Source organism: Lissotriton helveticus, chromosome 8, assembly GCF_964261635.1.
Source record: "Lissotriton helveticus chromosome 8, aLisHel1.1, whole genome shotgun sequence".
Taxonomy (NCBI): domain Eukaryota; kingdom Metazoa; phylum Chordata; class Amphibia; order Caudata; family Salamandridae; genus Lissotriton; species Lissotriton helveticus.
This window is the reverse complement of record NC_136069.1, coordinates 1,253,362,713-1,253,434,801: the sequence shown is the minus strand read 5'-3', so window position 1 is coordinate 1,253,434,801 and position 72,089 is coordinate 1,253,362,713.

Genomic DNA, 72,089 nt, shown 5'->3' with positions numbered 1-72,089 from the left:
TCTCAAATGATGGGTGCATGTAGTAAGGTGTGTGGAGGGACGGGCCTCTCTGCTCAGACCTCTCTTTGTAACAATAAGTGTGCATAGTAGGGTGTGGGGGGTACTGAGCAGTCCTTGCAGACCTCTATCTCAGAATACTGGCTAGATTCATTTTAGAGAAGAAAACAATCAGCTCTGCTCACAATGCTTAGCCATGTCTATTTTATCTAACTGATTAGCTTGAACACTTTGGGGGATATTTACAATAATATGTTGCCGTGCTGTGTTACTCCAAAATTGGTAAAGCCACGCTCCAACATTTTTTAATGCAGGGATGCGCCGTATTTACAAAAATACAGTACACCCCTGCATTACCCCTAGTGCTGGCACTTAAAAGCTGCCTAGCGCCAGCACAGGCACCCTTGCGCCATGTTGCAAGGGTGCCTGCGCTGCAGGGGCGATTGTTTATGTGCAGGAAGAGATACCTTCTGGCACATAAACAATCATTGAAGGCAATTTCCTGTTTCTGTGTGTGCTGCAGAATGCAGCACACAAAGAAAGAGCAAAATATGAGGAAAAATTATTAATTTCTCCAAGTATCACCATACTAAGACCAGGTATTCCCTGGTCTTAGTTTTTGGCACTGCCCCATCCTTGTAAATATGGGGCAGCGTCAAAAAAGCAATGGGTGTTGCAGCGGAACGCCCACTGCAACACCCATTGCATGCCCCGTTCACGCTAAGTGAGGTGTGAAAAGGGGCCTTATTTACAAGGTGGCATTAAGCCTTGAAAGTGGCTTACGGCTGCCTTGTAAATAAGGAGGACGGGATATCGCCACACGACCCTCTTTAAAAGTGACATTCTGGTGGCGATATCCCTTTGTAAATATTCCCCAGTTGTGTTCTAGTTATGGTTAAAAATCTTTTTGTATTAATACTGAACATTTAAAAACACATTCCCGAGCGAGAAAGAGAGAGGGAGAGAGGCAGAGATCCCATTTTCACAATTTCTGCCTACATTTCAGCTTGCTGCCTATTTAATTTAAGTTATTTAAAACGGAAAAGGACATCTTTGACTTCCTTTTGTGCTCTTATCACCTTTTCTTTCAGGTTTATTGCCGTTGCCATTCTTTCCTATATCTATGTGCATGCTCTGTTGCTCTGCCATTCTGTTCTTTTTTTTTCACTGTCAGTGTTCAAAAAAAGTACTTCCTTTCTTATCTTTTACCTTCAAGTGCATTGATAAAAACACTCTTAGAGCATCTGTTTTAAGCTTCTGCAAAACTGTATTCCCCTTTCTTTTTGTAGACCACATGCTCCTTCTCACAGTGATCTCTACCATTTGAAATTCAATCTTCCCACAGAGTCATTCTGTGGTATATTTGAATGGCAGTGAAGGACTTCACAAGGGATGAATGATCATCCTCAATGAAAGTCACAAACTCTTATTCAAATTATTTCTTGAGAATGAAATGAAATTGAAAATTCCCACCTTGAATAATAATTCACACACCACTAAAGCAGGTAGTCTTAATAGCAATGTGCTAATGCTTCTGCGGCGCAGTCCCGCTGCTCACCATCGAAGTGGTTATTTTATGTCTGTCATGATAGAGTGACTGCCAGCGCTGTTAGGTATGTACATCAAGTAGACATGGGTAAAGAAATCGGGCGGTGACGTCAGGCAGAGGAGGGGCAGGGTGGGGGTTTGTAAAATGCGGGATATGGATGATGTTAGGTAAGTACCGAAAAAAAAAAAAACATTTTGTTATCCGCGCTGCATCGCCAAATGTGATGCAGCGCGCGCAACATTTTTTTTTTTTCGGTACTTACCTGACATCGTCTATATCCCGCATTTTACAACCCCCCACCCTGCTCCTCCTCTGCCTGACGTCACCGCCCAGTGTAACGCCCTGCACGAGCCGTGGCTGATTGGGAGAGGATGTAGCCTTAAGCTAGAGCGGTCAACTTTGAAGCTGGGGAACCGGGTTCGAGTCTCGGCAACGACGCTCAACATCCTGTGATTTTGGACAAATCACTCAGTCTCCCCGTGCCTAACAAAAATGAATGTGTCCATCTGTAACGAAACTGGTGCTTATGTAAGGAAACTGGTGCTCAGGAAAAAGGGGTCTGATACCCGATTTTTCAGGTCTAGTTCACGCTATATAAAACTTTTCAAATAAATATATATATATATATATGTTGTGCACTTGAAGGTAGCATAGTCTGACAGTTACATATGATGAGATTATTGAATTAGAGTAGCATTAGTCTGGATTTGCTGTGACTTTATATCTGTTAGGTATCATTCAATGCTACCTATGGTTCATTTCTAAAGGTGTCACGGTGGTTTTTTTCATGCGTCCTGGATGCTTTGGAGTAACTTGTAATGGCTTATTGCGTGGCTTTACTTGGGTTGGTTGTATAAGTGGCATAGTGAGGTGTACATTGTGCACGGTCTACTTGTTGTAAGACTTGCCTCACCTGTGCATTTACAGTTACCATGATCAGAGTGCATTGTTCTCAGATCCATGCTCCAGCTGGTACAGACAATTTACTAAAATACTAGTGGTAGCAAACATTAGATTATGCTCTCTTTGACATGCTCATGCCACCACGAGTTGATTCTTTTTTAACTCTTACCTCCTCAACTGTCTCCTAATTGCTTCTTAGGGACTATGCACCAATACAAGAAAATAGTGCTCTTAGTATTCTGTTTACCTTTTTTCGTCCTTTTTGATCCCTAAAATCAAAAGTAGCATGGTAAGGGTTATCCGTGGTGACCTTTAATTGACATCCTAGCTAAGTGGGACACTGATCTGAGTAGGGAAGCATCAGGACTGGCTGCTTCAAGAAGGTGGGATGTGAGATCGAGGGATACCTTTACTGGGCTTCGAGTGAGACAGAGCATTGGGAATCCATTTTCCCCTTCACACTCAACCTGGAACCTCGCATCATGAGAGCCACAGGGAAGTAATGTGATTGACAGAAAAATGAAAAATAGCTGATAAGGGCAAGATATATAAGGTATCCCCAGTCCAAAATATCATGGATGGGGATGATGCCTTTAAGGCTTGAATTGTTGTTTCATCAAATACAAAAATCCAGGCTTTGCATAGTGAAGAAAGAGTATGCAAATGACAACAAGTGAAAATCTTGGTCTTTGTATGTTTTCAAACACTTCCTGTATAGCTGACTCCATGTTACTATTTGCTGTGCACAATTCCTGAACTGAGAATAGCCATAACACTAGTACTCAGAAACAGCATGGAATATCTAATAGCTGTTTATAGTGAGTGACTGCAGTATTTGTCGCACACCAGAGGTTATGGTGTGATAAGTGAGAGAAGATGCATACAATCTTCATGCCAAAAGGACTATTATCTTAACATTTTATTAAATCTGCTCACCTTCCTACTAGTTTTCATATGCAGCATATACAAGTCACCATTCACTCCTGTATGTCCAGGTCCCTAGGGCCTTTCTGGAAACCTATCAACTTTCTAATGAGGACTCCACTGTGAAACACATGGAAAAGTCAGACCTCCAGCAAGTAAAACATAGTCACGGAACAAGGTACTATCCCAGTAATTAATGGGTGCCCCCCTGCAAACATGGACACTCCTCTCTTACAAGTATTGAGGGGGTTCCTGAATTTAGAAGGGGTCACAGGAAGCACAATATATACCTGCCTTACAAAGTGCATTCCAAACTAAGATTTGAGATGTTCTCTTTTTTTCTGAGTTTTATATAGCACAAACTTGACTCGAAGGAAGTGGGTATCAGAGTGTTTTACATGAGCACCCGTGTCAATACAGACGGACACATTCATTTTTGTTAGGCACAGGGAGTTTAAGGGCCAGATGTACAACCCTTTATTGCGGCAGCAAATGGGAGAACCTCCCGTTTGCGGCTGCAAAAAAGGGTAATAGCATGTACAAATGCTTTTTTGCAAGTCATTGACTCGCAAAATAGCATTTCCGACACTCGCTATTAGGAAGGGGTGTCCCTTCCTAATAGTGAGTCAACATGCTATGAACTAGTGTATTGCGACCGCATTTGAGTGCGCAAAACACTCCCAGTTTACCACCTCCTTCAAGTAGGTGGAAAATATTTTTTAAGAGCAGGCAGTGGTCCCAGAGACGAATGCCTGCCATTAAAAAATTAAAACTGAAAAGTGTGTTTTTTCTTTTTTAAATGTATCCCGTTTTCCTTTAAGGAAAACTGGCTGCATTTTTTTTTAAACTGCTTTATTATTAAAAAAGCAGTCCCAGACATGGTGGTCTGCTGAGCCCAGCAGGCCACCATCCCTGGGAGAGCCTGTCATTCCCAATGGGCTCGCAAATTGGGAGAGGCTCTTTAATATTCATGAACCTCGCAATTTGGGACCCCATTGGGAATCGCAAACAGTGTTAAACACACTGTTGTACATGCAAAATAGTGCCTTGCAGATTGTGAGTGGCAAATGACTCGCAATTTGTGATGCACTATTTTGCAGGTCGTACATCTGCCCTAAGTGATTTGCCCAAAATCACAATATGTTGAGCATCGTTGCCAAGACTTGAACCCGGTTCCCCAGATTTGAGGTTGACCCCCCTGGCCATTAGGCCACATTCTCTCCCTCTTTGTAAGATGCAGTTTACTTAAGTGATTTTATAAAGAACTGACTTCTGTTCACTGTGTTAGACTTGCATAGCTGGGCAAATCTACTGTTGAGGTGATCCAAACTTTGTCAAAACCTTTTGGGGCAGAGAGTGAGAAAAGTAAACTGCAGCCCATATTTATCATAAATCATCCATGACACATACTGATTAGGGTAGATATGAATATAGATTTTAGCCAAGTTAAGCAGTCTCACTGAAATTTCTGAAATAATATTAAAAAACACCAAGATAACCTAACCCTGCAGTTTCAGTGCTGAGCACATTTACTGACTACCAAAACCAAAAAGGAGCTGGCTTTGTAGCACAACATTAAGTATCCTTAATATTGAGTGAAGTAACCTGCTGGAATCGAAAGGAAATTACAAGAGGATGTAGGTTGTCTTGTGCAAATGTAGGAGTTCTACAAAGAAATGTTTAGAACTGAAATTATGCATATTGGAAATGGAGGTGGACAAGCTACTGAAAGCTCGAGTCAAGTCTTGAGCCTCACTCCAGGGCTCCGGCTCAGTTTGAGTTCCTGTTGGCTCCAAGGTGTCTGGGGTGACAATAGCCTGGTATCAAGTTCTTTGTGAGTGTGCTGAGGCAGCTCCTTTGAAATGTAATTGAGGCAGAGAACAGCTCTGCACCCTTCCATCCAGGTAGGAGGACCCATCATGACTCCACCTAGTACCCCTTTGTGTTACTGTCTGGGAGGAAAGACAAAAGTCAACTACTAACTAGTCACAATCATGTGACCCAAGATACAGGTTTCAGGCACCAAATGGTTAGGGCAAGAAAATGCAAGCTTTCTATAAGTGGCATTTTTAGAATTGTGAATTAAAATCTGACTTTACCATTAAAGAGGGCATTAAATTACAATTCATTTTATTGTTGACATTGCAATCTTACCTGCCCCCAATCAAAAATGATCAATTATTAAACCTAATAAAGTAGCTCAGTGTTATCCTATGGGAGAGGTAGGCCTTAAAGTTGTGAAAAACACATTTAGGAGTTTTTCACTACCAGGATATGAAAAACGTAAAAGTAAATGCCCATTTTTTCAAATTAAAAGTCTTTTCAAAACTGCCTCCAGGCTGAAATGGTAGGCCTGAGATAGGTTTGAAAGGCCTGCTTAAGGGGGTAGCACAATAGTGCTGCAGTCCCAGTAGTTGCACAAAACACAAAAATTGGCTATACTTATTTAAATCACTTCATTAGGAAACTAGGACAAGTAAATCAATATACTTGGCCTGTGTATTTATGTCACAGTTAATTCAAGCATAATCATTTACATTTTCAATATATTGTGGAAAGGAAACTTCTCATCTTTGTCATTGATCCAATGTACCACAAAACAGATTATTAAACTTAATAAATACAAAACTATGACATTGTGTAGTGATTACTATACAAAAAACAAAGACTTGACATAAAGTGCTAATAAAGTTTTGAACAAATAATGAAAACCAATTATAAGAATCAGTCCACTGATTCTAAACCAGCAGAGCCTATCACTATTACTCTGAGTGTCATGACCCTCTTGCTGAACACGGGGTTTCAATGGCATCTAGTAGGGATGGGTTTCTGATTTTGAAATGGCTTTTCACTGTCCATACTGATGTAAATAAAGAAATCCCCAATGAATATCGTCAACACATTTCGAACCACTGGCAATTTGGGTTTATCATCATCAGGACAAGGGCTGGTTATTTTCTTATTTGTCTGTGGATGAATGACATATATACAAAATGTTTTAGTTACTGTCCATGATCTCTCTGCTAAGTTCAACCCTGTTGTTTCTCTAAGTACTCAAATCAAATCAAAAACAGCTTTATTCGATTGGTAATTTCATAAATCATAAAAGCACATGAAAAAAACATGCATATTATTACACAGAATAATTTAAAACATATTATATATCAGCAGCTGTTATTAACATGATAAAAACCATTAAAATACAGATGAATAATATCAGCAAGGATTAAAAGATCATAACTAATATTAATGCACCATATGCAACTATTCAGCCTTATGCTTATACAACAATACTTTTTGCTATGGCTGACTATTTTGCTAAAGAACATTGCTGTTCGCCATACGATGTGTACATTATCCATGAATTGTATTGCAATGAATGCTGGTCGGCATTCTCTCAACCCCAAGGATTTTAAAATAGGGACAATCCATACCTTTCTTAATTCATTATAAAATTTACAAAATAGGAATACGTGAATAGTGGATTGGTCTGAGTGGGTGTTGCAAGGACACAATTGCAATGTACGTGCCCAGTCATTCATTATAGGAAAACGTACAATTCTGTGAAGGATACCAAACCTAAGTCGAGTCAATAAATACCTATTGTACCCTCCTGGAACAATTGTTAAATAAGGTTGAATACTAAAAGTGGTTAAAATTAATTGATTATGCTGAACACTAGGCTTGATAATCTCGCTGAAAGTCTTATCGCATCCAGCATCCTTTCTTTTTACCTTCTGCATTGTCTTTGGATCTGTAAAATATTCTGGGTGTCCCAAATCATACATAACATTTCTGACATACCTAACTCAAGGTATCTTTAGCACTGATTCCATCTTTAATCTGTCCATTAAAATATCCCGATTTAACTGGGTCTCCGTTTTCAACCAAATCCTGTGCCATAGAAGAATGGGCTCCATTTTTATCAGGTCAGAGAGGTATGGTAAACCCAGCTCAGCATGGCAAGCATATGAGGATGTGCTACTAGGGACTGACAAAATATATCTCAAAAATGTATTTTCCAATATTTGTAGGGAATGCGTATCTGAAAAGCCCCACACCCCCGCTCCATACATTGCCGTAGATATACATTTCGCTTTATAAATCTGCAGGAGCTCTACAGGGGGTCTCCTGCCTAATTTCCTTGAAAAATGAACAAGAGCAGTAATGGTTCTTCAAAATAATAGTTTTTTTGCTAATACAGCTGGAGCCCATGAATCGTTTTGATCAAAGAGTATTCCTAAATACGAGAAATTCTTTGTCGGCCCTATTACCTACCCATCCATGAACATAGCCCTACATCTCCTACTGCCACAGCCACACCTTTCACCCTTTGCAGACCGAACTGCTTACTTGACATTATTACCGCATCATTTGCATAACATTGTGCGGGTATAGGGCATCCAGCTATCTGAGGTAAATCTTTGTTATCCTTTAGCAGATCATATCCCAGGCTGTTAATATAAAGATAAAAAAGAAAGGGGGCCAGGACATATCCTTTCCTGACCCCCCTCCTAACAGGAGTGGGGAAGTGCAACCACCGCTCAGGCTGAAGCGAACTAACGCCTGAGCGTTACTATAGAAGCGTTTAAGAAAATGTATAATCAAGGTTTGCATGTTTTACACAATCAACAGCTGCTGTGAAGTCCACAAAAGCTAAAAACAGTCTTCTCTCCTTAACCCGCTTATATTTCCCAATAAGGATGCTTACATTCAAACTCTGCTCTATCATCCCTATGCCCTCCTGGAAGCCATATTGGATGTCAGAGAGGACTTTATTATCCTAGGCCACACATGTAATCATCCAATAATTATTCAACCCATTACCTTAGTCTTGGAGTCCAGTAATGAAATGGGCCTATAGCATTCAAGGTCCTCATGATTTCCTCTTTTAAATATTGGTACGATGACCGATTCAACCCAAGTTGGCAGAAAAGGTGCAGAACAACTAGAGTTAATAACCTGGGTGATAATTGGCCCCCACAAGGCCATGTTCGAGTTGAATAGATCTACCGGGACACCATCTGGGCCGGGCACCTTGCCACCCAAGCTTACATGGATTGCCCGGTTCACTTCATCCAAAGTAAATTCAAGGCCAGATTATTGGTTCAAGGAGTCCAAGGTAGTAGCTTCTTTATCTATATCAATTCCACCTACCCTGTTAAATACCTTTGAGAAGTGTTCAATCCATTGATCTTCACTTATCACAATTTCTATTGTGGGGCCATCTCCAGGGGTCAAAAAAGGTGCTTTAACAGCTTTTCCAAAAGCCGCACTATCTCCCCTTAAGGAGGCCCTATGCAGAGACTCCCATGCTTCGTTCCACAACGCCAGTTTTCTATTCCTAATGGCTAACCTATATTCTCCTCTTGCCTGCCTCCCAATATCCGGGTTTCTTGGGATCTTATGTAAAGTTTCTTTTAAATTGGAGTACGCTCGACTGCAGCTTGGGTCGAACCATTCCTGTGTTCTTCCTTTTTTTGACTTCGGAACAAATAATGACTCCCTTATTACAGCGCCTGCTATTACTTGAAAAGAAGTAAAAAATGCTATCTGGGGTAGCTGTGTCACTAAGGCAGATCTCAAAAGCCTGTTTACAATTAGATATCACTTGCTTGGCAATCGATAGGGGGTCCACCATTGACCAACACAAAGAATAACCATTTGTCCTATCGATTATGATATTTGATAAAATCTGGTCAGCTTTGGATCGTCTATCAGAATTCATTAACTGCAAGTATATGGACAGACACAGTGGAAAATGATCACTCAATGAATTATCATCAACATGAAAAGTAAGAAGTTGCGTTGCATAGTTATTCGACAATAATATATAGTCTATGGTGGAACTTAGCGCCCTTCCATTAAAAGTGTGACAAATAGGGAGTGGGGTGGCACATAACTCATTTACAAATCCTAGATCAGTACCAAAAATCCGATCATTAAACAGTTCCCCCTTGTGTAGAATGACAGAAATGGGTATTACTAGTCCCTTCTTCATTTATGAGATCACACAATTTTCCATCATCATTAGGACACACAGCACAATTAAAACCCCCTCCCACAATTACCATTGTATCTTTAGAGGTACTACAACATAAAGATTTTATATCATTGCTCAATTGTTTTACTACATGGGCTACATTCAAAGATGGAATGTTGTTATATAGATTAATTAACGCAATACATAATTTACCATCAATATCAATTTTAATCAATTGATAATACGTTTCCTCTACGTACAGCTCTACGTTTTTTATTTCCAGCCTGTTAGATATATAAGTGCAGAACCCTCCCTTTGCCCTGCCACGTATTCCTTCAATTGCCGGGGTGTGAACAGTTTTATACCCAATGACGTGGATTATGTCTTTGGCCCACGTTTCTTGAAGACATATCACATCTTTATTTGATAGAAATTCACACCAAATAGGATTAGTCAACTTGGAATACAAACCAGCAATAATCCACGAAACAAAGTTACAGACTTGTTCTACCCCCTTGCCTAGAGAGGCTGCTAGAACTATTGGTTTTGATACAAGGCCACTAGTAGTAATATGCAGTTGTTCTCTGGTTGTATTAGCTATGTCCTTGGTGGGTAACCCCCTAGTTAAGTTACAAGCACCCATACTCTCGTCTTGTTCCTCATTAATAGCCTGACATCGCTTATTATTCACTTAAGATGTATGAGGATGGATGGGATTATTTTCAGTATTTTGAAGTTTATGACCTCAATGTCCCTCAAATTCCTGGTTGCTAATCAGAGGAGGAGGTCTTGGGCTAATCAGTCAGTCTATGTTCTCTAATGAAGCTAAGATTTCCAAACGCTTACTTAGAGAAACCTCGCACCTAGGCTGTCTAAAAACCGGAAGTGTCTCCATCCCCCAGTCGCGCCATGGATCTCTATTGGATTGGTAGAAGAACCCCAGAGGGAGAATACTCATACCATCGGTCATAATATGTCAGTTTCCAGCCCTACCCAAAATATGCTGTACCAGACTGGGGGACCGAAAAGTTAGGACCACACAATCACCTGCTAAGAACTTGGTCGATTTACCAACCCAAGTGACTCTGCGTACCATTTTGAATTCCGAAAAAAGTGTGTGTTTTTAAGCCAGTCTTAGTATTCAATAAGTGTAGCGACTTATTCTGTAGTGTTGCCCAATGTTCAGAGATATTGGACAGTAATGAGGGAACATTTGCCAGGACAACTGCGTAGGAATTTGTATCTGGAGAGAGATGCAAGTTCGAGTTTAAATTAGGAGTGATTCCCTGTTTTGATAACTGATGACTCTGTATGTATGTATTTCAAGGAGCTTTCCCTGATGAATTTCTAAACCCCTTGTTAACTGTAGACCCTCCTGGGGGAACCAAAGTCGGGGTATGGATCAGATTTGAGACTGCTAAACTATTCTGGGGCCCCACATACACTGACACAGGGGATATTCCTCTTTGATTTATATGGCTAGTCCGATCTGTCTCAATAGCTTTGTCTGCAGATTTTGAAGGACGATGTACCTTAATTATTGAGCCACTAGCCTCCTTTCCTCTTCCCCTTGTCTCCAGTGTGTCATTACCCTTACTTGAACACGCAACTGCGTTTGCTATCGGAGTCTGGCTTTAATTTGTGTCAGCTTGTGTAGTAATGGTTCCAATAAAGTTGCTACCCTTGTTTCCAAACCCTTATAAAACTCTTCCTTATTTGTCCATGGTAAAGTTCTACTTGTATCAATGGTTGGTAACATCACATTAGCCTGTTAATTATCTTTACTACTGTTGCTAATAATTTTACTTAAGTATCAAAGGAAGGGAGGAGGAATGATTGTCCTATCAGTTCCGCAGGTCATCTATAGTTAATCAGAGGTAGATAGGACACTTGTAACCACATTTGCCAGGAGATCTGTTGAAAAACCCTCATAAACGCTGTGTCTTCGAAAAGCGGTTTATCTCTGTTCTCCGCCCCACACTAGCGTTGTGGCATTTATCATAGGGTTCAACAACGTGCACCATGCCAGCCTCACCCGAGGCAATCTCTGATGTAACGTGGCAGTCTCCAGAGATCTCCAAATGTAACCCCACAGGCAGGTTTTTCTCAAAATTAAAAGTAGTTTCCAGACAACATCCGTACTTTATTTAGTTGTTGGACAACTAATTAAAAGGTAAGATGGGTATGCTCAGTGGACCGAGTTAAAGAGTCCCAAGCATATCACTTTTATTCACAAAAAAGTCGACATGTTTCAGCTCTCTTGGCCCCGAAGGGTCTATGGAGCTTTCGTCAGGACAACATATAACGTTGTTGTGAGACTTGGCTAGAGAGGCAAGCCTTCAGGGTTCGATCTAGCATCGTAGAAGATAACTTGCAATCATGATTATTGTAGCCCATCTGCTCTCTTTTGCACTAAGTTTCTTTATTTACTAGTTATTGTACAGGGAAGGTTGAGCGTCTGGGACTTACCAGGAATACATGTGGCCTCATTTGAATGGTAGTAGGATTTAGGTTACAGGTCCTGGGTACAAACAGCACCATTCTACTAGGGTTTTATGAGAAAAATTATTTGTGTTAATTTGATGTAAGCCAATTTCACCACGTTTTAGGGAGACTGCACACACACTTTAGCTCTGGTTAGCAGTGGTAAAGAGCACAGAGTCCAAAAGCCAACAAAAAACTAATTTCAGTAAATAGTACAGGATCAGGCAGAATGTTTTGGGAACGACCACCCTAAGCCTGACAGGTCTAATATACAGCGACTACACGCAGCTTTGATGTATCTTTGCCTTTATTTTCTAATGCAACACAGGCATTTTCAGTGAGCCTAACTATGGTGAAGCAATGTTCTATATAAAAATATAGAAAATATGTATTAGACATGAATTGCATAAAGTACATTCCACCAGACAATATTCGACTAAAAATACAATACCATCAAGATGCACAACTAAATTTAGCATTGCACAATTTGGAACATTTAGCATACCATGATAGTTGGCTAAGGATTGTCCAATTGCATGCACCTCATTCAGTGAGGTATACAATTCAGAAGGCATTTTTCAACATTTGAAGAGATCAAACGTTTCTGAGATAATCAACCCTATCCTAACATATAACAATGTAATGGGGAATAGTGATTGAGGAACCAAATAACATTGATTAATAATTAAGAACGATGACAGTCGTACACTTGCTCCCTGTTAATGGAATATTTGCCATCTATTTTTCAAAGACAAATCCTGCACGGTTGATTGTACGTCCTATACTAGACTATCTATGTGATCAATGTAATAATGAATATAATGACAAAGGAAAATATGGTATTTAAATGCAAAAGAGTAGGGCAAGCAATGATAAAGATATTGGAGTTTTACAACAAGGAGAAACAATTAGAAAGGGTTGAAAGGCCACTTGAGGAACTATATCATTCAGTCTTCACTTGCTAAACTCTGCTACATGAAAAAGAAACAATCTAAAATAAAAAAATAAAAGTCATATTGGTTTGAATAGATATAATCAGATTTTTGAGGAAGAACGTAAAATGATTTCCTCCTTCTCATACATAATATTGGGATGTGAAAATCAGGAAAACATGCAGATTATATTTACTAAAACTCAGCAAGGTCGATTTTCTAATACAAATTACAGGATATCTGTTATTAATGGTTTATACTTGTATCATTAGTGAAACCTTTCTAGGAGAAACTCCAGGATCCGTACATTTCCGTAAAAAGACAAGTTGATGTTCGATAATCACTCACACAACCCTATTAATAAGCTGAGTTGTCCTTCTCCAGAACATGATCCTTGCCAGCTGAATATAAAAATGTTCTTCACCATACCTCTCAGCCGGAAGACAAAAAGCTCATAAATCAATGCACGAAAACTAAAAATCAGACTTTAATTTCAGGTATTTGTTGGGAATTACTAAAATCCCACCACTTAGCATTTCTATCTTTTCTCAGATAAAAAAAAACTGTACCACACATATATGCGCCTGCCATAACACATACAAGCCCAAGAGCCCAGCCTGTAAAGGACATTGAAGTTCCTTAAAAAAATTATTTGTTGGGGAAATAGGTTGCTTCTGTATTTTTTCGTTCTGAGAGTCGGCAGACATCCAGGAAAACCTGCAAATTTTAAATATTTCTGCCAACTAGAGTCCACAATGGTGTGAATCCTGTGGATCCCATCTCATGATTACAAAGGAAGGGGCAGATCAGGGACTAACATCTTCCATCTTTGTCCTGGCATAGCTGAAATGCATATTATGGGAAGAGGCAAGAAGAAGACATGTCTTCAGTAGGATGGACAGTTCCTTACTCTTGTTCTGTGTTTTTACTTGGAAAAACATGTCCTAGTGCCAATGGACATTTTAGGACCCTCGGGCAGGTCAGCTCAGGGAATAACTCCTGTTAACTACTCCAACACATAGTTGAACTACAGATGGTGGGTAGAGTCCAAAGAGAAAAATGTACTGTGTCAAGATGCTTGGCTCACCACTTTATTTCTATTTTAACAAATGATATACATTTTCTGGTGATTAGAAGGCAGTGCACGTCCCCATGGAGAGTAGATCAACGACTAACTTTACATCATCTCTTCCATTGCAGCTGAAATGCAGATGACAGGAATAGGGCAGAGAGAGACACACACCTTGTGTCATTGTCCTTGTACACCAATTCTGCTTCTATTTTGTTATTTGACCACAATAAATCTCTGGTGTTCTGGAGGCACTTTTGCCTCTACATGCCGGCATCTCAGGATCCCCGCTTGGACAATTGAAATGTAGTTTGTGGATAGAGGCTAGAGGGTGACACACCATTAAACAAAATGCCCAGCTCCTCACTATCATTATACTTTTTTCACCTGTAAAAGCTGTTCCTGGCGTTCAGGTGGCAATTCAGATCCACAAAAGAGTAGATCAATAGCTAACACCAAGAGCACTTCCTTGATAAAAAAGATTGCTCAGTGGTTTCCCAGAATTATTTTATGTAACACAAAAAAGGTGTATATGTGGCTAGATAGAGACAGTTTCAGGTCTAACCACTTGAGCAAAAGTTTCCTGTGATCCAATGTGTTTATAGTTCTTGGGTGTAGTACAACCATGGACAATATACCCAACACTAGCCAACCTCGAGAGCTGAATGATTTATATGTAAGATTTATATGTAACATAGATGTTGTATTGAGGCTAGGGAGAAATATATCCATGAAGGGGTTGCTCCTAACCCTGGTTTGGGATCCTAACATTGCCCTATGACCATTTCCAATACGAAGCCACAAATCACATCTGGCAAGCGATAATAGCAAGTAAAGCATTGCTCATGCTTCCATAAGGACAGTTTTGGGGGTTCACGATGTTGTATGTCAAAAGATCCACCACAGAAATATTGTGCTACAGGAATATTGTAACAAAATAGAAACAATCAAAATATATTGTAGCGAAGTGAATAATAGTAAGTATAGATTTACTATTTAATGCTCCATATCTATGTAGCCTAATATATAATTGTATTGATGAGATGTTTACCGCATGTCATAGATGCATACCTTACACCAGGAAGCCCAGCAGAAGCTGGCCACAATGTGCATGGGGTAGCATAAAAGCTAGGAATACTATACAATAAACCAAAAAGGACTATCTTATGCCAAGGAAGACTACACAGGAGGACATGTGCTTGTCAGGTAACAGCAACCAGAGGCCAGGGTAAAGGAACATACAAAGGCATGCAGGCACATAAACACACAAATGCACATCTTTTTCTTTGCCCTAACTCAATCGTTCCCAGCCCATAAAGGAACTTACCACGACCGTCATATGGACCAATGCTATTGGTTCCGCCTCCTGTTCCTCCTCGGCATTGGTACTAGAAACTGCTGAGTTCCTGTCTAATTGGAGCTTTTTGAAACAGCTGTATCTCCAGGCTCCACAGCATACCACAGGAGCACAAAAGGGCTTAGTGAAAGGAGCAATGACTCCCTATCCTGACCAACCACATGCATCCTCGCCCCAATGCCGCACTAAAGGAGTGAAAGGGAGATCAGGTATCCTACACCTAGTACAGCCCATCAAAAAGTTACAATCTGTGGAGGGTGGCAATTGTCCTGGGAATGCATAGCTGGAACTCATACAGGAAATTAGCTAATATGCATCTCTCATTGCTTTACATGGAAAAAAAGGAGGAGAGGGAGCCCCTCAGAGGTTCCTGAATAATAATGTAATTGACCACGCCTCTACCAGTGACCCCTCAAAGCGATCTACGAACACCTTATTGTAGCTCCTATCCCCACTAGTCATTAGTAACCCATTCATAGACCCAATACCTTTTCTATAGTGTTGGCACTGGGAGCTACTCCATCCCATTTTGACATTTAATGGTGCAGAGTTACCACCCGCAAAACAGTCATAGATTTTGCATACTGTGAAGAGGTATTTTCACATTTGTTTTCTTTACCCAACAACATATTAAATGTGCAGACATCCACTTGCTGTACTGTACACTTGACACCTATTTTTTACACTCCTGACAATGTATATATACGGGCCAAATGTGTTTTTGTTAATGGTTTGCTATCGAGCGCGAGGCAGGTTTATAAGGGTTGCCATATATTTAGTTGGCCCTATCATAGCCTTATTCCCACGCCCATTTTTCCAACACTCATTTTCTCCCCAAGGTCAAACCCTGAGAAAAAATGAACGTGCTCAGCTGGCTTTGATTGGTGAACATGTTTATGTTTAGTGAACACTCGTTACATTTTGCTAAAGTTATAGATATGTAAATAGTGATTTAATGTGAATTGAGGCCCTAATTTTGGAATTGTCATTTTCTTTGTAAGGAAAATATAAGAAAGACTAATACTTCTTAAGAGAAAAACATTGTATACAAAAAAAAATGTATTCAAGTTGTATGCCCAATATACAAGAAGTATTGTAATTGTAATGCCATTGCTAAACTGCTGTTTGTTTGTGCCTGGTAAGAAAAGTCAGCTTTGAAAAACAAAATCACAAAAGGTTGATGCTCTATAAATCTAAACATTTTGATTAATGGCTAAATAAACATGGATTTACGAGAAGCTAAGTTGGTCTCCTTGGGCTATTTTTTCTAATATTAGTGCTGTGGGTTTGTGTGTCTGCAGTGTTTGATAACAGATTATATCCTCCAGACTTCGAGCGACAAAGCCGTATGAAAACATTGAAGGTATAAAATGGATAAACTTTGACAATTGACATTCCTGGTGGGAATTTGTCTTTCAACCATAAAATGATTTAAAAGTTGACACATACAATCAGTGAAGACCAATTAAAAATCAGGCTCATCTTTTTTTTTTTAAATCGACATGGACGCTAATCCTCTTTCACGTGCTTTATGACAGTTTTTGAAAGCATCATGATTGTCAGTCACCCTTCACCGCTAGAAATCCCGCTTTTGGTGCCGCAGGATATCTTTGTGCTGTGTTGAGAGGAGTGATTTTGTCATTTAGACAGATTCATACATCAACAGATCGCTGAGTTCTAAAAAAGAATAAAAAGAATTACACACATCAAGTAACATTGGACACTTAGACTCCCATTACGAGTTGGCTGTTAAATTCCAATCAGTGCAGGAAATATGGGGCAGATTTATCAATCTTTCATGCAGGACACTTTCTGTACTGCACTACATGAAAAGGAAAGGTAGCAATGAAAAAGATTAACCCTTTCCATGCTGATGACGGAACCGCTCCGTCAACAGCTGCGGTTGGGCTGTGCAGATGACGGAGCGGTTCCGTCATGGCCCGGCCGCCGCGCCTGCGCGGCGCGTTCTATTGAGCGGGCGGGGCCATGACGGAACCTCTCCGTCATGAGCACAGCCCAACCGCGGCTGATGACGGAGCGGTTCCGTCATCAGCATGCGGCCGCCGCGCGGCCGCCCCGCCCCCCTTAGCGCTGCGGCGGAATAGCCGCCGCAGCGATGCGGTTAAAATACGAGGAGAAATAAAGATATAGCTCCTCGTTATGGCTCACCTGGGGAGGCATAGCATGTTGGCGCATGCCCAGGTCTACCACTAATGGTAAATCTGGGAATGCATCAAAATCCATGGGATGATGCATGGAAACACCCACTTTCCACCCATAGAATGCCTTCCTGGGGCACAGTGATGCAAGACAGCGAGTAGAGCCGGCTTGAGTTACTCTAGATTTATCAATCAATGAAGGGCCACGCAAGGATGCCTAGCGTGCCTTGATAAATCTCACTTCGTTTTTGTGTCACACTTGTGCCCCTTTGCATGGTGCATGAGTGAAGCTAAACTTTCATAAATATGTGCCTATGGGCCAGATGTAGGTAAATCATATTTACCGACTCTTAAATACCGAATTTTACCGATTCGGTATTTAAGAGTCGGTAAATATGAAGGGGGGAGATGTAACCTTAAGATTCGGTATTTACCGAATCTGTATTTACAGAATCGGTATTTCCCATTGATTCCTATGGGCTTTGAAGCCCATAGGAATCAATGGGAAATACCGATTTTGTAATAACAGAATCGGTAAATACCGATTTTAGCATGGGTGCAGGGGGTGTCACTTTGACACCCTCTAGCACCCCAAAGACGGGCATGTGAGCCATGTGGCACACAGACATGCCCTAAGGGCATGTCTGTCTGTCACATGGCTAGGTGTGCATGCACACATGTGCATGCACACCTGGATTCGGTATTTTACCACACAATTGGATTGTGTGGTAAAATACCGTATTTGTAGGGCCTTTGGGACTCTGAAGAGTCCCACCTACATCTGAAAGTTTCCGAATCGGTAAAAATACCGATTCGGTAAATTTACCGATTCGGTAAATTTACCGAATCGGTAAAATATGCTCCCTACATACCAAAAACCCATTTACCGGTCGGTAACGGCCGAAATCGGCCGTTACCGGTCGGTAAATGGCTCCTACATCTGGCCCTATGAGTTTTACAATAAAAATCACATCACCTGAATGAATTTTGGAGGTTAACCCTGTTGAAAATTATTGGGGGGGGGGGGGAATGGCCGGTAAATACCAAGACGTGGACATTTTGGGGCAGTGTGTTATACCTCCTTATCACTGAAAACATAATTATTGGGCAGAATTTATCGCACCCTATAAATTGTAATGCAGGTACCCCCATCACAGGGGATGGCACATCACTAATATATCAGTTGTGTGTGAAGGACACCAACTCAACTCTTATTTGAGAATAATAATAATAATCCACATTTGTAAAGCGCAAACAATCACCCATAAGGGTCTCATACAACTGATAGATTAGTGATGTGCAATCATCTGTGATGGGGGTACCTGCATTACACGGAAAAGAAGGATGAGAGAGAATGAGGATTCCTAGGAACACCAGTTGGGAACCTATTATTTATACTAGAGTAAAAGATGCCTGCTTTGTTGCTGTAGATCTGGGGAAATGATTAGATCTACTCAAGGCTGAGTCCCAAAATACAGCCTACTCTAGTCTTTTCCTTTTCAAGAATTGTGGCACATTAGGTACTCAAAGAATCTGTTAATGCTCGTTAACAGGTATTTTCTTTGTTTCATCACCTGCTGTCGTTACTGTATTTTAAGTTTATGCACACTGTTATTTTAGTAATACAATCAATTTGAATTTCCGGTGGGGTGCATGTATGTTGGCTGCCTAATTCTATTGTTGTGACCAGAGGGTAAAAGAGTCAGTTAATATATTGGCTGTCCTCGTAATGTATGCAGCTCACACACACTTAGCTCTATTGTCAAGTGATGTGTGTAATTCTCCTCTGCCCAATATATGCTGGAGAACCATTGTAAACAATCGATAATCAAAACTATTTATAGAGGCTGCAATGGAATGTGCATATATGACGCTCTAGAAAAGTATTTCAGATACTGTTTGCTAAAATCAGCAGAAAAATCAGCGTATCTTTGTCTGACGAGAGGGCATTGTAAAGAAGTTTAACAAAGAGCATGCTGGTAGCGTTAGCATGCCAATGAACGTTTCTGCACGCCGCCACCGAGCATGGAAACATGATTACACGTCGGCTGGTTGGCCTTCTCGTAAACAGCAAAATGTATCTTCATTATGGCTGCGCTGTGTTCCGTAATCCTCTGGTGCGTGAAACGGTATTTATGTAAATATGGGCGATTATCTTCACGCCATCTGGATGGTTCTACAGAAGATTGCAACTGAACCCAAGGCAGAGCAAATGCAAGAGGTTCCGTGGAATGGAAGATGTAGAAAACAGATGATACAGGGACTGCCTTCATCCGCCGTTGGATAGTGATGTATTTTGTATAGTATTTGTAGAGCGCAACTTTCATCCCCTGGAAGATATCAGGGCCCTGACATGCTTCCAAACCTAACTGATACACTGAGATATTTAATGGTAGCTTCTACATAGACTTTAAACTCTAAAAAGCCATGTTTTTCGGGGGGTTTTCTGAACTTAAGGTGGTTGTCAGTAAGGCGAAGGTCTAAGGGTCTATTGGTCCGCAGTCAGATTAGAAAATGAGCACGCGCCAGATCTGACTCTTTGCAGTTTGGTTTTGGCAAGTGCAACATTCAGTTTTCACATGTTACATGCTAGTTTATAGAATTCCACATGTCTGTGTTATATAGTGCCTTATGGCCATGGCAGAGAAGCTTTACTGTGGCTTTTTTCCACATTGGCAGCAAGTTAAGGGTTTCTAGGCAGGCTGATGCCAAGCTGTATGTGTTTTTGTTGCAGATAAGCTTGGTCGCTGTGTTGTGTATCACATGTAGTCGGGTGAATAGGCAGTCTGCCATTCCCACATAAAGTGCATTTCCATAGTCCATTCTACTAGTGATTAGAGCTTGGACTATGGTTCTTCACCATCCAACCGGTATCCAGCGGAACAGTCATTTTAAGAGCTTGAGGTTGCCAAAGCACTTGCCACATGTGGCGTTGACTTGCTGTTGAATGGATAGTGAGTGGTCAATAAAAAAAACTAAAATGTATTGCTACTTTCTGCTGATCCTAATGAAGACGTCCACCAGGAATAGTCTCAAATCTGGTGGGCCCCGCCGAAGAGTAAAATCTCTGTTTTGGTGGCATTTAGTTTTAAACAATGATCCATCATCCAGATTGCTACTTAATAGAGACACTAGGTCAGTTTATCTCTGGGTCCATGATGCATTTCCCCATTGATATGACCAGCTGGGTGTCATCTGCACATGAGCAGATCTCAAATCCCCCCCACTTGCTGACAATTTTCACACGGGCCAAGACATATCCTTTGAAAAGTGTTAAGCTCACGGAGGAACCTTGACACACTCCACATTTGGATACATAGGGGCATGATTTGAAGGTATCTAACTGAATGGTCTGTGTTCTTTTACTTAAAAAGGAGCCACATCATTATACAGTTTTGGAATTAAGTCTAATTTCATGAAGTTTGTTATATCAGCCTATGGGAAATGGTATCAAAAGCCCCAGAGAGATTGAGTAGTATTAGGGCAGCGGCTTTGCCCTGATCCACTTCCAATCTGATGTCACCTGGTATAGCAGGGAGTGTAGATTCTGTGTTGTTTTTGGGTCTGAAGCCTTACTGTAATGGATCTAGTACGTTATTATTCTCTAGGAAGGTGGTTAGCTGGCCATAGACTGATCTTTCCAATCCTTTGGACATATATGGGAGCAATGATATGGCCCGATATTGGAAAGAATGGAGACATCAATCGATTTTTTGGCCAAGGGTAGTATTAATGTTTGTTTTGAGATGTCAGGGTAATCTGTCTCGAATAAGGATAGGTTAAATATTTGGGTTATTTGAGGACTCAATATGGGAACTAACCGAGAGAAAATGAAGTGAGGACAGGGGTCGAGTGGGGAGCCAGACTTGACCTCTGCTATCAGCTTCTCAACCTGTGCCTCTGAGATCCTTTCAAAAGATCCGAGGTGAGTGCCTGCTTCAGGATGGGGACACATCTTTTCCCAGGGAAGCTCATCTATTGAGATCTGGGGGTTGAATGTAGAATACAATTTGTCAATTTTATCACTGAAGAAGAAAATGCCAATTACTTCATAATCGGTCGCTGATGGCGCGAGAATCTGTGACAGACAGCTTGGTAGTTTAAATTATTTTACTATTTTAAATAGTACTCAGCAGGAACTACTGTTTTCTTCTATTCTTTGAATTAAATAATCTTTTTTAGATCTCAAGCGGTTTGTAGTAATGGTTCAGGTCAGGTTTATAAGTTTGCTGATCCGTTATAGCTTTAGAATCTCTCCAAGTATGCTCCAGAGATTTACACTTTCTTTTTTCTAGTTTTTACTCTGGAGAGTACCATTTTTCTGTAGCTGATTTGCTCGCTTTCCAAGGGACATAGTTGTCCAGGGAACTAGAGATAGCCGAATTAAGGTTTTCTATATAATGAGCAAAGGGTTTCTCTAGGACGCCTATCGGATTCTGTAAAGTGGTTTGAAAATGAATCAATGTTTATTTGGCTCGAGGGTCTTTTAGGGGTGGAGGTCAGGCCTGTTGGTATCTTTTGACCTGCTGCCAGTGTGAACGAGAAGGTAACTAGAGATTGATCCATCTAAGTTAAAGGATCAATGTCTAGGATTTTGGTGGTTTCGATATTTGAGAATAGCAGATCTAATTTGTGGCCTGCTATGTGGGTGGAGCTGGTAATCCATTGTTTAAGCTAGAGTATTCACATATTGTTCATGAATTGTCAGAGCAAAGAGGGTCCACCATGATTTCGAAGTGTAGATTGAAGTACCCGATGACTAAACACTGATCATGTTTTAAGCTTAGTCGTGATAGCTATGAGAGGAGGTTGTCCATCATTTGGATGTAATAACCCAGCAGTCTATAGAGAAACGTGCTTTTTAGTAGCTTCCGCGCTTTGAAAGACTTCTGGAAGGCTAGGATTTTGCATTCTGCTAACGGGGAATTAAGTTCTGTGGAACATCTGTAGATGTTTTTAAAAATAATGGCTGCGCAGCCTCCTGTGCGGCTGATTCTGCTGCATTTAGAATCTTATATCCGTGGGCATTGCCACGGATAGTGTGGTATCATTCAACCCGGTTTCTGTTATAAAATCTAGGTCTGGGTTGGAGTTCGCAATTATTCCCCAGATCTCTAAACAATGATAGTAGCGATTCGTGTGAATAGGTTATTTTTATCTGACTTCCTTTGCAGAAAATAGCATGGTTCCTGGCCCCTGGGTCCATTTAGGTGTAGAAGGGATCAGACAGGTTGCCTTTGACACTCCTTTGGTGCACCCTCTGCGCATGGCTGCTGTGTGGCCACACAGCACCCTCATTTTTATATCCCCCTCACATAGTATCTAGATCACTGACCTACTAATGGCAGTTGGAACAGCCCTTCGTGGTCAGCGTGGTTTAAACACACAACTGATCACTACTGTTACATTTCTAAAATAAGGATGCCCCCAAATAATTTTTGTAAAATCCCCAAATACAGTGCTAATTACAAAAGTTCACTGACTGTTAAAAAATACATTCGATTTGCTATTTTTAAAAAGTAAAATACTCAAGTTTAATTAGCACCAAGAGATTTGTGCAAACATTAGCATTAAATCTGACAAACAGTATTGTTTCAATAAAGTCCCTAGTGCTATTGTTCAGTCTCACAGTGTCAGACGAATGGCAGCAATCATTCTATGCAACACAAAAAGATGATAGATGGAATGTTGAACATTGTCAAACATTCACCCCCAGTCACAGATCTGGGTTTAATCCATTGGTATTTTTCTCACCACGCCACCCCAGTTCAGACATAGCCATATGCAACTCAGTCTTGACCCTGTGCCTCATAGGAACAGTCCAGACCGAACTGCTAAGCCATGTCTTCCCTGGACCGGAATCAAGCATCCCAGGACCGGATTCGGGCTTTCAGTCCTCATCAGCCAGGGTAGCTTGACTCCTGTGGCGTAGTGAGTACGGGACCCACGTCTGGGCACACCCTTCCCACTTAGGGTGAAAATGCAACACAAAAAGATGATGGACGGAATGTTGAACATTGTCAAACATTCACCCCAGTCACAGATCTGAGTTTAATCCATCTTTATTTTTCTCACCACGCCACCCCAGTTCAGACATAGCCATATGCAAATCAGTCTTGACCCAGTGCCTCATGGGAACAGTCGAGACATAAATGACATAAATCCAATCAGTAGACCCGGAGGTATGAATGTTTAAAGTATAAGGTAAAAACTAGCACCTAAAAGATAAACACATCAACCCTGGACGTCTTGTTGCACGAGACAAGGTCAAAGTCGAAAAATATGTCCGGCAGCAATGAAGTGAGGAGTCAGATACAAGAAGTGGATTGGAACCCAGTTGGCACTTACCTTCAGACTTAGAAGAAAGTTTGAAGAAAAGGTTATGAGCAGGTAAGGTTCAGCAAGAAAGGCTGCAGGCGATGTACAAGGAGGAAACGTCATCAACTCGGAGACGCTGGATGAAGTCTTGCTGAAGATTTCTAAGTTTGCACTTACTGACTTTATTCAAAGTCAAAAATTTCCAGCGGGATGAGTTCAAGGATGCTGGGTGCCCATTAGGCAGAGGACCCTTAACCCCTTAACCGTGGGAAAATTCCGCCGCGGTGCGGGTGATTTACGGCGTGGGCGTGGTTCGGACGGCCCCCGGCCGTCCTCCGCACACGCCCACCGTGACGTCAGAAGTCCGCCCGCCATCCGACGCATGGAAGGGGTTAAACAGGATTTGTTGCTGCGGAGAAAAATTTAGCAAGTGCTGCCACCAAGTCAGGCTGACCGGTGATGCACTTTGGGCAGATAGGCGAGCAGGTTGGTCCCAGTCTTGTTTTGGTTCTCAGAACAGTTTTTAGCCAAACAATGTTTAAGTCCCAAGTTTTGGATCTTGGCAATCTGTGTCCCTTTAGCATCAAGGATCCAGGAATGGAGGGTCACCACTAGGAAGGGATAAGACTCGCAGGATCCAGGTGCGCGTTCAAGATGGAGTGAGCCTTTATTTTCCCTGATTCTCTGAACAGGAGGCCAGGAAACTAGCCCTTGGAGTCCTAGGTTCAGGTGATGAAGCAGGGCTCAAGGAACAGGGCAGGCCTTTGAGGGTTCAAAGTAGGCTCCTGGCAGCAAAGCAGTCCTTCTAGATGCAGCATAGCAGTCTTGTGGAGTACACAGCAGGCAACAGCAGCAGGCAGTCCTCTGAGAGTCCTTCTGCAGGTTTGGAAAGTGAACTGAAGAGTGGGTCTCATGGTCCCTTTTTAGGTTTGGCCTGCACAATACTAGCAAAATCTATTGTTTTTTCAAGATAAACTTAAAAGGGACTGACATTCTGCCCCCTCTCTGTCCTGGCTTCAGATTGGTTACTGTGTGTGCCACTTATCTTTCATCCATTTCTATTGGTTGTAGCATATTTTCGAGAACTTATCAATGCTTGTTCCTCTTCTGCTTCTCTGATCAGCTTCCAGCCCCAAAAATACTGTTAACATCCACTTTGGCGAAACTTTATTTTCATAGAATTTTGCCTTTTACTCTTTCAGCATATTTATATAACAATGTATCACCCGGAGAGATTAAGTGATTTGCATAGAATCACAGGATGTTGCTCGGTGCCTCCAAGACTCAAACCAGGAGTCAGCAGCTTTGACCACTGCACCACATCTTCTCCACTCCGATGTTATCTGTCAGGGAGCTGTTTCCCTCTCCCAGACGATGATTGATGAAAACAGCTCTTTATTTATTACAAGGTGAAATCGATATGCAATATTAATGCTTGCTTATCCCTGGTGACTTCTTTAGAAAATACATCTGGAGAATTCCCTTTGAAGGGCTTGAAGTTTCTTGACACTCTTGTCATGGCTCCAAGCTGACTACATGAACAATATAGGGGTGACACGTCCTTGGTGTGAAGGCCTATTCAGTGTGCAAATGGGGCTGTGCCCACCTCCGCCCCCAGCCTGCCATTTGATGGCCCATCCAGGCACACCTAATCCTATATTGTTTGGCAGTCTGGGTGAAATAAACAAGTCCAACTGTCAGCTTCACTCAGCCATGCAACCCAGCAAAAGATGCAGGCACCAAATAGTTTATGGCAGAAAAAAGCCAACTTTCTAAAAGTAAATTTTCTTAATTATAACTTAAAATTCGACTTTACTACTAAAGAAGATTTTTAATTACAATTTTTTAGACACCAAACACAAAATGCTTACCTGTTCCCAATTAAAAGTTAGCACTTATTAAATGCAATAAGGAAACCCAATGTTATCCTATGGAGAGGTAGGCCACACAGTAGCGAAACATGAATTTAGAAGTTTTTCACTTCTAGGACATTTAAAACTTAAAATATATGTCCAAACTTTGCATTACAATGTATCGTGCTTATGGGCTATCTATGGCCTGTTTCAGGGTTGACTTATATGCAATACAAGGGTAATTTAAGGCTTGGGAAGGAGGTCATATTACCAAGTTGAGTTGGCAGTTTAAAACTGCTTTCAGGCTGCAATGACAGGCCTTGGACATGTGTTAAGGAGCTACTTAAGTGGGTGGCACATACTGTGCTAAAGGCCCATTAAGAGCATTTAATTACAGGCCCGGGTATACAGTATTTCACATTACTAGCATAAGTAAATTAAAAATTCCAAACAGGTGTAGGTCAATTTTACCTTGTTTTAGGGAGATGGCACAGGCACTATAGCACTGGTTAGCACAGAATCCAAAAGCTAAGAAAAACGAATTCAGCAAAAATAGGAAGGGTGAAGGCAAAAACTTTTGGATGTGACTCTGTAGAGGGCCAGGCCCAACACTGACTCATTGATAACCACTTGAATCTATTTACCCAGACTTCTTTTTCCGTTGTATACCCCAATTGTCCCTCTTGTTGTAAATCGCATTAATCAGAGGGAATTTACTGGGCCATACCCTGCACATTACTCTTGTTGGTAACTTGATTTCTAAGACTGCATTTCCTGGGCCATACCCGAATATCCCTCCTGTTGTGAATCTGATTACTCAGAGGCCATTTCCTGGGCCACACCCTGCATATAATTCTGACATTCCCTGCATATTCTTCTTCTTGTGAACCTGATGACACAGACTGCTTTCCTGGATCACACCCAAAATACCCCTCTTGCTGTGAGTGTGATTACTCAAACTGCCATTTCTTGGCCATACCTTGAATACCCCTCCTGTTCTGGACCTGATTACTCAAACTGCCTCTCCTGAGCCATACCCTGAACATCCCTCTTGTTGTGAACCTTTTTACTCGGACTGTCTTTCCTGGATCATACCCGAACATCCTTCTTTGTGTGAACCTGATTACTCACACTGCCTCTCCTGGAGCATACCCTGAAAATTCCTCTCGTTGTGGTGTACATTTCATTGGTATTTCTACTAGAGAAGAACGAAAAAGAACTGCAATAGAATAATCCACGTTAGATTGAGCACTGGACAACTCAAAAATGAAATGAATGGTGTTAAGCTATTTAAAAAGCTCTACATTTGTTATCTTAGCATTCCCTAACTGTTGAATGCGAATAATTCCTGATATCGATTGTTTACAGAAAGTTAATGCAATTTGGAAACCACGGTCAAGGGGAGAGTTGTCACATTGTCTGTGTTAATGGTGGCTCTGTACAGGGAGGTAATGAAGGATTTCCGGAATCTTAGAAGTTCAGCTTCATACACAGAGTTCTATTTATCTCTGTTGTGCTATCTTGTTCATGTTAACTGAAACTGCACTGCACGTTCTTCCATCTACCAATATGCTACTCGTCGCAAAGCACATCAATGCCGCATCAGGGGTAGTAAGCGGTACATATATGCAACTTACAATTACAATATGTCTATTACTTTCCATCGTGGTTTTGAAGTTGCACATGTAACACCCAGTGCATAGCAAAGCTTTTCCTTCTGCTGGTAATTGCTTTTGGGTTTCTTTGTTTCTGCTCTGTCATACTTTCTGGGCACATAATTTAAGATGTCTTGTTGCTCTTTTACCATATGCTTTAACATATTTTCTTATAAATTATGTAGTCTTGTAGGTGTTTAGCATATTCTTTTTGATAGCTTTAACTCAGAAATCATTTTGTCTTTGCATTTAAAAAAAATCTTTTTTCTTATATTCATAATATAAAATGCAGCAGCTACCTCAGGGCAGGTACTTGGTTCACAACATATAACACCACAACTAGTGGAGGCTGGCATGGTTTGTGGCTGGCGGGGAGGGTGCGGGCGCGTGGGAGGGCACACTTGGGGGGATCTGTGGGCAATTAAAAAACTAATATTAATAATTTTTTAAAAACATTTACTTTGCCGCGCCGGGTCGTGTGTTTTCTCTCCTTCTCTGACAGGAACAGGAAGTGCAGCCAGGCTCCCCTGACCATTTACCATGGTGAAATGCAGCGTTGTGATTGGTTTTGAGCATCCTCGTCTGATGCTCAACCAGGGAATGAGACCTCAGGTTGTTCGCCATGCAGACTGTAATGCAGCCCCCATGGAGAAAGGGAAAAGTGCGCATGACTGGTTTGGGCTGCCCAAAAGGGCTGAACGAATAGTCATTGCACACTTAGGAGTGGGCAAACCACTCCTCCTCTGCCCTGCTCCGAGAGCAGAGCAGCCCCACTCACCCGCCCGCAGAGAGGCAGGAACCATAAATTGATAATAACTCTAAGTTATTATCATTTTATGTTTCTTCTTCCTCGCACTGCTCAATAGTAGTGGGACGATGCTCCTCCACCACAGCGGCCACCCCTGACCACAATAGAGTGTCATCCAGCAAGTCATCCATTACCTTATTGGCAGAATATCAAACAACTAAAAATTTAATTGAACTGAATCGTTATCGATTACATTTAGGCCAATCATTGGCAACAGTCTCACCATTTATCCCACAATTAGTAATTTGTCTTTGCATATATGGATGTATAGAAGATACATTTTAAATTATGTATATGAGTCTGCAAGCAATCAGCTAAATGAAAAATAGTTAATTAAACAGATATTAGAAGGGAAAAGTTCCCATTGTATTCTTTGGGCCTTCCAATTATGATTTTAAATTCCCATTGATATAGCCAAAGGTTTACCAATGACTGAGTTAGTATCCTGTTCAACCGTGGACTGTCCCACCTTATATCAAGATGGAGAATATACCTGATATTTTGTTGCCTTCTGCAATCTGTGACCTCATGTCGGAATGGGTAGCAGTGTACACCAGAGGCGGCAGATAGATATAGCCAGTGGTGCATTTAGACATATTAGGAAATATCCAGTAGTTATAGAAGACGCTGGTGATGGTGGTGAACAATGCAATTGCAACCTCTTAGCTGATGGGACTTATTTGCATGGAACGTGACACATTCAAATATGGCCTGGCCCTGCTTTGTATGCATCACACATCCTGAAGAGTCAAGGCAGGCAATGCTAGCAATATTGTTAACCTTACCATGGGCTGGTCGAGTGTCAGCCACCTGCGGAGTCAGCCTTCCTCAGGGAGAAAGATAACTAAGCATGTCTTTAGACTGGGGATAACACTGACAGAATGATGTCAGGTGATGGGTTTACCACTGTGTGACTTAGCCAGCTATGTCCTGTAGAATGTTAATTGTTGAACACTCTACCCAATAAAATCTCTGTATTTATTGGGACACTAACGGCTGTCTTGGCAGAGCTGTGCATGTAGCTATTGTTTATGAATACATTTTCTTTTGAACTGTTGTCATTGTTAGAGTTCACTTTACTCATGTGGGATCTAACCTGATAGTATTATCTGTATGTTCCAGCATGCTAACCATTGTCTTAGTAGTGTGGGAGAAAAAGAAATTAAGAAAACATGTTTGCACTGATTCAAAAATGGAAACTTTGCGAGTGAGTACTAACCAGATGCTTCAATTTAAAGAATACTTTCAGACAGTTTTATCTCTCTGGGTCGCTGAATTGTATTACAGTAGCTGCTGGGCCCAAGGATTTGCTCATAAAACCATTCTGGGCACCACAAATATCTGGAGTCCAAATGCTAAGGCTTCATAGTCTTGATTCCACCTCATGCCTCTTTCATCTGACATTCCCTGGCTCTCTATCTTGCTGGTTCTTTTTCATCCATTATATCTTCCCTTATCACTGTTTTTCTGACTTTCTTTCCAGCTTTCCTTCTCCTGTTTGTTTTTTTCTGTCTCTTTAACTGGTTGGAAGTCTGATGAGAAAAATTAGATGCCAGTCCTAAAAAATGAGTGCCAATAGGCCCCATCTCCAAACTCCGGCTCAAATTAAGCACTGAGCACAGTACATGCAAATGTTGCATTAACATTAAATTAACCTCACCTAAAAACACTGATAGACCACATGCTCACCTTTCCACTGTGATGTGGAATGGGTGATGCAAGGATCCTTCTTGTTTATAAAAAGAGAAATGCTGGCCCTGCGATTTTTGATAGCTATATTTTGAGCAACAAACCAAATCCTTGTTATGATTTGTATGGTCGAATTTATTTAAACCATTTACTTTTTCATATAAATCTCATTAAGTTAAAGCATTGATTGCATGAGAAAAACACTACGTACATACAATTTATACAAAAACATTTGACAAAGAATTTTAACAAAAATACATAAATACATATAACAAAATGACATCCAATCATTTAGTGTACATAAATATACAAATACGGTCATACGAGAAGCATCAGTCGTTATGTAGTATTAAGCAATGAAGCTATTTGCAGTAAGGAAAAGAAAACAAAATGAATTGTAACAAATACAAATTTTCAATTGTCTGATAAATAAACTTGAATTCTTTCTGCTATTGCCAATTCCTTTCTGCTATTGCCGACGCGTTTCGAACTTGCTCTGGCATTTGGCAAGTTCTCATCAGGGCTTTCTCGTATTATTCTTCTGAAAATTATGTACAAAGAAAATGAGTGAGATTTTGCAATCCTCATTTTCGTCCCCTATATACATTGCCCCCTACCAAGACTTTCTAGAAAACGTGTACCTTTATTTTCAAGTTGGCAGCGGGTTTTCAATTTTCAAGAGATCTTATTCAATCAATGTAGATTCGGTTCTAGAAAATTACAACGAACCAAATTACAATATAATAATGGTCAGGACAGCCTGCGCCTAGATGGCCAGAGGACAATCTTGGAAAATTACCTTCAAACCAGTAGTCTGCACTTCTGTTTGGTAAATATTTGAAACAGCCGTGCGTGGGACAAAAATCAGCTCCCACCCGCCAGCCGGCGGTGGACACGTCTTATTGCACCTACAAGAAGAGTTTAAAGTCACTCAACTATTCCAATCGGTTTTACAAACAGCGGTTAGAACGAGTAGAACGGGTGACAGAACCGGGTGCCTACCTTATTGTTGGCGCTTGGGCTGTTTGAATGCAGTTCCCCTGTTTTTCTAACTTCTAGCCGGTTTCAGTTCGTTTTTATATTCGTTTTTATGTTCTAAAATGACAAACACGGACAGTGTGAGCCCGCTCCTGTGTCATGCGCGGTATCACTAAGCGTTACCTATCTTTGTGCTTACCTAAATGTTGGTGATCTTGAAGAAACACACGCTCCCAAGTGCACTCCAAACCAATCCAGGGAGTCACTCGTTTGACTAAGTCGCCATCTTAAAAAGCAGACATGTGATCGTCAATGCGTGTCACATGACTGTCACATGACTGTCAGGGCTATCCGGGCTTTATGGGAGTTGGAGTCCCATTTTGCATTCTGATGCAAGGATTCAGGAGCGGGCTCACACTGTCCGTGTTTGTCATTTTAGAACATAAAAACGAATATAAAAACGAACTGAAACCGGCTAGAAGTTAGAAAAACAGGGGAACTGCATTCAAACAGCCCAAGCGCCAACAATAAGGTAGGCACCCGGTTCTGTCACCCGTTCTACTCGTTCTAACCGCTGTTTGTAAAACCGATTGGAATAGTTGAGTGACTTTAAACTCTTCTTGTAGGTGCAATAAGACGTGTCCACCGCCGGCTGGCGGGTGGGAGCTGATTTTTGTCCCACGCACGGCTGTTTCAAATATTTACCAAACAGAAGTGCAGACTACTGGTTTGAAGGTAATTTTCCAAGATTGTCCTCTGGCCATCTAGGCGCAGGCTGTCCTGACCATTATTATATTGTAATTTGGTTCGTTGTAATTTTCTAGAACCGAATCTACATTGATTGAATAAGATCTCTTGAAAATTGAAAACCCGCTGCCAACTTGAAAATAAAGGTACACGTTTTCTAGAAAGTCTTGGTAGGGGGCAATGTATATAGGGGACGAAAATGAGGATTGCAAAATCTCACTCATTTTCTTTGTACATAATTTTCAGAAGAATAATACGAGAAAGCCCTGATGAGAACTTGCCAAATGCCAGAGCAAGTTCGAAACGCGTCGGCAATAGCAGAAAGGAATTGGCAATAGCAGAAAGAATTCAAGTTTATTTATCAGACAATTGAAAATTTGTATTTGTTACAATTCATTTTGTTTTCTTTTCCTTACTGCAAATAGCTTCATTGCTTAATACTACATAACGACTGATGCTTCTCGTATGATCGTATTTGTATATTTATGTACACTAAATGATTGGATGTCATTTTGTTATATGTATTTATGTATTTTTGTTAAAATTCTTTGTCAAATGTTTTTGTATAAATTGTATGTACGTAGTGTTTTTCTCATGCAATCAATGCTTTAACTTAATGAGATTTATATGAAAAAGTAAATGGTTTAAATAAATTCGACCATACAAATCATAACAAGGATTTGGTTTGTTGCTCAAAATATAGCTATCAAAAATCGCAGGGCCAGCATTTCTCTTTTTATAAATTATTCTATGGTCCAGCTGACCCTGTGTCCCGGGACCTAACTCCTTATTTTCTGCAAACGTTAGGGCAGGATCCTTCTTGTGGCACAATGAGCCTGTGTACAAAATGGACATTGTGGAAATGGTTGTTAGATAGCAGTAGATGGCTTGCACTACAAAATGATTATTTGAAGGTGCATTTTGGCATTGAGTGTGAAGGTGTAGTGACATCATATTCTACATTCATTACATAATATGGTGCTTGGCAGGAACACCTAGCAAAGAACAGCTGATTTCTTTGAACTGTGATGATAGCCATTGTTTGGAAGGAGTATCAAGTACATACACAGAGAAAATGGACTGCAGTGTGGCTTACTTACCAGAATGAAGGAAGACAAATTGGTGAGCCATATTTACTAGAATGTCAGTCTAATGTGTAGGATTCTGATGTAAAGCAAGAGTGTGTAAAGAAATGCAGTAGGCAGACACATTGAGTACAAAGAGATGCAGGCCTAAAGTCCTGTCCAGTGACCTGTTAGCCTGAAATATATTGGATATTAAAGGCACATTCTACTTCTGACAAAAAATTTAAATTCCTTTAAAGGAAATTACTGACTAACTTGTGTAACATATTCAGTGTACTTCTCTTTGGCTGTCTTAGACTAGAATAGTGGGTCATACATTTAATACAGAGTATGTCATCTATGACTTGCTGCTAGTCTGTCTGCCAGTGGCCTCTCAGTAGCTGCTGTATAACAGTTATTTCACAGTGTCGAATGTTACATCTAGCCCTTTCTTTTCAATACCTCCTGGTGAGCCTAAAATAAAAGTGGCCAAAAATTGATCTTAAGAATAGATTCACACTAGGAAATGTGCATGAGTCTGAAAATGGGGACAACATTTCACACTGGTTTGATCAGAAATCATGTTATCAAATGTGATTAAAGTATACATTAATTGCTGCATGTAGGTGAAATTTGCATAGTGGGAGTAAAATTAACAAAAAGTCCTTACATTTCTTTGAGAAAAGTTAGACTACCGTAAGTATATTTTACAAAAAGACAACCAGCTGTGACACTTCCACACGTAGCGCTGGACTTCCAGTTATCACACATCCCTACACATAGCGCTGGACTTCCAGCTATCGCACATACAGACTCCCGTATACAATCTATTCCGATCAACACATACAGAGCCACCAGACACAACCCCAGAGGTATTGTGGAAAACAAACTGACTAGAATCCTCCTTACAACCGAACCCACCATAATATCCATCAAGCTGAGGCTAAGCTGTATCCTCCTAAACTGCAGATCCGCCTCTAGACATGCAGCTGACATTGCTGACCTATTTATCACTAACGAACCAGACATTCTGATCCTGACGGAAACCTGGCTACACGAAACATCTACGCCCATCATGGACATCCCGTTACCCCCTAACTATGACATCACCAGACTAGACAGACTGGACAGGCCAGGTGGTGGGATAACCTGCATATACCAGAGCAGCCTAACAGTGATCAACTCTAATGCCTCCGCCTTTTCCTCTTGTGAATACCTATGCTTAAACATCACCAACAACAATAAACAAATATGCTCTCCACACACTTTCTACCACCCTCCGGGAGATAACCTCACATTCATAGAACACTTCATGGACATTCTAGCATCAAATGACAGCCAACAAAATAAGCACATTTTCTTGGGGGACTTCAACCTGCAGTAGGATGACCAGAACGACTCAAACAGCCTCAAAGCCTTCCTTGCTGACCTTAATCTTAACCAAATATGTAACAGCCCTACCCACGACAAAGGCTCAACTCTCAACCTAATAATCTCTAAAGCTGACGCCACTCAGCTCGAATCGATCCTCCCTTGCGACTGGTCTGACCATCATGTCATTACATTCCAAATCCTAGAAAATGTTAAACGTCTCCCAACTCAACCCCTGAGAACTACGATATTGAAGAGGGACCTGAATAACGTCTCACCTTATAGCATCAGCTAATTCAAACCTTTTCTGTCCCCCGGAAGACCTTGACGATGTACAGGAGCTGACCAATCACTACTTTTATTCAATGAACAACCTACTAGACAAAATAGCCCGCTTCAACTGAAAAGAACCTCTACAAAAGACTCAAAACCTTGGTTTGATGGGAGACTAAATGAAGACAGATGCTCTCTTAGAGTCATTGAACAACGATGGAGAGCCGCCCCCTCAGCTGACCACCTCAAACTTCTTACAATTTCCAGAAAAAACGTATTTTAGAAAGATCAGAATATCTAAAAACATCTTCGTCAGGTCTCAACTAGACCTAGCCAAGAACTGCCCCAAAAAGCTATTCGATCTTATCAAAGCCCAGACCAAGGGCCTACCAAATATCCCTAATGCTATACCACTCTCTCTACCCAATTGTGAAGAATTTGCCTCCTTCTTCACCTCTAAGACGGAGTCCATTAAATCAGATCTACTCAAAGACCTTCAATCCGTCTCAGACTGGGTAAAGAACCCATCACTGCCCTGGGCTGGTGCCCAAGCTAACGACCTTCCAAACTTTAAACTAAAAAACAATGCTACTTGGTCCCACTTCAACACCTACAGTGAGGATACCATTTTAAAGACACTAACCTCTCTGAAACCCTCCAATCATTTCATAGACCCACTCCCGGCAAATTACCTAAAAGACTTAATTCCTCTGTTACTACCACTCTGGACTAAGATCATTAATACGTTGCTCCTTCAAGGATCCATCCCAGACACCTTGAAATCAGGTCAGGTTTCCCCTATCCTTAAGAAACCAACTGCTGACCCCTCGGACTCAAATAACTATAGTCCAGCTCTCTAACATTCCTATGCTTGCCAAACTCTTGGAAAAATACGTTAACATAAGTCTAAACAACCACATTGATCAATTCAACCTACTTAACCAATTCCAATCAGGCTTCAGAGCAGGTCACAGCACTGAATCAGCCATGACTCATGTATTAGACGACACCCTGAAAATCCTAGACCAAAACGAAGCCTGTCTTCAGCCTTTGACACCTTCAAACACGGCAACCTGCTTGATCTCCTGAAACACAGAATAGATCCTCCATAATAGATCCCAAAGATTCAAGGTCAACCAATCCCTGTCCGACCCCATGCCAGTCACTTTAGGAGTTCCGCAAGGCTCCTCCCTCTCTCCCACCATTTGCAACCTTTTTATGGAACCACTTACCGATCTTCTCAGCCTCGCCAAGATTTACTTCCACATGTATGCAGACAACACCCAAATCTACATCAAGATCCACTCACTTGATGACATCAAATCGCTCAACTTCACACTACAAAAAACCCAAACATGGTTGGCCGAAAACCATTTGAAACTAAACTCCCTCAAAACGGAATTCCTCTTAATCCCTCCCCCAACAAAACTCCCACTATCCTGGAGTGGATGAAACACTTAACAGCATTTAATGGTCAACCTCTCGTTGTGGACTCAGCAAAATCGCTAGGGGTAACGCTTGACAGTAACCTAACCATGCAGAAACATATCAGCGCTTCAACCAAAGGAGCTAACTTCCACCTGAAGACCCTGCAAAAATGTAAACCCTTCCTGCCCGCATACGATTTCAAACAAGCAGTTCAAGCCCTAGTAATCCCAAGCGTGGAATATGGGGCGGTAACCTTATGCAGCCTCCCAAGGTCGTCAACAGCACCGCTAAGAGCCACAGTCAACTCAGCTGCAAGACTCCTCACGGGCTCTAAGAGAAACTCTCACATATCCCCAGACATGAAAGCCCTCAACTGGCTACCATTTGAATCCAGAATCCATCTGAAAATCGCATGTATGACGCACAAGGCCCTGTACCACAATGCCCCACTCTACCTAGCTCAGAAACTAGTGCTCTCTGCAGGCAGCAGAGCATCCAGGCATGCCAAGACTCTTCTTCTAAAACTCCAACGTTTTGCCAAGAACAAAACCTATAACCAATCCTTTTCTGATATGGCTCCTAGGATCTGGAATGCTTTGCCCAGTGAAACAAGAATCAACCCTTCCTCTGCCTCATTCAAAAAAGAAGTGAAAGCAATCCTCATGGCTAAATTCACGTGAACTCTATAACTGTTTACTGTATTGTATTTGTATGCTGTTTTCTACGCTCCATAGTCGACCTTCAGTCAGCTTAGTCTGTACGATATTAGCTGTGTATTACTGTTTTCTCTTAGATCGTGTGATGTTATTTTGTTCTTTCCACGTATGACGTGTAAAGCGCTCTGTTACTCGCAAGAGTCTTGTTCGCGCTATATAAAACCTTCAAAATAAAAATAAATGCAGTAAGAAATATTGGATATATGTGAGAAAAATAGTCTCTGATGAACTGAGAAGGCTGTGCAAAATAGGGAATTATAGACCCATAGAGTGGTTTACCCCAGTTGTAAAAGCAACCAGCAAATGTCATCTGGCAGACAGATTTCCATTGTCATACAAGTGAAATTCTGTTGCTATTACACAATGCCAAAGTCTCTGCACTTGACCTAACCTCTGCATATCATCCAGGGGCGGCTCCTTCACTAGGGTGGATGAGTGTCGTCCTACTGCTTTCTCACAGTGCAAGAAAGCCAAATCATAAAATGGTAATAACTTTTTGTTATTACCATTTAATGTTTCTTTGTGCATTGCGTGGGGGCAGGTGGGCAGAGCTTTCCAGGCAGGGCAGGAGTGGTTTGCCCACTCCTGAGTGTGCACAGACTGGTCGGCCCTCTCAGGCTGCCCAAACCAGACATGCGCACTCAGTCCTATCTCCATGCAGTTGCATTGCAGCCTACATGGAGAACATGCCATCCCCATGGTGGCGTCCCGACCATTCACAATGCTCCACTGGAGCGTTGTCATTGGCTTAGGAGAGGTGAGGGAGGCTGCCTGCTTCTTGTTCCTGTCGGATGTAGGAGAGCAGGAGCAGTGAAGGCACGGGGCCCAGGCCGGTGGAGAGGTAGGTTAACATGTTTTTTAAAATGTATTAATAGAATAATGAATAGTTATATGGACCTATCAATTAAATAATTAAAATAAATACAGTATACACTGAGCCTTGCTTAAAACAATAATATGCCAATTATATATGCAACCCATCATATACTGTTGAAAATCATCATTGAATACATATAATTCAACTTCCCCAAGCCACGACTCTAATGATAAGCTGGGATAGAGTCATATATATTATCCCCATACTTTTAAACTATCGAAAAGAACAGTCCAGCCCAAAAGGTGTCCTTTAAACCATTACATATGGGAAATTGTATAAGGTACACTAGGCTTGGGTGTCCACATAATGTTTTTATACAGATAGGATATTTTAAAACAGACATTATATGTTTTCAATTGCATTACCATGCCTTCCAGAATGACAACACTATATGGAGGTGTTGCACCTAAGGCATGCTTTCCTCAAAAGATATGTGGAACCATTGTTTGGAATACCTTATTGATTCAAGTTGTGAAGTAGCTGAAGGTCTGGAAGCACAAATAATTGAGCTTTTACTCATTTAAAGGAGATCATTTAGTGTGCACTACTGTACATCAGTACAGAAGACCCCTTTCTGCTGTTACTTTCTTTCACCAAGGTCCAAACAATGTTTACAGTAATCTACGGCCAGACGCACCAAGTTGTTTTGCATTTGCAAACGGTCCCAATTGCAGAACAGGATCATTTGTAATATATTGATATGTAAGAAACCCAAATTGCGGTTCAGTAATACATTTCAAAATCACAATTTGGATGTGCGACTACATACCGATTTGGTATTTCGAAGGGGCGTGTGTAGGGTGTCTCTTCCAAATACTGAATTGCAGTTGGTGAGATATATTGATGTTTTGATACCGAAACTCAGTCACAAAACATGAATGTTTTACCAACTAATGAAATGCAGGGGTATGTCTTTCTTGCAAGGGAAGGAGTCTCTAGGTAGCTGCTTCCTATTCATAAATCTTGAACATTTTTCATTTTTTTTTAAACATCTCACATTTCCCTTTGAGGAATAGGGATGCATTAAAAAATGGTTGCTATATTTAAAACCAATCACAGATATGGCAGGCTGCTGAACTCAGCAGGCCACCAACCCTGTGATGGCAGTGATTCATAGTTTGTTGCAATTTAGGGCCTACCTCCTTAACAGACATGAGGTAGGTCAAAGTACAACCCACTGCAAATCAGGTTTTTGCAAACTGTCCAATTAGTGCATAGGTCAGTTCACAAATCCCGAATGGATTTAGTAAAGACCAGTGCACAATTTGTGTCAACTTTCTTCTAGTCCATTCTTTTACATCTGGCCTATAAATCCTTCTTTATTGATGGAGCTGCTAAGATTATGTGTGCTATTCTAGTAATGCCCTCCTTGTTTCACTGGTCTAGAAGCAAGAATAGGTACGATGGAGGTTAAAGATGGGGCCAAATATTGAATCATTAATTATGTTAGGTTAGTCTCCCCAGGCAAAAATATGGACCTTTCTTCTGTGTGGTAGAATGTGAATTCACCCTATCCAATGTGGAACAAACACTGGAGCCACCTTGACTCATACTGTATATATCCACAATGGAGCCCACGCATGAGAACATGCAAACACCATGTGATTGCTTGATAACCATCTTTGTAGCCTTTGAAGGTCTGGAGTTTCCACTGAACACAAGAGAGACAGAGTCATAGGCTGTTCTTGGGTAAGGAGCTAGTACATACCCTTGTAGGGTCACCCCCCTTTTTTATTAATTAGTTGCACTTGGAAAGTAGGGGTGACCCACATTAATTCCTTCTCACTTCCTCTCATTATTGATTTAAGTACTGCTCATAATGCACCTTGATTTTTGGTCAAAATTTCAACCTAAATTACTAAACTACGGTCTGAGATATATGGACAGACTTCTATAGAGTAACTATTAAGGCCTCTACAGACCTTATTCAATTTGGTATCACTTGTGATTACTTCATTTTGTTGGCAATGGCCCTACAGGGTCATCCCCAAACCTTTTGTCTTCCTTCTCTCTTTTTTGCTGAATTTGTTTTTGCTGGCTTTAGGACTCTGAGCGCTTTCCACTGCTAACCAGTGCTAAAGTGCAGGTGCCCTCTCCTCTAAACATGGTAATATTAGCTCATACCCAATTGGCACAGTTATTCTACTCATAAGTCCCTAGTAATGTGCTCTAGACATGACCAGGGCCTATAGATGAAACACTACTAGTTGGCCTGCAGCACTGATTGAGCCACCCACTTAAGTTGCCCGTTAACGATGTCTTAGGTCTGCCATTGCAGAGACTGTATGTGCAGTTTAGGCATCCATTTTGACCTGACAAAATAAACCATTTGCCAGACCCAAAGCATCCTTTTTTAATACATATAAGTCACCCCTAGGATAGACCCTGGACAGCCCAGAAGACAGGGTGCAATGTACTTAGAGAGCAGGACAGCCAACAGCCTGTCTCTCGTCACATGACTGGGTGTAGTTGGCATTGCATTTGGGGTTCTGTATTCCTCCTAAACAGCCACTCACAATGGGAGCTTAGGTGTGACTGAATGGGCTATCCGTGAGAGTATGGGAGTGAGGACCTGGACTGAGCCTCACTTACACCTGAATAGGCTGTGTCCTGTTCCCACACAAAGGGCTGCATACCCCCTGTAGTTAGTCTGGAGTCAAGGAAGGCAAGACAGGACAACTGTGCACTTCCAAAGCACGCCTCTAGAAGCATCCCCACACGTCAAAGGCAGAACTGTATATAAAAGAAAGTCCTCAGACACCACTATTTCGGTACACTTCTGTACCTGTGGATACTCTGCCAGAAAGAAGGTGTGCTGTGCTCCTGAAGGACTGCCACTCTGCTGGACTACCCTGTGCTGGACTCCCACTTTGCTGTGCTGATTTGCTGCCTGATGCCCTCTTGCCTGGGTGACAAGGACTGAACCTGCATCTATTGAACCCAAAACCCAGAGTGACTCCAATGTCTAGTTCGCTGCCCTCCTGATCATAAGCCACCGGGCTATAACAGGCTTCCAACCCCTGCCCCTGGACTCTGCCATCTGTGAGTCTACCCTGCCAAGTGGTACCACCCCAGTCTTGGACCCTTGAAATAGGACCTAATGTGCTTGCCAGTAGAACCGATGCATTCTCTCTGCTGAGAGAAGCATCCCCGAGCAGAACCCATACATTTCCTTAGCATCCCTGAGTAACCGATGCATGGTTGTTGCTGCATGGATTAGACACATCGCAAAAGACTTCCATCGCTGCCACAACCCGCATCTTGGGACTAGCGCATCACTTTCGGATCTGCCACTGTGCGATGCTTTCCCCAGTTCAGGTCCTTGCATCTCTTGCCAACTGCAGTCTTAAAGATGATGCCAAAACTCCACATCGCAAGTTCACCACTCATTGGAATCGATGTATCGCTCCAGCTGCGCATCGTATCCCTGACACTGGACTTCACATCGAAAGCCCCGTCGATGGGATCCTCGATGCGGTGCAATAGTACCTTGCACCGCAGTCTAGTGGAATCTGAGAACAAACGCATCCCCTCGGTTGCACAACGCATCTTGAATTCGGAGCCACTCAACGCTCCACAACCAGGAGCTAAGGTGCTCTTTTCAGCTGGCCTAACTGGGTTCCTGTAGCTGGCCCGCACTACATTGCAGTCGGCCTAAACATGTGACTTTGTCCTGGTCCGGTGTCACCAGATATCCCCAATAACTGTGTGATTTTTGGCGCTATTTCTCACTCTAAACTTTAACATTGGATAACTCCAGTTCTACTCATTGCTTGTTTGTAATTTTGGTCTTGTTTTATTAATTAAACACAGTCCTATTTTGTGAACCTAGTGTGAGAGCCTATATCTGTGGTGTTTTCACTGTTTTACTGTTTGAAGTCTTGCACAAGGAATTCACACATTGCCTCTAAGTTAAGCCTGACTGCTCAGTGACAAACTACCAGAGGGTGAGCCAACGTTAATTTAGGGTTTGCCAGTACCTTACTCTGACTAGGATTGTGGTTGCCGCTTGACCAGGGCTCACACCCCAATCACCAGTAACACATTTTCTAACAATTTTTATTATATATATATGTGCCATGATAACTCCAGATCTGTTTCCGGATTTTCACATTACTGTTATTTTGATTAATACTCCATAAGTCATGTTGGAGGATGTTTTCTTCTGGTGATGTTTCACAGATTTCTGCAGCCATGTGCCACGTGGGTGATACGTGAAGATCAATGTTGGAACCTTAGGCAAACCAGCACACGAAAAGAGAATTGAATTTGACCACAACCAATTACAATCGATCTAAAATAATTTAACATTTCTTAGTATCACATGGTCGCTGATAAAAAAATAAGTAGAGAGTAAAGCATCCTTTAATCTTGGATAGTTTCTTATTTTTCATTTCCCTTCTGGTGAAAAAAAGCTAATTTTCTAAATTGCAAGTATTCTTATCCATCTCTAATTTGTCTTTTAACTACTTATTTTGAGTGCAAATAATTTGTCTATAGAAACACTTGGCATTTACTTGTTTACATTACTTATTTCTATCTTAGATGTGTTTTTCTGTAAACTATCGTTGCAGTAAAATGTTGAAATGTCTTTGCTTTCTTCAGCTAATAACACTTTTCTTCACATTATGCTCTTCAGCTAGCTTTTAATAGCTGACAGCTGTCACATGTTAATTTACCCTGATAATTGTTGAGAGACAGACTGAAAGAGAGAGCATCAAATAAATCAGTTCGTTGCCTCTTTCCAAAAGTGTCAGAGCAGTTGCTCACTTGTATTGCAAAGCGAGTGAAAAGCAGGGTTATGAAGAGACATATGTGCGGTCCATGTTGCTTCCTGTTTATAATGACTTAAAAGATATTGCAGCCAAGTCTTTGCATATCAAAATGCGAGAAAACGTGTTATTAGAGCGTTATTCCACATCTGAGGCTTGATTCTCACACTAGGGAGCTAAATACTGCACTCAGTAAAAACTACAATTGATGATATACTTGTTTAACAGGTGCGTTATTACCTCCCTAAATACCAAGGCACTCAAATGAGGTCTCGAGAATTATTTTGTATGGTGTAGATCAAGATGAAATAGTGTTGTCTGAGGGTGCACTGTATGTCCCTTTTTTCCCAGAGACATTTAAGGCTTGAGTGATGTGAGCAATTGCCCAGGGACTCCACCTTACAAGGGGGCTCATGATAAATTGAACTCTATTTGACCTTTTTTTTTATTCAAACTATGTCTCTCAAACTCACTGACCACTCTCTCTGCCCACCTCTACCTCTGCCTTTATCTCTCTACCTAGTATAATATTAAGGATTTTTGGAGTACTGGGCAAGACATATATGAAATGGTTATGCGTGATCCTAGTTCTGAAAATGTAACATATCATTCAGTATTGTTTAACACCATGGAGGCTTTAATTAGTAGGAAATGGGGCATCATCTATATATTTTTTAGGAGGGAAACACCCAATAAATGTGTCAATCCCATAGTGAAATCTCGGTAACGTTCTGTAAAATTATCTACAGCACATAATGCAAAATACATAAACTAGCATGAGGTTTCATTGAACGCTATATATTATATATTAATCAAGTTCTCTGCAGTTGTCAATACATCCCAGTCTAACAAGTGAAAACGATGCATGCTCTAGCGAATATATGAGTATATAAAATGTATAAACAAGACACTGTGGCCCAGGTTCAACAATTAGCTTCAAAACAAGATAAACAGATGGCCAATCAGTGCAAATCTATCCTTTTCACATTGGATATATGACTTTGGAAGAGATGTCAACGTTTAGACCCGCGGTGATTCAAGGGGTGTCATCAGGACTAAGTCGTATGGCCTATTCGTGCAGGACTGGGAAAACAGAAACCCAACAACAAACTGTCAGTACTCAAGGATACTCATTGGAAAATAGCAAAGGCCACCAGTCCCAAACCTATCAAACTTACAGGTGACAAGTAACCTGTCTACGGAGTTAGAATACCTTTAATAAGAAGCACAGATCTGGTCCGGAAAGGGCTCATACAAAACACAACAGGACCATTGTCTTGATTCCCTTCTATTCCACAATGATTCAGGCCCACCGCGTACTGCTGTTCCAATCAAGCCCACAGGTCTGGTAACCTATGTAGGCTATAAATAAATAAGATCCTTTAAGAACCACTCAGTCATTTAAATATAATGACTATGTCATCACAATGATGAACCCCTGCTCAGTGGCCAAGGGGAAGAGAGCCTAGTGCTAATAACAGTCATGGCCAATTCACATGACCTCACAGACACCACGACCCGTGTCCACCCACCAGGGCAACGTGCTATTCACAAGGGAATCTGACTCCGAATTCCCTGGGAATCCATGAGTCAAGTTCAAAATCTCTCATATATGTCCACTGATCAGACAATGAAAATAATTGTGCCTTATGCCTATAAATAAGCCCATGTGAATACAATCAAAGATGTGTTAAGTCACTTACATATTACTGCTAATGGCAACGGACCTCCAATTACTGCCACGACTGTGACCAAGGCTACAGTACAACGTGGTGATCAATAATGCCACAAGTTAAAACAGGGCCAACAAATGGTTCTTTGTAGTCAATGTGTCATTCAAGCTGGATGTGGATGAACAACTTACTTATAGAACAATTGGGTGATGATCGCTCTCATCCACCAAGACGCAGAGAATAAGTCACATGCTCTAGAAGAGAAGACACTGCTGTCTTATATTACCGCGGCATTCAGAACAACTGCTTCGCAGGAAATGTTTGATCAAATTTAAAGTTGTGCTGAACAGCGGCACCAAACATGTCTTGGCCCGGGTCCCCAAAATCATTAAGTTGACACTTCTTGCAATAATTAGAAGAGGGCAATATTTGTATATTCTTGGAGTGGGAAATCCTGAAGAAAACCTTAAGGCTTCTTTGTGAACCTAAGACTTATTGGAATAAATAAAGTGAGACATTCCTACTCATCATTTCAGCGTTGAAGCAACATTGAATTAAATTGCTGGGCTTTTGACCTAGCTGCTTTGAGAAGACAGAATTCAAGACAGAAGGGAGACACAACCACAATAGTAGTCCACAAAGTGCCATGGACACAAATGAGGTTTATCTTGTTATAATAGGAGAACGTTTTTTCCCAAAGTAACACTATTCTGTTACACCATAGATACATCTAAGAAGTCCCAGCCATATCATGGGATATCTGGGTAGGAAAGTCATAAAACTAAACTCAAAGGAAGTGGCTTCATTCTTGCATTTTTTTTAATTATGCACTAGGAGTAGGAAGTCAAGGACTGGCAGCCTTGCTGATGGGTTGGCATGGAACAGGGAGAAGACAAAGCATGCAAAACATTGGTTCCAAACAGTGTGCCATGACAGAGGATGGTCATGTGGTGCAGACACACAGGTATTCCATCAGTGTCTCTGCTAAGGTGGGGCAGTAGCTAGTAAGAACTGTGGATCCTTTCCCACATGCAAAATGTGTGGGGTGGGGACAAGAAGAGTATGTGTGTAGCTAAAGGCAAGGTGGAGTTTGGGACAGAAGAGGTGACCACAGTTGCACACAGTAGACATGATGTAGAAGCAAAGACAAAGGGCCATTTTAAGAGATGGTTTGTGATGTGTTGAGAAAGCACTCTTGTGCATAAAAATAGCAGGAAATAAGTTATCAAAGTGCCCCTTCTATTCTGCCCCCATGCAGGAATAGAAGGCTTTGAGCAAGGATTTTTTCTTTGTTGGAATAAAATCAATCAATCAATCCAGCCCTGAATTGAGAAGCACATGGTGTTGCAAAGTTTCTTTTCCTGCAATATCATCTGGGATTGTTTGCCTATTTATTAAATCCCATTATTATGGCTGTAGAGGTATGTGCACTCTACCCCTGCTAACCAGTGGCAAAGTGTGTGTGGTCTCCCTGTTAAACATGGTAAAACTGATATACACCTTATTGCCACATTTAATTTACTTATGAGTCCTTAGTATATGGTACTGCATGTACCCCAGGCCTGTAAATCAAATGCTATCGAAGGGATGCATCTTTCAATGTGCCCTTTAAAACTGGACTACAGGCTTACCCCTGCAGCCTGTAGTGCAGTTTCAAACCACCATTTCGTCCCTCCAAAGTAAACCCTTTTGCCTGGCCTAAACCTTCCTTTTTAAAACGTATAAGTCACTGCAAAGGCAAGCCTTATAAGCCCAAATGTGCATGATATTTCAAAATTAAGACATTCATATTTATTGTTTTACATGCTCAGGGAGTGAAATTCTTCCAAAGGTAATTTTTCACTGTGTCAATGCTGGCTCTCCCATAGGTTAACACTGGCTTACACTATTACATTCCATAAGTGCCAGAATCAGTTTTAGAGTAGCTAGAACAAAGGTTCAAGGACTCATTTTAATAGTAATTTAAAATCAAACATAATGGTAATATCAGACTCAATATTAATATTTTGGAAAGGACATGTTTAGAAAGTTGTTTTCCTGCCTAAATCCAAAAGGCTTTCCTGCAGGGGCCAGCTGTCACCTGCTCCCCTGTGATGAGATGAATATTGCTCCCAGGCAATGGACAAAGGGTTCTGGGTGTGGGTAGAGTGGCTTCTCCCTTGAGAGAATGACCTGGGGGCTATGCCCAGCCCCTGCTATAGATTCAAAGGATACCTATCCTGACATTGGCAGATGACGCTCACATCTAGGCCTGCCTACCTTTTGTCTCTGTAGTCAGGTTGGCACAAATCCAGTGGGAGGGAAGAAGCTGACCAGAACTGGTTTAGAGTGTGTGTACTAAAGCTTAACCTCCACTCACAGTCTGGTACTGAGCATAAAAGAGAACCTAAGAGTCCTCTACTCAGAACAGACCATGACCTCTGAAGAATCAGAGAATGGACAGCTCTGCTCTCTGAAGAACCTGAAGGAAGACTGGAGCTGCTCATCTTGAACCCAGGACCCCAGATGCTTCTCCAAGAGTCAGTTGGCATCCTGTTTGAGCTATATTGACACAACAAGCTTCGAGAGGCCTCACTCCCTACAACTGCCCAGTTGATCAGTTCCAATTGGACATGCATGAACCATGCTGCTGGCCCCTACTACAGTGAGCCCTGACCCCAAGTGGTGCTCTGAAGTCCTGGACCCTTGGATGGTATTAGAGTGTGCTACTCCTTTCCCCTCGGTGCAAGAAGTGGGATTTAGAAAAGTTTGCTAACTTTTTGCCTGAAGAACCAAGGGAGACTAGGATTACCATCAAGCCATTGATTTGCAAATTTGCCCCTCTGAAGGAGCTCCTTCTTCCAAAAAAGTTTCTGCATTTCAACATAGAGCGCAGAACATAAAGCGAGCCTCCATGGGCATGGACTCCTGACTTTGCCCACTTGAAGCTTTACTGCCTTCGCCACTGTCAATAAGCTCAGCTTCAGATTCAACTTGCCCTGCCGATTACTCGTCAACTACCACTTTTCCTCCATCAAAGTTTCTAAGTCACAAGGTAAACTTTCTGCTGGGATGAATGTGTTCCCAGTATCCACAGTCAGCCTTAGCATTTGCTTTTGATCTGGTCTGGTGCAACCAGACAACCACGTTGGAGCTTTGTGCTTTATGACACTATTTTTAATTTAAACTTTAAAAATTCATATCTCTGGTTCTTATTATTAGATTTTTTGTCATTTTGATGTCATTATATTTATTCAAATATTCTCCATTGTTCTAATTCAGATTGTGATTTTTCATGTGTTTAAAGTGAGGTATTGCCCCTTTCTACTAATACTAGATTTTCTTACACATGGGAAGGCATAAAGGAAATATCACAATTGGCAGTAACTACACACTGCAAATACATGCAGCCACATCTACGGGGAGCTGTGTGAGAAGCATGTTGGACCTGACTCAAAGCCAGACAACCATGTCATTCCTTCAAGGTAGAGAAGACCTCATCAGAAGGAAAGGATTCTAGTCCTCTAATCAGCTAAGCAAGTTAAGACCCGCTTGAGAAAGTTCAGATTTTTGTCTGTCCATTACAGCCTGAAAGTGCTATAGAGCATGTTGACTAGGAAAACAGGGGGGCATATTTGCAAGCCCCTATCACCACAGAAACATCACTTTTTTCGACATTCCTGTGCTGATATGGGCTTCGCATTATTTACAAGGCAGTGTTAAGCCACTTAACGTGGCTTCACGCTGTCTTGTAAATAAAGCATCCTTTTACGCTATACATTTCGTGAAAGGGGTGGGCAATGGGTGCTGCAGTGGGCGCTCCGCCGCAACACCCAATGATTTCGATGTTGCACTATATTTGCAAGGGTGGAGTAAATATGGGGCAGTGCCAAAATTAAGACCAAAAAAACCTGTACTTAACATGGAAGAGCGAGGAGAAAGGCTTTATTTCTCCTCGTTTTGGCTGTTTGTATGTGTGCTGCATTGTACACCACAAATAAAAACAGCAAAATGTTATTCATTATTGTTTATGTGTAGTAAGGTACACTTTCCTGCTCATAAACAATCATTCCCACAACGCAGGCACCCTTGCACCATGCACTATGGTGCAACAGTGCCTGCATTGGCACTAGGCAGCTGAAATTAGCAACAGCGCAGGAGGAAACACAGGGTTGCACCATATTGTTGCAAGTACGGTGCAGCCCTGCTTTCAAAAGTGGCGGTGCTCGGTATTAAGCCAAGAAGGCTAATTCCGCGCTCCGTCACTTTTCTTGTAAATATGCACCATGATGTTTGACCTCTTTTAATGCATCCAAAGTGTGCTGCTGTTGAAAAGGAGGGTCAACCTCATTTACCAGAGCCTCAGAATCATTGCACAGCTCAGGGTGATCCCAGCAGAAAGTTCGGCTTGTTTGTCTGAATTCTTTTATGCCAAATGAAATGCAAAAATGACCTTCTCAATCCTGCCATTGTATTTCATAACTACACAACAGCTACCCGAAAAATGAAGTGAATTTATTGGAAGCAATTAAAAACTAGTGAGTTACAGCGATAATTGAAAACTACCAAAAATCTATTGAAACCGAAGAAACTATTGAAAACAAATGAAAAGTAGGAAGAAATACCCAATAAATATTTGTAAGGAATCAGAATCCTTTGCTATTGTGGAGAAAGGTCAGAGTCTGAAGAAGAACTGTGAGTATACTTCCACAAGACCCAATATTCAACACAGAGTTAATCTGATTTCTGTAAGGAATGCTTTGGCTCTGCCATTATAGCATGACCTATTTAAGCAAGACATATTCAGAGAGAAACGCTTCTACTGAATAACAGATATTTTAATAATAAAACAGTTAAGAAATATATCACATAGAGGCACACACCAAATTAAACAAAAAATTATGTGTAATATAAATACGATAAGCCACAGTCAAATTGGAAACATTTTTGAAAGTGTGAGGTGTAAATAGTTGCTCAAATTTACCAAACAAATAACAGGAACAAAATTTGCCAAACGCCATTCAGTGGACGCAAAATTACATTATGAATTACCACAGTATCTGATCCACACTGCTCAACACTTCAAAGAGACGAAGCAGGAGGCTTCAAGATGGGAGGCACTTCTGGTGGTACTGGGAATGAATCTAGATGCAGACAGCCCCATTAATTAAGAATTTCAACACTTCTATACAGTAAACTATGTTCGGGTGCAAATATCCCTTGCTAGTGTGGTTCAATGGAAGATCAACAGCTGAACACTGACAAACGTACAGTCTCGATGCTAAGCTCCTGGTGATTTTAAGATTCAAACTGTAGTAAAAGTTGTAGATTTTTTTTGTGCTAGTTCCACTCATATGTTTTCCAGTTTTATCTCTCTGAGAACCAGATAGGCTTTCCTTGGTAGACTGGGAGCATTGTGTCAAAATGTTATCAAAAACATTTCTAAAACTGAAAATATGTGGGCTTGTGCTGCATATATTTCTTCCATGAAATGCTCTTTGGTGTTTCCTTGCTAAATGCATTGCAATGCTCGATTAAATATGTGATTTTTGTAAATCCAGTCTGGATCAAATATGCAGTACTTTATGGAAGCTGTATTTCGGTGATCTGGAGACAAGGTCTTGAGGCAAGAGTTTAAGTCAGTGTAGGGGACCACTCTCTCTTCAGGTATCTGACTGACAGGCCAGAAGTCATCTTCAAGATGGCAAGAACAACTTCTTTCTTCTTCAGTTTTGTGAGAAACCAGGACCTTTTTTCAGTGTCCCCCCATACATTTGCCCCCATTTTGACTACTAGATGCCGGTTTTCTGACTCTGATTGTGGCCTGGGCTCTGCTAACCAGACCCAGGGCCCTGCTAAGCAGACCCAGGGCCTGTGCCCTGATTAAAAGTACATGGTAATTAGGTAAAATTCCTATTGGTATTGACAACCTACCTGTAAGTCCCTAGTATATGGTAGAGCACTTGAGTGTGCACATCTGTGGTGCCTGCTGTAATTTTAAAATCCAGCCCTGCCTTGTAGGCTGTTTTTAAAATAGTATTATATGCAAATTCGACTTTGGAATTAAAGGTACTTCCACAGTAGTAAATTACCTTATTTTCACATGTCAACCCTAAGGTCTCCCATGGGTGCCACAGACTTAGGGTATCTTGTAACTATAAATCAAAAATGGACTAGCTAAATAATCAAAAGAAAATAAATTATTTTAATTTATCAAGGACTCAAGTATGCTTCGTCAATGGTTTTTTGGCACCTGGTAGGTGTGCTCAGAAAGCCCTCACCCACCAACCTAGTTGGTGGCATGCTTCATCATCGGGCCCACCCAGTGACACCTAGCGTGTCCCGGGTGTGCTTCGACGCCTGAAGACAGCGGAGCAGGTATGTCGCTGTGTGTGCGGTGAAGACTGTTATGGATCGTGATTTTAAAACGGCTTGGCGGGGATCCCAGTGCCCGAGGGCAAATACACTTTATTAGCTGGGTCACCGTCAGCGGTTAAAAAATAAGGCTTATTGGATGTTAGAGGCGAGTTACGACCTCCCACATCCTGGGGTGTGTCAACATGTTTCAGCCAGTGCCTTATTACTATGCTGGCTTTCTTCAGGACGGTTAAAAAGGTGTGTGCAATTAAAATTAGTGAGTGTATATCCAGACTATGTGTATACACGCCCTAAAGTGTTTTTCTATGTGTGAGTGGGGAATTCCCATCTCAAGAAAACACGCTATTTTGTAAAAAGTGCTACTTCATGGTTTGAGAAGTGGCATAGGTTGACCTGAGTTCTTGGTCAGAGCCTGCCGTGGACCTGTACTGCCTCCTTCGCTGCACCGGTGCTACTTCAAACCATGAAGTAGCACTTTTTACAAAATAGCGTGTTTTCTTGAGATGGGAATTCCCCACTCACACATAGAAAAACACTTTAGGGCGTGTATACACATAGTCTGGATATACACTCACTAATTTTAATTGCACACACCTTTTTAACCGTCCTGAAGAAAGCCAGCATAGTAATAAGGCACTGGCTGAAACATGTTGACACACCCCAGGATGTGGGAGGTCGTAACTCGCCTCTAACATCCAATAAGCCTTATTTTTTAACCGCTGACGGTGACCCAGCTAATAAAGTGTATTTGCCCTCGGGCACTGGGATCCCCGCCAAGCCGTTTTAAAATCACGATCCATAACAGTCTTCACCGCACACACAGCGACATACCTGCTCCGCTGTCTTCAGGCGTCGAAGCACACCCGGGACACGCTAGGTGTCACTGGGTGGGCCCGATGATGAAGCATGCCACCAACTAGGTTGGTGGGTGAGGGCTTTCTGAGCACACCTACCAGGTGCCAAAAAACCATTGACGAAGCATACTTGAGTCCTTGATAAATTAAAATAATTTATTTTCTTTTGATTATTTAGCTAGTCCATTTTTGATTTATTGACATATAATTCGGGGGATAAGGACTAGCTTTCTGGTCCTCTCTCTCCCTCTTGATACACGCATCTTGTAACTATAAGCAGAGACATTGTAAAATATGTTTTATATGCCATTGTGAGGGAAAAACTGCCAATTTCATTTTCATCCATTGTAATGCATTGGCTCTATAGGCTAACATGTGAAGACTTAAAAAAAGTATAGTTAGCGATAGAAAGGAGCTAAAATATAATTCATGGACTTAAAAGAAGAACTGTGATTAATCCAACAGCCTACTCCTGGTCAAACTCTGGAAGTTGCACCTCCAGAGATTCTCCGTGGGATGAACCTGGACGGCAGGCTGGCTCCCTGTTGAGGGTCGCTGGATTTGCTTGCTAGGTCGAGTAGGTCCACTTATGGAGGTGTTTTTTAAAGTTGCTCCAAACTTTTCCAAACTTCTGGAACTTCTTCCTGAAGTTCCCCAAAAGGTCCCTAAGTGCCCAAAATATACTCCAAGGGCATGGAAGCTCCAAGATGGTCCTTGAAAGTTTAGGCCTTCAGTTCCCATAATCCACTTGAACAAAACCCTTACAAATCCACTGGTAGAACTCCAGGCTGAGGATTCTTGGCGGTGATGTTCCAGGTGAGATCTGTTAACCTGTAGCTTGCAGGGAATCCACTTTTTAGTCCTTTTGACACCAGTAAGGTCCACAGAGCTGTAGTTCCAGATTGTGCAGCAGGTGCAATCTCCATAGTGCAGGGCTTGGTTGGTGCAAATCAAACTTCCAGCATGGACCCTTCTTCTTCCTTAAATTTCAAGCAGGAGATCTGAGAGACTCTGCCTCTCTCAGATACGTATTCCTAGTTCTCTAGGTCATGCAGGTGGGCACTCCTGTCCAATGATGTGCTGGGCAACACCTCAGGGTATTACCACATCCTCCAAAGTATGGAACTATATTCTCCCAGAGAGCACCATTTCTCCAAATTTCATCATGGTTGATTTTCCAGCAAAGGGAGAAGAGCTAACTAAACCAGCCTACAGGATGGCTTCATCCTCATATGCTCCCTCCCCTTACTTCTGGGAATTCCTGCCTTAAGCCTGCCATCTGGCTGGGTACCGAGGGTACGGATGTAACTGGACCTGATTTACCCTGCCTGTTGCCTCCTCTCTCTGAAGAAGATGTTTTACAACCCCCTCCTCCTGCCATAACATTCCTATGTCGCAGGACCCAGTCCCGCTCCCAGGCCCCCTGGGCTACTTATCACCTTATGAAAGCAGCCTGGCTAACCCACTTAACTCTGGTCAATCAGATCATAGCACTAGAGGGCTGAATTTTGATTTACAGACAAGAAAGTATTAGAACTACTAGTCTGTACATTTTAGTATAAATTCAACAATACCATATTGTTGGATTTTTTTAGTACCATTCAGGAATTCCTTCAATTATATTTTCATCACCTCCTTGACATTAGTTATTATTTATTAACTTCTTGCCATGTTAACCTATGTGACTGGGGTCCTGCAATGGGGAAAACAAACTGGGCAATTTCTCCAACATCAGGGTTTATAAAACATCTTTTTTAAGGAACCTGCCTATATATACAGGACCCCACTCATCCCCTGGAATACCTAAGGGAATACTTTAGCGGTTCTGACTATGTACAAAATTGCAGCCCCTCCCTCTACAGTGCTCTTACCACAAACGTAGATTTTGGGAAGCACTTTACCACAATGTTCTTGCCATAGTGACCATTACAGTCACTGGTAGGAAAACATTGGTCAATCCTCGAGAGGCACTGGAAGAAACACATGCTACAGAGGTTTGTTCTTGAAAAACAAAAATAAGTGCTGTCTCATCGGCTATATTACCATCATTTGATGTACTGGTTTTCATTGAACACTCAATGGGGATCTTTAAATATGGAAGATGGTTCATAGAAAGGCCAGTAGAGAGCAAGCATTTTAGATCCATCCAGCAAGGTCTGCACAAGTGAGTTAAAAATATTTCTGTCATATTTTCCCTATTTTATTACCTAAAATCTGCTCCTGCCCAGCCACTAGTTCATACCAAACACACATTTTGGCAAGGCACTTGCACGGAAATGCACAAATCCTGGACCTTTAGTATACGTATAACAGTATAACATGGTTAGAATGTGTATTTCATGATGTGATTTTCCCTGTGTACTGTTGCTGAGGATGTAAATGATCTGCAAAATTATCTTATGGAACGCAAAAAGGAGACATCATTATAATGCATATGCATAAAGTTAACTTATGCATAGAGCCAGTTAATCAAACTCCCCCCAGTATTTATGAATTGGTCCCTTGTCTCTCTCAATATAAGAATTAATTCAGTAAAACAAATCTACACAAAATATTGCTAGTTGACTCATAACAAATTGATGCATAAATGGACTTGCCCTACAAATATTCGATTCTTATTTAAAGTACTCAAACCCCTGAGGGGCTGGCAGGTTAGGTCTAAGTGGTTTTACCTATCCCTAACAGTGGCTCATATTTCTTCTGCAACTAATTACATGTTGACTACAGGGAGCTTTACGAAGGCTTATGAATCTTATCACACTTTTGCTTTGATTTATTTCCTCACTATATATAGATATACGAGATACATTTCTCTGGCACTCAGTACTTACAACAAATCCCCTGTCATCCAGAGGGGCTCCAGCTGGTCTCTTTTCCCCGAAGAAAGTGCTTCCCGTCAGCTGTTTTGCTTGCATCCCTCCATTGCATCCATGTAATTATAACAAGTGTGATGTTATGCTTTTAATTGTACATTTAGTTTAGGGATAGTAATGTTAATTAACTAGTAGTGTTCACAGTGGTGGTATAAATAGGATTTTTTGTAACTTTAAAGAGTACAGAAAAGTCAATAGTTTCTTAATTTTTTTTCACATTCGTTTTTTCAATTTCTCAATTTGTCATTCATTATAAATTGGTTGGAATAGAGTGAAGTGTTTACCGTGCATGGTAAATACTATTTTTCAGGGTGCATTAGTTAACATTTGGGATAAATTCCTCCTATTCCTAGTTTTAAACAGGAAAATGGGGCATAACATGCAGGATCGTTTTTTAACACTTAGGATTCTGCATGTTTTGCCTTTTTCCCAGAGTATTTTCCAACAGTAAATTCTGAAGCTTTGACCTACTGAAATTTATCAAGAGAAAGCTGTGAGAGAGTGATAATTATCACACATTTTGTAATTCATACATACTTGACCAATGGCTTCTAAAATCTTGACAGATACATATGCATGATGCTGAGGGGCCATTTTGTGTCCATTCCCTTTCAGTATCCTGGTTGGAAGTTCAGGCCATACACTTTAAATCTCTCAGCACACAAATTAGAAGAGTGTGCACATACTGTCTTTTCGGTTGAACCCTGTGGTCAGCCGCGGCCGGTAGTAGGTGTAACTGCAGGGCGGTGATGTGGGGAGGGGCAGGGTGGGGGGTAGTAATGTATGTATTACGTACTTTAACAGGTAAGTAAACATATAAAAAAATAAAACAAATTTCGTTGTGTGCACTGCATCACCAAATGCGATACAGTGCATGCAACGAAATTCGTTTTATTTATTTATATGTTTACTTACCTGTAAAACTCCGTAATCCATACATTACTACCCCCCACCCTGCCCCTCTCACTCCCCACGTCACCGCCCTGCAGTTACACCTGCTACCGGCCGTGGCTGCCTGTGGTTACGGTGAATGGGTCTGTTGATGCGGCTATATTAGGTTATAGCTTCATAAGCACTGTGCATTACTCTGAGGCAGCTCTAGATCAAGAAAACTCCCTTACGGGGAACAGCAGATGTTCACAGTGTTGACCATAGTGCATTTCTCTGTAAAAGAAGGATGTACTAAGATGTGCGCCTTATTCACCTTTTGATTATGGCAGATGCATATGAGCAAAGTAATTTGTACATCTGCTGCACATTTTGCACATTAAGTGGCAAGTGTGCAAGTTGTGACTGTTATAAATCTCTTTCTAGTGTACTAAATCCATTAAGTGACTCAGAAAAGATTTTCATATTGATAAATGGTTTTAGGAATAATCACTGGAAGGCATGTGTTTGGGGCATCTCTTCCAAACCATGTATTGATAACCTCTGTTTTAATAGTTTGTGAGCATAGTTCCGGTCACAAACCACTGAACAGTTACTGAATATCAAGTATGGATGGTAACCGATTCGCAAATGGGAAAGAGTCTGCTTTCAATTTGGGAATCATGGTGGCAATTTCATGGTGAGTAGGCTGTGGTAGATCCAGAAGACCACTGCCTGCTCTCACTGACGTTTTTCAAAATGGAAAAACATTTTATTAATCTGCATCATTTTTTCTTAGAAGCTCAGGTTGCTTCTGCTGTTCTGCCGTTCCTTGCAGACTACCATCCCTGTGAAGGTAACAATCGAAGGAAGTTACAATTGGTAACCTATTTAATAAATATTCAGCAGATTGGTCATTCTATATAAAATATTTTTGTTTTAAAATGCTCTGTCATTCTGTGACCCCAGCTGATTCCTTATTTTGTGAGCATTTCAATTAGTCCATGCGTCAGTTCATGTTATGACTTATTGATAGCAAAAAGGTGAATCAGTAAAATAGATCATCTGACCCTTCTGTTTTGAATTAACATTAGGGAAAAATTCATGCTTTACTAATTTGATCCAGAGCAAATTGGAAAAACATTTAGGAATCTGACCGAATGTGTACAGTCGATATTTCTGATAACCTTACTTAGAGGCCAATAGTTTTGGTGCAGTCAAGTGGGATCTCTTTGCTATGTTCAGTGTTCCACTGAGCCACGCACCTACCTTGGTAGAATAAAACTAAAATGAAAATGCTTCCAACACAAATGAGACCTATATGGAGATAGCCCAGCCTCTTGCATACGCTTATCCCTGAGTTGTTACCTGGAGCCTTGACTGAAAAAAAAGATTGTGTCCAAAACTATCAAGAAAAGGCAGAGAGGGGAATTACCCTTGGTCAAGCTTCTGGCTACCCAAAGTATTTGATGTTCAATTCATCACAGCTATCAACATATCCAACCAGAATACAGGTATTATCCCTTGTATCCTGCATTTACAAATGATAATATAATCAATTATCTCATGTCTTTCAGGGAAATAAAATAGCGTAAAGCACTGGAAATACCCAGGAAAGTTCTAATGTATTTATTTTAAATTTTATAAAATCCCGCCTCCACCCATCAAAAGATCCAACCAAAGGACAGCAGAGTATGGTAAAAACAGAGCCTCACCCAAAAATTCTCCTCACAAGGATATGAGGCAAAAGACTCATAAATGAAAGTGTACAATTCCTAAAGGTTATTTTAAGGAAAAGGAGCACAATCTGAATAGTAAGATGATAAGTAGAGGCCAGATGTACATGACTACACTTTTATGGCTATAAACCCTGTAATCACCACTAGATTTGCAACTATAAAAATACATTTTATTATGTAGTAAACTACTTTTGTGATTCAGAAAGTCTTTGCTCAATCACAAAATTGGATATCCGATGCATTCTGAATCCAAAATCAGAATTGTAATTAAGAAGGGGCGTCCATCCTGATTCTGAATCTCAATGAGATGTATGTGTTTCAAAATGGAAACACTAGTTCCTTTAAGGAACATGAGGTACTTCAAAAATATTTCCTATTCTGTAAAGTAAACACAGGACTAGAGGTCTGTCTGCTGTTCCTTGCAGTCCATCGCTCCTATGATTGCAGTAAATCACAAGTAGTCACAAAGAGCAACTGGCCTCATAAATATTCTTTAGACAGGTCTTTCTGGGACCTTCTGTTTTGTGATGCAACCTGTTAGTACGTAGGCCACCACACAATTTAAATCAGGTCACAAAAATCAAAGTGCAACTTGTGACCACTTTCTGAGACCTTCCTATTTGTTCATCGGTCTCGAGATTCAAAAAGTACACAAAAAGAATAAAACAGGAGCTTACAAGTAACAGTACTTAAAATACAGGGGCATATTACCATCCAATAGAGATAATTTTTGTCTCTAACTTGTTTAGAGACAAAAATTATCGCCGCACATCGGCGATTTTTATCGCAGATAAACCGTGCTATTATCAAGGTTTATCGCAAATGCGATAAAAAACGGCCGCAATGCATGAATATCGCTGAAAAGTCAGCGATATTCATGCATTATCGAGCAAATGCTCTTAGCCATGTTATCCACCTCCCATTGGATAACATGGCTAAGAACTGCTCCTGGGCAAGTGTTAGCTTTTGGAGATATTCGCGCTTAGCGCGAATATCTCCAAAAGTTGGTAATAGGAGATAGCAATGTTAGCGACTGTTTTCAGTCGCTAACATCTTGGCACGCCCACTTTGCATGTCATTAGTGATAAATATCACTGACATGCAAAGCGGGGCCCAAGATGGTCACTATCTCCTATTAGCTGTCGCTAACTGGTGTTAGCGACAGCTTGGTAATAGGGAGATAATTTTATCTCTGCTTTCTTGGCTTTTAAAGCCAAAAAAGCGGAGATAAAGCCCCTTGATAATATGCCCCACAGTTCCTTCAAAGTACAAAGAGAAAACAGAGAGTAAACCTTTCAGCCACTATGGCCTTTTGAGATAGTGGTCTCCAGGATGGACTTCTGAGGTGAGGTTTTTGAACCTGAGATGCATACGGTGAGGTAACAAAGGAAGTGGTATTAAGGGATTTTCATGCCAAGGTGTTTAATTATTAGCCAATGTGCTTCATTAATTGCTGATATTCCTGTTGTGATATTTGAGTAATCTCTTCAAGAGGGGCAGAGACAGTGTCAGTCTTATCTGAGAAGAAGGACGTTCCATATTTTAGGAGCTGTTCCTAAAAAAAATTCAGATGTGAACTTGAAAGATAGGTAGATGTTAGCCTCGGCAGGTTACAGGAACCACCCAATGATTTTTGCAAAGTGTTTGGGTCAGCTGAAATGGATGGATTTTTATGAAGTGCATGCAACTTTAAAGAAGCATTATGCTTCCCACAGTAGCAATTTAAGTAATGTGAGCAGCAGGATAGTGGTATAATATGTTGTTAGGGATGCTGTTACTTTTTGAGTTAAGGTTATTTAAAGGATGTTGGTATAGTCCTAGCATTAACACAATCTCAATGTTATCTTTTTGTACTCTTGGTAATGTTAGATCCTTCTTTAGCCTTTGACACACCTTGTCTTGTCATACTATCATCCAGGCGGGCAGAAATGGGAGTAAAAGAAAAGGCACAACCTGGCTTCACTCTCGTCTTATAGCAGATAGCCAGCCTGCGGTCATGCCTTCCTTCTGATCCTCACAACATCACTTTCAATGTGGAGTCCCACATCTTCCTTTATTTAATCTGTCTATAATTTAGTGGAGTACTTTTCGGATTTAATGATGCCTTTTCCCTTTTTAACTAATTCAAAACACATCATATAGTATGCTTTAAAACATTTTGTTCTCGTTGTATAATTGTTTCATTAGAAGGGTTCTCAGTTTCCATGACCTTTACATTTATTTTGGTAACTGGGGAATCGAGTCTATTGTTTGCAAGATTGGTAGGGTCGCTGTGTCTATATCTCAGAGTGATTGGCCTAATGTAATTTCTCTAATGGACCAGAGTTTGGTCTGAACAGAGTGTAAGAAACATGTAATAGATGAGGCAAATGCTCATAAAGATATTGTAAAATTGATGGTAATCAACTAACATCATATAACGCAAATCCCTATCCAACTTGAATTCTGATAGGGGCATTTGGAAATGTGACTTTCATTATTATTTTCTATGTCACAACCCTAATGCTTTTAAATACGATTTTCTATATCCCACCTCCACTTTCTCATATAATAAATTAGTGTATTCGCTTCTTTGTCTATTACAAAAACCCTCAACATTTCCTATGAAACACTGACAAGCTCGCCGCAGGAAGGAGCGCACATAAAAAGCATCATAGAGAATGCTTTTGAAAGTTTGAAAACATGAAAACAATGTATGCTCTGTACTGCTTCCAGAACTGTTCCACAGAAGAAACAATGGTGCCAGCAGAAAAACTAAAATCCACTGAACAACACACCGAGCTGCAGAACGTTACCCCAGAAAAATAATACACATTTACAGTTTCCTCAATGTTTGCAGGAAAAGAGGACCTGCCTGGTCCCACTCACCGTCTAACTAAAGGCTGAGAAAGGAAACTGAAGCAAAGACTATTCATGGAAAGAAAGTAACACAGTGACAACCGTAATTAGTTTTACATTTTCAAATGTGCATGCAGTCACGGGCAGTACAGGTAAGAGCGGTGGGGGAAAATGACAGATGACAGAATAGGGAAAATAAAATAATATATAAAACCACTTACCTTGCACTCGCCCCATCACCAAATCGGCTTCAACATGACACCCAACCCCCCCCCCCCCGCCCTGCCCCGCCGCCCACCACTCTTACCTGCCCCTGCCGTGACTTTGTGCATATTTAAATGCTAGTCTGCTCTTTAATGGCTTATCTGATTTAAGCTACAAAATTACTATATTACTTCTTCTCTTGATGAAAAGAGTCAGCGTACCACACAACACTTTCTTTAATTGTGATGCGTTTATAACATTTCTCTGGCTAAGATGTGTTTCTTGCCTCCATTCTATGCAAGCCATGTCGACCTCCAGTGACTTGTGGCCTAAAGCCCAAGTTGGAATGTTTTAGATGTAAATATTATCAGATGGGTGGTTGACCAAAGTAGCAGAAGATGTTTAGACAGCAGTACTTATGTGTACACAGTGGGGTCTATTTACAACTTACATTTGTTCGTTAAATATGTTTAGAACTAAATTTGCCTCAGTTACCCTGGCCAGAAATTTGCTAAGATATTCTTGGCATGCATAAACTCATTTACATGTGTACAGAACTCTGGTACAAGAGTGGAGATGGCCACACCCATAAATGCCACCACTACCAAATTTGGTGAGATGCAGGAAAAGCAGTTTTTTCACAGGGAAAAGTATTTTCCCCATAGAGAAAATGAAAAATAGAATATTTTCATTTAGACGTTCACCCTGTAAAGGGGTTTCCACCAGAATGAACTCCATAAAGAGGGACAGGGTTCCAAAAAGGGCAATCATGTGATTTTCAGAGGAATCTTGCATCAGAGCATGCATCTCCCTGTGTAGATTCCTAAAGGATTTGTGAATTCCAAAAAGTAGGAGATCTACACTTTATTGTAAATATAAATATCCAATATCAGATTTCCAACTTTTCATGAAGAGGCCCCTATTTTAAAAGTCAATGGTCAAATCCTATCAATGCAACTGTACAGCCAATATAAACAACACACCCAGAAAGCTACGCCCACACACAAGAAAGACACTTCTGTGATATGATGGAGAGTGCTCCTGACATACCCTTTTCCAACACAATATGTACATGATTAACTCTGGAAGATGACTTGGTTTTCTTAAAAGCAGTTCCTAAGGTAGTATACGTTCTGCATTAATGCTGTACAGTGCTGGGAACAGCAATATGATATTTTGAAAGGTTCCCCATCCAGCAAAATGGCTGCAGTTATCGATTTGTTTCACAAAAGAGATACGCATCTACCAATTTAGAGGGTTCTTCACAGTGGAAATTTAAATATCAGTACACTGTAGGGCTGCTCAAAAGAGGAGAACCATCTGTATAATTTCTCATTGCTACCATTCAGAGCTAACTCTGCAGATTATAAAAAAGACAGTTGCGGTTTCAGTCTTCCATGATTTGCCAGCAGAGAACAGTTGCAAGGAGATTGAATCTCAGGATTGCATTGTTATTTAGTTTGAAAAAATGCTCTACTCTCAAGGTTCTAATGAATAGTTAAATGTGGTTGAATTAATTTTAATTCTTCCTCACCAAATCTGAATACGTGAAACACACTTTCTTTGAGTGGCATCTGGTTCCATTCTCAGGGGCGCTGGAGCAGACCCCACAAAAGAAACTGCTCACTGCAGTTCGGGCAACAGGAATGTAAACAAACAAATTGATAGCTTTCACAATTCGTCTGTTTACATTTCCGGGCCGGCCTGTGCTCCACGGGTGAAAGTGCGCATGTCAATGCACAGCCACGCAGGCGAGATTAGGAGCTCAGAAGATGGTCTGACTGTGCATGTGAGAGAGGAGCATTGCTCCTCTCTCACATTCATGAATCATTAGGTATGCTGCACATGCCTAGTGTAGTACAGGCATCTGAAGATAGGCTCCTGCTCGGGCGGTGACACATTTTTCGCACAGTCACCCCATGCCCTATCAAATGCCAGGATACAGAGTAAACAAGGGTCATCCGCCCAGCACCCGTTGCATCCAGTCTCCTGATTTGGCAGTTAGTATCTCCTGTTGAGCGGCAAAAGAAATGAGTGGGGAGAAGTTACGTTGGAGAGGTGACATGATGCGACGCGGGACCAGAGGAGATGCCTGGTAAGTTTTATTCATTAAACTAACCTCCATCCCCCTCCCAGCGCATACCCCCTGAGTCATGATAGCCGCGACTGAATGATATGCTATTTTAGGGATAAAAAAGAACGAGGGTGTGAGGCCCACTGAGTTATCACCAATAACCCCCAGGGCACTGAAGCAAGAAGAAAAAGGCACCAGCCTGCTTGTAATTATCACAGCACAGGTTAATCTCTAGGCCAGACGGCTGCGTGTTTATAGTCCTCATTGTATTGTTCACACGAGGACCATCAGAACGAGCTATGGCTCTCATGCTGAAAGCACAGGCATCGTTAAGTCCAGAGCTTCCTACTTTGGAACTTGGGAACCAGGCTCGAGTCCCGGCATCGAATCAACAGCCTGTGATTTTGCACAAATCACTTCACCGCCCTCTGCCTGAAAATAATAATAAAAATGAATCTGTCCTTGTTTAACGTGACTGGGCTCATGTAAAATGTTCCAATGGTCACAGATCGAGTTCACGCTATATAAAACTGTAAGCAAAAGTAGGCAGATGCCTCTGTAAACACGTGCCTGTTTTATAGCTTTCAGCAGCAGGTGCTTCTCTTACTCGCAGAAACATTAAACGCAACCTATATATAGACAACATAGATTGCCATGCTTTCGTAAAAAAAAAGAATCATATATTATTTTTTCCAACATGTTTTGTTGTATGACGCATCACCTGCAGTGTCCTTTGCAGGGTCTGACCCACATTTTACTCTATTACGTTGCCCCAAAATGATCAGTTTGCCTTTGCGACCTTCTAAGACATTCCCGCAGTCACAGTGCGTTTCAATGAAAACAAGTTCAAGTTGGGCCAGCAGTTCCAAGTAAATTGACTTTCGTTACAACTCAGCATTTCTTTCAAGTGACCCGGCTTGGACGGTGGCTAGTCTAAAAAAAATGACTGGTTGTCCTGGTGTGACCCTATACACTCAGTCCAAACACTTCAGAGGAAAGATCAAATTAAACAAGCTTTTCAGCACCCTCACACCAAGTTCTCACGTGGTGCACATTTCAGTCGTAAAACGTCCCGCCACCTGCTGTAATCTTTAAAAACAACTACCAAGATTCAGCGCATTTCTTTCAGCTGCACGTTCATATTGGAGCAGCATTTTTAAGTCTATTGCACCCAATCGCAAAATACATGTAAGTCCCATGGGTAACTTGTTGGAAGTGTCCTGTTAGCATTTCATAACACATTTTAAACAAATAAAAGTTAATTTAATTGCTTGTGCCCTAAACTATTCATCGGTCCAGTGGATGCCAAAGGGATCGTCAAACTGGAGGACGGGAGTGTGCTGGGTCCTTGATCTGCAATTCAGAACTTGATAAGCTGAGTGGTATGCGTGACAGGTCGCTAGCAATATGTTGCTGGATACCAATAAGCTGGTTGTAAAAAATGTCACCAATTGTAGTTTTATTACCATGTTCCACAATATGGTTCGTCCATTTTTTTGCGTGGTCTTGCAACTCCCTCCTGTCAGTGAATCTCAAGCGAGTGCCCTTGGCCACCTGGGAAACTGCACCGGCTGCAAGCACAGGAACTGCACACGTGCAGTTTCCAGCCAGTGCCCACACCAGGGGACACATCACCTCTCGTGGTGCATGGCTTGCAGGTGCATAAGCCAAACAAAGTGCCTGTCAGTGCGTTGGCCTCTCTGCAGAGCACACAGAACAATTTTTGTGTATTTCATTTGCAACTGAAATTCTGTGGAAATGTGTGTGAAGGGGGTACACTGATGTCAAAATATTTGCAAGGCAAAAGTAAGAGAAATTAAAGCGCTTATATTTGAGGGAGTGCAGTGCATGTTGGGGGTGGTGAAGTGACAGAGATGTGAGGCAGAACATTCGGGAAAGAGTGAAAAGAGAATGCTATAGAGAAAAGAGAGGGGGTTGAAGATATGCAGATGGACAAGATATGCAGAGAAAAAGAGGATACATATCTAACATAAAGCACACATATTTCAAGGCCAACACTTCTTCCACAGGCCTCACTGCTATTTAATTCACAGACTCACTATTTCAGAATGTAAACATTTTCAATGTATAAGGAATCATTGTTGTCACTCATTTATCTTAAACAGCTAACACCCAGTGACAAAGCCAATCATACTGACAGGCTTTAGGCGTATGTCAGTTGTTGTGCCATTTATCTGGATAAAATTACATCTCAGAGAGAAATCAAAATACCGGTCTGATGGCACACAATGGGAATCACAGAAATGTATTTGGCATGTTCCTTTATAGGGTGCACCTATTTTTTTCATCTCACTTAAAGACCTGTCTGCACATATTTCTATATGACTGGTTACAGCCAGCAGCTGTGGGTGCTTCCCAAAGTCAGGTTAGAGCATAGTTTTCCAAAGTTAATGCTAAATGCAGTGCAAGACACTGGGCAAGCATACCTTTTAAAGGGCTAAAGTTGTCATGCAGAACAATTTACATATTACAGTAACTGTTGATCAAATGAATGCAAGAAGATACAGGCAGTTTTTATTAAGTTTAATGTTTCAAGACTATACGATCCCTCTGCTTAATAAGCCTTGCTTTATCGATACATTCATTTGCTTTAAAATGCACCATTTGCCAATCTTTTTAAATTGTCTTTCCCAGGAGAGGAACTCTCCCTAGACCCCTGGTTTGTCCATTGAACTTGTTCGCATCACTAACTAGTGTTTTCTCTCTGAAAGGGTAGAGCCAGAGCAGTCTTGCTTAGTACCCTAGCCCTCTTCAGAAGTCAGCCTTGATTGGCAACCCAGAAATACTCTGAAATAATGTATGAGTTTTCTTTTATGAATGCCTTGAAGAACTGAATTTTTAATCCATTTATCACAGAAATAGTGCTGAAAATCGCACCAAAAAGATGGCAATTTTTTAAAAATTTCTTTACAGGGGAGAACCCCCCTGAACACCCCTTATTGCCGTCGGGTTCGCTCACTGCGCTCGCTCGCATACGTTGAGTCGTTCTGCATATGCCTCACCAGTTTCAAATTCCACCAGCCGCGACAGCACCCTCCCTGCACCTCCACGATTTTTCATATGTATATCCATCACTAGAAGGCTCTGTAATTAGATCTATATATGGCCTTCACAGTGATAAATCTCAAACCATTATCAGAGTGGCAAACTACCAAGCAACAGAACTGTTTTATTCTATATTTGGAAGCTTCCATGAATGCCCCATAACTAGCCACAGTGAGCAGATTTGCACACACAGCAGTTTCACCAAACTGGAGGCATTTTCTCTGTTGTAAATCTGAAAACAAATTGTTTACAATTGACTGACACAAAAAAGAGCTTGCTCCATTCCCTATCCTCCAAGAAACAAATTATTTCAAAGTGGATTGCCCTCGTTTTGCACCAGTGTCAGGCCCCTGTTGAGATAGGGCCTGAATAACATAACTAATAGGGAGAGAGAGCTTGCTCTCTGCAAGGAAATGGGAATAGAGGAGGAGGAATTGAGCCTGTAACAGACAGCAGCTGTAGCCTTGGAGAATAAGGACCAGACAGGAGCTGAAAACTGGAGTAAGCTCAAGCAGGCTGGGATCTGAAGACTGGTTAAAAACTATAGAATTTTTTATGTGAAAATAAACATATACATTACATGAACCAATGAAAAGGGCAACGGCATGAACACTAGGGAAGTACAAACAATAAAAACCATTAATGATAGTTTGGTAACCCCTTAAGCAAACTAGCAAACTGCAGTACATAACAGTGGTTCTCTAACGTTTTTGAAGACACCCAGCAGCTTGTATGGAGAAAGCAGACTAAAGTCATATTCTGTACATGAGACCTTAAATCTAGAATTAGCATCCTGTCATAGTAGTGACTAGGTTTCTGAATATCATTACATAAGTTTAAAAAGAGATTGGAGGAAGGGAAACAGTATAAAAGAAAAAGGTTTAGGAAAGGAAGGAAACAATTAAAGAAGCAAATGAACAGTGCAAGAGTAACAAAAAATGGAACAGAACTTAAGAAAGGCATCACTGCATTCTTAGAATTATGAATTGGGGAAAGTATGACAGAGTAATGAAAGAGGAGACAGACTAAAATTAACTAACTGAGAACGGAAGAAAGACAGAAAATTAGAAAAGGTAGCTAAGCAACTGGAATTATGCAGCTAAAACAAGGAACTCTGAAAAACAGGACAATTAATTTGTAATACAAACAGGAACAAAGCAAATTAAATAGAAATAACACACAGAAGCAAAGAGTGGGTTTAAAGCAACCAACAAGTTGTACCTGGATCAAGCATAGTCTCAGTAGGAAGACAGTTACAAGAATCATGGGCATTGAGCTTGTAGGGATTGTACCTGGCACCTTACACCTGAGAAGGAGGGGCACACATACTGACAAGAAAATAGAATATGAAATTTAACCAAATCCTTTTATTCACAGCTCCACCTGAAGAATCAGGTTGGACTGTGACTTGGAATGGGAAAGACTACAGAAGATATAACATGGAAACCAGGAACAGAGTGTGGATCTTAGTAGGGACAGAGAGAAGTCAGAAAGCATTCATGTATGCATTTCTCAATTTCTAGGGCTCAGGTTACGATCCAAAAAGCAGAACTCCACCTCCAGATTGTTATGCATTAGAATGGCTTGTGGGATCCAGGATTGGAGTGAAAAGTGGAGTAAACCTAAATGATATCCAGGAATATTCTACAGTAAAGACTGCTGTAGTGAGGGCCACAATGTCCTCAGGAGCACTAATTTGGTAATAATGTACAATATACAACTGGCACAGGATGTTTAAGAGTTACTGATATCTAAAGTTCACACGATTTTTCAAACAATCTGATTGCCTCATTTGGACAATCTCATTGTCTGTCAGAATTTAGCAATCACGCCCAAATATCAGAGTTATACGTATTTGGGCAAAAAGATCTACTTAATCTTGTACCACAAAGTGAGGATTTCTGCTACATCAATGCTTTAGTGCGCATGGGTCAGTTACACACATACCTGAAAAAATGGTACATATAATTTTGACTTGCAATTGGGAAGCACCCCTGTAAATCTTTTAGCAGCTATCATAATGTAATGTCAGATAATTTCTCTCCATGGACATGTTTACCTTTCATCAGCCAAGTACATTGTTGTCATCCTGAATGACAGTTTTTTAAGTCACATTTAAATAGTTTTCTTTGTATTTTCATCCTAAAAATGAAACCATGGCAAACACATTGTTTTATTGAGCTTCTTTTTTATTTTATTTTCAAACTTACTTACTCATGCAAACTTTAGAAAAGTTAGCAGGGGCAAAGAATTGCATTAGAATGAATCCATCTCTTAATTTAGATTGATTAGTTTTGCAGCGAGCTGCCTAATTGGAAACAAAGTGATGGTGAGCTATATTGCAAAGACCAGCATGGAATGATTCATCAGCAATAATAACTAGATGCCTTGCAAAAACAGCTACTATCTAAATTAGTTTTATTCACTGTTTCCATATTGAGCGAAGACATACTGCACTTCAAAGAAGTCTCTTTGAAACAAAGCATCACAACACAGAAACATATTTTTAGTTTTGTTGTCTGGTGTCTGAAGACAGCTTTCATTATCTTCTGTAGCTCAGACATTGAAAAAAAAATAATTCATAGAGATGGGCTTTCAGTCCGCTCCCTTCGACCATTTCTCAGTGGACGTGTCAGTCACATTTGGATCAGCCTATAGGACAGGGTTTCATAGAGAGAGACAGCAACCTTCATATATTGCTTGCTGGAAGCATCATATTTTGGATCAACCCGCAGTACAAGATACAACAGCTGGGTCAGTGGAACAGCCCCCCTAAACAATTGCTTTCTTCAAAGATTCATTCACATTTCAGTCCACACGACAGCCCTTCCAGTTATGTAATATCATTAAACAATAGTGATGCCCTTCTGCTTCTACTTGAGTGAATCTGGATTGCTAGTCCTGAGTAGATACGGGAAAGAATAAGTAAATTATCACACAGCTTTCAGTAGTTTGGAGCTACTCTTAATGATGAACCATGTAAATTGAAACCAGGTGCTTAGGAGTCACTTTACATTCCCCTTCTCTTACTGGTTGATCAATACTTTAGACAGAGCTGTATATCCATATATTTCATTTCCACCAATAAGTCCTTGCTGAGCAAGAATGCTTAAGCCAGCGGTCATATTTCTGATGAACCCATGGCAACCATTGGTAGGACACCTCTGCAGCATTCTGTCAAGATGGCAAGGAACTTGTGAAACATGCAGACTGCTGCCCCCATGCTGTGAATGCTTCATTGTCAGAGATTCAACTAAAATGTTTCCTCTTTGGGCCATGTAGAATATCTTAGTTACATAGTCAGATGAATCAAAGGGTTTGTTCAGGCATAATATTAGGGACTATGTGGTACTTCTTTTGGACTCTTAACGTACTTTTAAAATAGCTCAATCATGTTAGAATCAAGCTGGGTAGTGGCCATTAATTTCACCTCACCATGTTCTTCACATTACAGGAAGGCTGATTGTAGGAAGGTAGGATCCTTCTGCATGGTTACCCCCGCTTTTTGCCTGGTGCTATACTGGTTTTTGACTAGTCTGCCTAAGATCCCGTTAATCAGGACCCCAGTCTATCTGCTTTCTCCCTAAATTGTTGTGTTGAGTACATAGCTACACTCGGATTGGATACTGTGGCACTCTTATTAGTCCCGAGTATATGGTATTAGGGTACCCAGGGCATAGGTACCTTAGAGTTCTCTCATGGGCTGAAGCATGCATTATGCCACCCATGGGAGACCATGCAAAATGGAACTACAGGCCTGCCATTGCAGCCTGTGTAAAGTTGGTACTTACACCACTTACTACAGATATTGGTTTCCCATATTAAGGGTCACTGCACTTAAAACCTATAAGTCACCCCTATAGCAGGACTTTGTAATCCTGAAGGCAGGGTGCTTGGTTCTAAGTTAGCGGGTGCCCCTGCATGAGAAGGACATCCCCGCACCCTACGGAGTTGATCCTCCCGGGTTGTCACTGAAGCAGCCATATAATATATAGAGGAGCACAACGTAGTTACGCAATGACCATCTCGAAAACAGCCGCAACAAATCCTATCATGTTTGGTATCAAATATGTTGGAATCATACCCCCACACCGTAAATGGAGTGGTAGGTATGATTCCAAGTCCTGGAAGAGCCCTCCTGTAGGCTCTTAGTGTTCATGGTACCAGCCTTCTAGACACGGACAACACAAAATGGTTGCTGCCGACCAGAGACACATTTTTGCCCTCCTGCGCCTGAGCCACACTCGAGCAAGGGAAAGCAGAACGATAGGCATCCCGTCACAGGCAGGTATGACCACCTCCCAGACAGGACTTAGTGTAATGGGACTGGGTGGGTGCACTTGCCAGCACCAGAAAGTCTGCTTCAGTGGCACAATTGGTGTCCTTGTGCATAGTCCAGTTCCAACCAGCCCTGGGAGCAGTTGGCTCCTGCTCTGGAACGAAGCTGGACAAAGGACATGGGAGTAACCTCCCCCCGTTCAGAACCTGAATCATCCCAACCCTTTTTCCTAGGATACTTAAGGGCTTACATGGGTTTAGGTCCTAGATTTGTCATGTGATAATAGATCAGACACCACTGCAATTCCACCGTCTGGACACTCTGGACTTTGTGCGTCACTCTGGACTTCGCTGGACTTCGTTTGGGCCTGACTTCGTCGACCTTCCAGCCTGCTGCATCCTCTATGCCTGTGCATCATACAGGAACGTTCAAGGCCTGTGAAGCATCAAAGACACCTGAAAAAAAATCTCCCTTGGAGTGAAGGAGTCACTCCCCTGCATTCGCAGGCACAGCAATTAAATCGACTGGTCTGCAGATCCTGAGTTCCTCCGGACTCCATGGAGTCTGCAACACAGGCAGTGGTTTCGGATGACTCCCGTTGCCTTCCCTGCCATCGCCCCAAGTTTGAAGGCAGTATCCCTCATGGGGGTTGCAATAATCAAACCCCTGTACACCCCGGCCAACTTACAGTTGCAAAGGCTTGTTGACTTCTTTGCAATAGGATCTTTGGGCTCCCAGTAGCCCCAACCTGAAGCACCTCCTGTGACCAGAAGCTTCAGCAACACCACATTGTGTGCATCGTGGCCTGCATCTTTTGGTGAGCTGCTTAAGGTCCTCTCACAACTCCAGTGCCTCCGGCCTGTGGGTTGTTTGAGGGTCACACGTGTCTCTTTTGGGTTCCCCTGATTGCTCAGGCCTGCCCTGACTCCCTTGCCTTTGATGAGTGCCCTCGACCTTGCTGGTCCTGACATTGCTCCTTCTTTGATTCCTGTGTGGCTTGCCTTTGCCAAGGCTTGTTGATGCTCCTGTCACACACAACCCCTCAGCACTCCACATCCTTTGTAGGACAACTCGGGGACTGCTCCTGGTCCTTCTCAGCATCGCCTGGTCCTCACAGCTGCAGAGTCAAGGTCCTCGTCATCCATCCTGAAGCACCCGACATCGGAGGCCATTAGTCTTCCAAGTATCCTGGTTACTCCGGAGTGAAATAGACTCTGTCCCCTCTGCTTTCAGGTCGCCTCCTCTTCGAGGATGCACATTTGGATTTCCACAGACACTTCCTCCTCTTCCAGCAGCGCCACTTTCCCAAAATTCTCCATTGGGTTCAACTGCGGCTTCTGACACCACATCACACGTATGCACCCGGCTTCCATGGTGTAGGTAACGTGGGTACTAGGGTATCAACAGATCGGGTGGCTCTCCAACCTTCTGTCTTCCACAGGGTTTTCTCAAGGTCTACTGGAAGGGTCCTTAATTAAAAACTCCCACCACGACTTGCACATAGACTTGTACAGAGCACGTAGTTGTGTTCCCTCACTGCACATGCTCTCCATGGGGTCCCTATTAACTTACCTTGGGTGGTTATGTGGGTCCCCAGCAATTCTACATCCTCTCAACATCGTTCTGACTCGAGTCGTGGATCTTATACCACTTTCCTAATATATGGTTTGGTCCCCCCCTGGGGTTCACTGTGTATATCGTGCTATTTACTGTGTTTCTACCTGAAGTATTGTGTGCATTGTCTTTATCTCCTTGTTGGAGATATTTGAATGTATTAGAGAGTATTCTATGATAAATACATAGTTTTATAAAAACTTGGTGTGGTTCTTTTCACTTAATCTATACTATAAGATTTCATCTGGTAAAACAAGCTGCTTTACACTCCTTCTGGACTAAGCCTGAAGACTGCTTTCCACATCTACCGCTTAGAGAGTGTTCTAAGGATATCTAAAACCTCCTAAATCACCATAAGGGTTGTTTGGGCTGGTACAGGGTGTCCACTTACATAAGTGCACATAATATACCAGGTCAGCTTCTCACACTGATGCCTTTAAAAATATATTTCTATTACATATTGCTGTAAATAAATTTTTATTTTCATCTCAACTCTAGAACAAGATAAACTGCTACATTACTATTTAATTAATTATTTCATTCTCTTTAATTAATGGAAATATATTGAATTAAATCAAAATTCATTTTGTAAAGCATAAATTAAAAATAAAGCCTCCCCATAACAAATATTTTAAATCTTTAGTATGAATTATTAAGTATTAAAAATAACATATAGAATCAATTAAAACTATGTTATTATTGAAAATTAAATGCTACATTATTTTTTAAGTTAAAAAAAGGCTACCAAATATTTTATAATTAAATAATAGATACGTTCTATTTTAAGATAACATTAAGTTATATTTATTTATATTTGATCGTATTGTGAATAATTTAATTTACTTGAACATTATTTCCTACGAAGGTTTGTTTTAATTCCCTATCCCCATCATTTTCTGTGGCAGGATGTCATAATACCAGTGGTTTACCTTGTGTGGTGCCGGACATGCTACTGGTTTTGTTTAAGTAGTAACTTACACTCAGACTTTGTGAATAGCCAAAAATAGTAAACTCACTCTAAAGTGTAAATTATACAAAAAGTGTAGGTTACCTTGGTGAATAAGGCCCTCAATAATCAGACGAGATTAGTGGTCATATTCACTTTCAACTTTTTATAAGACAGGCCCCTCCGTTTGGTGTGATAAAAGACCATTCAAATAGTTTAATAGGTAACATTGTCTTTGCACCAGGTGTCTTTTTATTTTGGAGTCTGTCCTGTGATTATGTGATGGTACCAATATGGACTAAGAAGCCACAAACAGGCCATGTGCTTTACTCGAGATGTAACATAAGTTTACAGACTCATGATAACAAAGACATTGTCCTTCAAACCAGAAGGCATATTTTGAATAACAAGAGATTTTTCTGCTCAGCCTTGTGAGTGTTTGTCGTGGTGCTTATATGCCCCAATGGACAACAGATAATATTACAAAAATAACTGAAAGTAGGAAGAGCATTTAAAAAATCAGAAATTTGATGCTGTGTGGGTTTGAGTTAGGATCAGAACACAGACAACAAGATATGAGGAGCAAGAAGGTTTGGGAGTTGAACTATGTAGCTCAGACAGTATGGATGTTGAGAGGTAAGGGCTCAAGACAGGGGCTATTCCAGAGAGATTGATTTATGTGTTTAGGGTTCTAGCAGCTGTCAACTTTGGTCAGTTATGAGTAACTGGCAGCATTTTCATGCATAGTGCATGATGACCAGATAAATACTCATGCTCATGTACCATATATCAGAACTTT